General features: G+C 37.7%; 1 protein-coding gene across 1 annotated transcript; it reads left to right on the top strand.

The window, feature by feature from the left end:
- Positions 1-14,155: 14,155 nt before the first annotated feature.
- EREG (epiregulin) lies at positions 14,156-33,157 on the top strand. Its single transcript, XM_082637023.1, has 5 exons — positions 14,156-14,352; positions 25,955-26,041; positions 27,647-27,770; positions 28,752-28,901; positions 30,456-33,157. Exons 1-5 carry the CDS (start codon positions 14,304-14,306, stop codon positions 30,535-30,537), a joined length of 492 nt encoding a protein of 163 aa, XP_082493149.1. The 5' UTR covers positions 14,156-14,303; the 3' UTR covers positions 30,538-33,157.
- The last annotated feature ends 38,932 nt before the right edge of the window (positions 33,158-72,089 follow it).

The following is a 72,089-nucleotide window of genomic DNA, read 5'->3' as shown; positions in this document are numbered from 1 at the left end:
TGGGTTTACTGTATTGCATTAGCCTTTTATCCAATCTGGGTCATTTAAAAAACAATAAAAACCTGGTATGGTTTGTAATTTCCAAGTTGCTAAGTTACTGAACTCTTACTATGGACCAGGCACAGTTCTAAATACTTTGTGCTTATTTAAGACCCACAACATCCTTAAGGGATAGGAATGCTATCATTTCTGCTTTATCAATGGCAAAAAACTGAGGCACAGAAAGCTTAAGTGACTTGCCCCAAGTCACACAATTAGTAAATTGGGTTGTATGGATTTGAAACCAGGCAATCTAGCTCCAAGCACACTCTTTTTACCTTCCACCCTCTTCAGTACTTCTGCATATATCATCCTGTTTGATGCCAAACCCATTCATTCACCTAAAGAACATTAATGGAGCACTGTTTATATTCCAGGTACAGAGCCAGGAGCTGCAGGATATGAAAAAAGTGTAACACATGGTGCCTGGTTTACCATGGGGAAAGGAAAGAAACTTAAAAAGTGTTCCTCAAGCCTTTCTAGTGTTGTCTGGGGAAATTCAATCCTTCTCCCACATCCATCTCTGACCTACAAAAGAGGAGGGTCTTTTGTGAATTCTACACCAGAGTTCTCCAGATTGTCAGGAGGATCCCACGTGCAAGAAACCTCTATTCCTAAGGATCTGTAAGTCACCTGAGAAAAAGCTCTTGATTGTTTTCTACTACTCAGGCTTAACAGTAAGAAGAAATCCCCTTTTCCTCAACAGCATTACATTCTGTTGTTATGTCACACACACACAAAAACAAAAAAGAAACAAACAAAAAAGAACTACGTCTCTCTACTGTTCATTTTCTACAAAACCAGATGGCACAGCTTCATGCTTGACTTACTCATAATTCCAGCCTTTTTGTTCAGCCTTTGGCTAGAAAACGTTCCGAGTTTTATGCCCTCCATGCACCCAGTCACGTCTCGTCCCCAACCACTACTGCTTTTCAACTTCAAGCTTATGACCCTCAACTGTCTTCCCCTCTGAGTGACCCTCTTCCTTATCTGATGAGCTGTTTGTGCTGGGGAAAGGGTTGACTCTTGGCACTGCATGCCTCCAACAGCTTCATCTGGGAACCAGTTGCTGACCTCCAATAGTTTACTCATTTGGGCCTCTCAATTCTCCAGCTCCTCTAATTCTCATGTAAATAGACCCTCAGATCCTGAACTTAAAGGCTTTCTCTCCAAAGCCTGAGTTACTGTGAGGCAAAATGTCTGTATATGTGTTAATCTTATACTTTTGGAATACATACTACGCTGAGGAGATGTGCCTTTCTCGCAAGAAAGAAAAGTGGGGCTCTGGTATTGCTTTAAACCAAGGGGCTTATTAACCTAAGGTAGCCTAATGTTGCGTAGTTAAAAGTTAAAGCTAACCTGGGGTCAAGTGGAAGCCAAGGAACAAGTGGAGCAAAGAGTGCTGCCTCTGAAGGGTGAGATGGGCCCTCAAATGGGAGGAGGAGCCACAAAGGGATTGGCTTTTAGAGGACTCAGGAGATGGAGAATGGGATGGAATGTGGCTGGGGATTCAGACCTGATCAGTGAGAACCAGGTGCTTGGGCAGGAGTGTGAAGGGCATTTTACAGGAACCATACCAAAACAGACCAGTCTTGGGAGCCAAAGGAACACCGGGAAAGACCAGGGATTCAAAATCTAACAAACCAAGTTTCAAACCCCAGCTCCATCACTGCTTGACCTTGTAAATGTTATTTAACCTTCAGGTTCTTATCAGTAAATTGGGAATCATTACGTCTACTCAATGGATTGTTGTGAGGATTAAAAGGAGGAATATGTGTAATAGACTTAGCTTAATGTTTCACACATAGCAAATATTCAATAAACACAAGTTCTCTCCCTTCTTTTGCTTCCTATTCCTCTCCCCCTCTACCATCCACATCCCAATTTGAGTCATTTTTATAAGCTGGGTTTGTGTCCCCATCTTACACAAATGTGATTTTAGGAAGTTCTAACAACCATTTTTAATTCTTCTTAATTAGTTTAAAACTATGGAATGTCACCTTTGTGCTTGAAATGCCACTTATCTTTCTGAGAATAATCTGTTCCCATTCCTGACCGACTGATAAAATCTAAAGAAATATTCTATTTTTTCTTTTGACTGAAATGAAATGGTCTTTATCTAAACAGGCACGAAGAGTAAAGAAATAAATAAACTATCTTGACCCTTAAAGAAGAGAATGTCTTCACTTACCAGAAACAAAAACAGCAATCCCTCAAAACTTAGCACTGAATTCTGAGCAAAGGTGTTAAAATTCGTGTAAATTATCTAACCAAATTAACACAAGCCCATAATATAAATTCCAAACTTCTCATGTCAGGTTTAAAAGATGTAAGAAAAACTGCATTCTAAGAAAATATAAGGACCCAAACAAATACCTTAGTTTTACTGCAACTTTGTGCCTAAAGTATTGCTTGAAATACACAGAACAACATATAAGAAAGTTATTAGTTTATATAGTGATTTCAGAGGTAGTCATTTTTGTCATAACAGGATTTGACCTATAAGTTAAGGAAATTATTATGTGCAGAGACAGTTGTCAAACGTTTTACCCAATGACATGTTTCCTTAAATGAAATTTTCTATGGAAGACCTGTATATAGAGCAAAACATAGCAAAAGTGGGAGTGAGAACCTGGAATCCATCCACTCCAAGAATACACATTCTCTCTCCCATTTCTGACCATGACAGAAACTCTGAGCCCCCATCCACTCATATAGCCCCTATGGCTTTAGGTCTCACAGGACTCACCACTGCTCTAAAGCATCACTGATCTATGTTTCTTTTTTCGAAATTGCATATTGCAACCAATTAGTGTGTAATTAAATACATTTAAATGATTCTCACCTATTCCATCTTTCATATGAGATAAAATAGAAGAGATCACAGCACATTTCAACAAGATAAAATATTGCTTTTAAGACACTTATTTCAGAAAGATATAATTATATATTCTTGGGTATGCTGCATCAGAATGTAAAATGGTTTTAAGCCTCAGCCAAGAAAAGTCTGACAGACCCCACACTACTTCATGAGGTTGAGAAAACCTCATGAAAATTGTAACATTTTGCTAAAATAACTTTGAAAGAACAAACTGCTAACTCTAATATACATAATGGAACTGTGTACAGAAAAAAAGTTACAACTGAACACACATACAGGCCAATGAATGAAGAATCTAGAGGCATGAATTTTGTTAGTAATAAAAAGAAGTAATTTGGTCTTCTTAGCTGTTTATTTTTATTTATGTATTTATAATTTATTCATTATAAGTACCATGCTATTTTTTGCTGTCTATCAAAAACTGTTTAGTTAAACCTAAGATTGTTGAATAACTCGGGCTGTCTTATGCCTTCTATCATAGTTGCTAAGTTCTTCATACACCAGGGATATAGATGTAAAGGTATTTCAAATACTTCAAATGTAAAAAGTGGCAATAGCAGTAACTTGGCTAATCCATGAAATTGGGTGATGCCACTTCTCTTAATAACACTGCAGATGTGTTTATCTTTCAGGCCTCAGTATCATTCCAGTATTAATTTCACAATGATGGGCATCCAAATATGATAAGCATATTTGTCTTTTTCATGTGGAACACAAGAGTCTTGTGTTGGTTGGGCTCCTAATTTCTGGGTTACCAACAGAAGGAGTCCCTTGGCTCCTTAAGCTGTAGGATTTTCTCAAAATGATTCATCTCATCTCTGACCAGTTCTCAGCATGATTCAAGATGTTATAGTCTTTAACAAGCAGCATTTTCTGGAGATTGCTTCAAGTATTTCTTCTGCTCAACAGGCTTTTGGCTGTCCACACCAAACCCATCCTGTGACACTGTGACTTGTGAGTGGTACTGATCAGTGCAGAGAAGTATTGTTAAATTGACCGGGGGATTTTTGCAGAAACTAATGCCTACGGCCATAATATGTCTCTGGTCAAAAATGTAAGTGCCTGCTTAATGGGCAAGTTTTCCTTACCATTGGCCCTAAATCTGACTCATAGATATCTAACAAAACTGGTCCAGGAGCTTGTTGAGATAAAATGCACACCATTAATGTAATAGGATTATACTGGCAATAATTATTAACATTGTCATGTTGGATCACTGCCAGATATAGGACAACTGTGTCCCAATGTAATTTTCTTCTCTTCTTATAATTTATAATATGGAGTTCAGCTTTGGTAATCAACAAATTCATTCAACAACTATGTATTTAGTGCCTACTATGTGCAAGACACTAAACTAGGTACAGCAGTGTATCCGAACACAAGTAAGGCATCACTTTGGCTTCAAGAATATTAGAATCTGGTATTCAGAATAAAGCTTTTAAATCACCCCTAACAATAATAAAAGTCAATACTTACTGTGTAACTTACTTTGTGCCAGGCAATGTTCTAAAAATTTTAACTTCAAGTTACTCAAAAGCGTAGTTATGGATCCTTTCCTCATAGAGCTTATTTTTCCATGAGAGAAGCAAAGAAGCAAATACATGAAGAACTGATAAGTTTTATGATGAAGAAAGTTCAGGATGTAATAAAGGCCATCACTGGAAGTCCTTAATATGGTCTAGAAAGATGAGGGAAGTTTCCCAGAGGAAGTAATAATAAAGTTGACACTCATTTGAATGTGAGCCAGGACAAAAATTAAACAAAATTGCCAAGAACCTGCGGCTCAAGTGTCATAAAACTATTTTGAACTCAAAAGTCACAAAAGCAGAAATGTATAAACATCAATGCTTCTATCCTCAAATTTATCCTCTAACATCAAAAGCTATCCCTAGCCTATCCCAGCCTATCCCTATCCATCGTTGAGCTTGATTTTGAATATCTTTTACTGACTTGTGATTTTGGAGAGTCAAGGACTTCTCAGAGCCACCAGAGACCTTGGTACAACAGACACCAGAACAGAGAGCGGAAGGTTTCCTGTTAGGATGCCATGATGTCCATTACAAGACTGGAGCACAGGGTAACTGAAAAGGGAAGGGCAGTTTACAACCATTCCTTGTGGAGCCCCACAGCTACCTGGGTGATCTTCTTTCCAAATCCAGAGACACATTCTGTCATCTAGGTAGGGTACAGGAGGCCTCTAGGAAATTGGTTCAAGATTCATGTAAAACTCAGTTTTCCTTTTGGTGAGATTTTAGGTTTCCTTTAACTTTATTTTTCTTATATTCTTAGGAATGCAGTCACGCTAACCCAGGACCGATAGAGCTGAAGAACTATTTCCTCTGGTACAAAGCTAGAAAGATAACTAGATTTTACAAATAGGTATGTATTAAGAGGCATCTTTAGAGGAAGGAAAATTAATGCTGTTACAGGGAGTTCAGGGAGTTGATTGGTGAGATGATGGGAGTTTTGAGAATCTTGAGTCTGAATTTACAATCCAAGAGCCACAGTAACTTGAGAGGAGACTCTAGGAGTTGTAGGACTGGTATTCCTTTCACGTCATTTTTTTAAAAGATACATTTATTTTTTATTTATTTTTGGCTATGTTGGGTGTTCATTGCTGCGTGCGGGCTTTCTCTAGTTGTGGCGAGTGGGGGCTACTCTTCATTGTGGAGCTTCTCATTGTGGTGGTTTCTCTGTTGCGGAGCACGGGCTCTAGAGCCCAGGCTCAGTAGTTGTGGTTCATGGGCTTAGTTGCTCCGCAGCATGTGGGATCTTCTCGGACAAGGGCTCGAACCCGTGTCCCCTGCATTGGCAGGTGGATTCTTAACCATTGCACCACCAGGGAAGCCCCTTATTTTTTTAATATTATGCTATTCTGAAGTCCAAATCAGTTTAAGTTCTACAGCACTATATAAAGACTGAAGATGATGATCCATGTCTGTTTCTCTAGAGTCAGCTATTTGCCCTCACTGCAGATACAACAGATACTATATATGTGTGTGTGTGTATATGTATGTATGTATACTCTATATAGAGTACCTATTGTTATGTATTGGGTTGGCCAAAAAGTTCGTTTGGGTTTTCCCACAACATCTTACAGAAAAACCTGAAAAACATTTTGGCCAACCCAATGTCTCCCTGTACCCCCTCACCTTCACACACAAATAGTGGAATAGGGATAGGTAGGAAAGGAATAAGAGGAGAGACCAATACATTTAAGTAAGGAGTGAGTGAGATAGTATGTATAGAATCTCAATATATATGTATAGATCACTTTGTCCCTAATCCCTCTATTAAAAAATATAAGGATACCTTCTTAGATCTATGTAGAAGTGAAGAAAATTATTTTTGATATTGCCCTCCAAATTAAATAAGTAAAAAATAAGAAAAGTATGTTATAGTAAAGCCCACCATAAGCAGCTTCCTTATCTTGTTCATTTGAATACTATATGAGTTAAACAGAGGCCTGCCTGCAGGAATGACTCATCTCTACTACATGAGTTTTACACTTAGTTTTGATGACTTATTGGGAGACCTGTGCTATGAATGTTCCCATGCTGAGGCTCACTGACGACTCCTCTGATAGTAATATTTATTATTAGAAGAAATACAGGACATTATGTGCCTGTAATCTGACTTCTGTCCTCTCCATTCCACTGAACTTTCTCCTGAAAGGTTACCAGTGACCTCATTCTTGCCAAACCTCTTCCTCCATTCCTGTTGTCTTGACCTCATTGTTCCACCTGCTACTGATACCTATGCCTCCTCTTTGGAACGCCCACCTTTTGCTTTGGGAATTCAGCACTATCATGGTTGCCCTTTTAAATTTTTGACCCTCTTATATATCTTGGCATTAAATAAATATCTGAGATGAATGAAAGGAACAATTATTTCCAGGTTTTACAGATGAGGCTACTGCAGTATAAACAAGCTCATAAGGTCAAAAGACTCAGAATGATAGGAGCCAGGATTGCAACTTAGTGCTTCTAACTATTCTTGATTTAGTGTCTTTCTTTCTTTTTCTTTTTCTTTTTCTTTCTCTTCCTTCCTTCCTTTCCTTCCTTCTTTCCTTCCTTCCCTTTCTTTCTTTTTCTTTCATTTTTTCCTTCCTTCCTTCTCTCCTCCCTTCCTTCCTTCTTTCTTTCCATAAATTTTTTTTTCTGATTTTTTGGCACATTTATCATATACCTTTTCTCTCAGAAAAAGTGAAATTTTTGTCATAAATGTGATTTGGTTTATACTACAATACAGTCCTCTTTATCTGCAACAGTATCAAGATTTTCAAGTTTCTAAACCCCATATAGTTTTTGTGGAGTTTATGATTTATAAGTTGTAAGCAAGGGGAAGAAAATGACCAAAACACCTAAGCAAAACTACTACGGGAGATGAAGACAAGATTTAGAGAACTGGAGTAGCCCGTTTAGAAGATAAACTACTTTTTCAAATCCTGAGGACATTATCTGTGCTATCACTCTAGGATATTTTAGCCAATGCCTAAAATTGCTCAATGCTTAAAGCACATACAGTCAAGAGATAAAAAGCTGTGCTTCCATCTTCTCAGTACCAGACTCAGAAGTCATAGAAAGCTATACCACTGGAGATCATGTGGTTCAAACCTGCATTTTAAGAATGAAAAAAATCTAACCCAGAGCTGTTAAATGACCTATACAAGATCACACAAGAGTTTATGTTCAGTCAGGACTAGAACTTGGATCTAAACTATGTGGCTCAGTATTCTTTCTTTTTTCCATGTTTTAGTTAAAACATCAAGCTTTCTGCTTATAAGAATACATTCATTTGAAGCCCTTCCCAAACCAAATGAATCACAACCTTTGGGAAAGTAAGGTCCGGACTTCAGGAATTTTTTCTGAAACTGACTAAGTGAGTTTAAAGTGCAGCCATGGGTGAGAATTAGCGTCTAGCCAGCCATACAATAAATTATTAGCAATTACACAAATCATTCCTTACAGAGTAAGATGCATTGCAAGATAGAATACAATCTCATTTGTGTGTAATTTTATTGGGGATAATTTCTAAGTCAAACAGATATTACCAGCAATATCCAATGCAATAAAAATGAAGGCTTTAATAGCTATTGTTTTATTGCCCTCACTAGCAGGTTTTTAACCTGTTAGTGGTAGTGCTAAGCTGAGAAAAAAATATTAATCATAAAACAATTCCTAGGATTTTTGTGGCACTCTATCTTCTAGATATTTTTACCCCCAGGGTCTGCATAAATTAAGCAATCCTAGGTAATGTTTATTGAGACATAGATTTAGAAAGTAATTCAGATATCTTTGAAGAGACTGACAGACAAGAACGTTTCAAGCTTAAGTATCTATTGTGTATGTTTTGTCCTTTTTCCACACCTGATAATGACATTAACATTAAATATTTATGAAACTACATAAATCCATAAGCAATCATGCAATAATCATGCAGATGATTTAGAAATAAATTGCAAAGTTTCTCAAAGGCTGATGTGCGGTTGTATGAGACATAAAATGTTTATTGAATGATTGTTGAATCAATGACTGAAAGTTAACCTTTTAACTGTAAAGTGTTGCTTAAGGAGTAGAAGCACCAACGTAGGCAATGTATGATCACATCCTACTAGGAGTTAGCTAAACATGAAATAGCAGTGCTTTAAATAGGGATAGCTGCATTCCTAATTCATCATCACTACGTGTGTAATTAACGCTCTGTGGGTATAAGCGACGGAAGGGGAGGCTCTTCTATTACTAGGGCACAGTTCACGGCAAGTACAAGAAGCAGCAGCGTCAGATATCAGGTTCCTAATATCACGTAGTATCTGTCTTTTTCTTACATTTTGCGATTACTGAATGATTTTTTCAGAGGATTCTGTTGATGAAATTCACAGGTGACATTTCTGATGGGACATTTGTAGAATAAAGTGTTTTACATAAGTACAACGAACCATAAAAAAGTAAGATTAACAAATGCTTTGGCAATGGAAGCTGGGAGGCTGGCACACCTGATTTTCTTCTTAATAGGATAACAACAACATAGGACATTCGTCTTAAGGAAGGAGTATAAAAACTATCTGCAAAGGGATGTGAATGCTCTTTGCAAATAATTTGAGACTAGAAAACTCCAGAAACGTGGATTTTAATGAAAATATCTGAGAGCGTTGCACATATAACAAGCACTGCACTTTCAGTGAACCAGGTGTTGCTATGGGTCAAAGCAATACAGTGTGATGGTGAAAGAGTCTGCTACCACCTGGAGTCAGGTTGCCTGGTTTGAATCCCATCTCTGTTGTTTATGAGCTGAAGGGCCTTGAACAAATTCCTTACAACTTTGCCTTAGTCTCATCTGTAAAATGGAAATAAAAATGTACTGACCTCACGGGGTAATTTACAGGAATAAGTAAGCCATTATATTTTAAACTACCTAGTGAGTTAAAAATGTTAGGTATAAATAGTAGTTGTCATTATTATTATTATTATTAGGCACATCCATCCACATTTAGATTTAAGAACAAATATCCACTACTTTCATGTTCCTTTCCACCTATGGTTCTGAATCTAAACAGAACCACAAACAGAAGATAGTGTCTTTGAGTGAATTCACTGATCTAACCAGTTAATCAGCCATCCACACCATTCAGTCAACATTCAAATGGTACGTAAATTTATAAATGTTTTGGAATCATTTTTGGTTTCAGAAAACTCAAATTACCAGGTCAATCAATAAGAAATAATAATTTACTATTTATTAGACTTTAAAGCTTTCTAAATTTTTACTTTCCTCTACTTCTGTATATACTGAAAGAAAAACAAGGAAATTTTCTTTTTTGAATTCTTATACTAATTCTCGATTAAGAATGGATTAGTCCAGAGGAAAATGACTTTTTTAAAAAAGTCTATGATAAAGGCTATTTAAAAAAAGGGAGGATCACTACATTCAATATATGTTCCTCCCTTCTTTATTTTTGTCTCTAACTGTATATGATATGAATAAATAAATCACTGAGAGATGGCATGGCAGTCTGTTGATTTTTGGTCAAGGAGAAAAGCAAAGCAGTCACTTTCCCATAAAGGTGATATATGGGGATATAGAGAGCCCAGAATTTTGCTTGGAAATCTGTGTTTTATTTGTAGTTTATAAGACATTATTTAGCACACATTTTAAAAATGATCCTGAAGGACATAAATTCTTCATTCAAGTGGAACTTGCTAAAAAGTTCCCATATGGTTAATATTTGGCTAAATTTAGAATAAAATCAGTTTTTTTTTTTTCCCGAAGTTAGCATCTGATAGAACAGAATTCATGTTCTAGGACTCATGTTTTGTTTTTTGTTTTTTTTTTTTTCTTTTTTTTTTGCGGTATGCAGGCCTCTCACTGTTGTGGCCTCTCCCATTGCGGAGCACAGGCTCCGGATGCGCAGGCCCAGCGGCCATGGCTCACGGGCCCAGCCGCTCCGCGGCACATGGGATCCTCCCAGACCGGGGCACGAACCCGTATCCCCCGCATCGGCAGGCGGACTCTCAACCACTGCACCACCAGGGAGGCCCTAGGACTCATGTTTTGAATATCAAATTTAACAACTTGATCTTGAACACTTTCCTATATTTTTCAACACCTTCATTGTAAAAAAAAAAAAGTAATCCAGCACCACTCCATTGTAGCAGTTCTTGCTAAGGATTAGCTAATAAAAGACTTTAAACATTTTGTGTTATATAAAAGCTAATTCACCAAAGTAGGTATTATCTGTTGTGAGTTTGAAAAGCAGTAATTTCATAATAAACAAGTGCCCGTTGCAGTCCCAAGGAGCACTGACTTGAGGAAAAAAGCAAGAGATGGAAGAATAATTGTGAGGTTTTATCCATTCTTGTCTGAAGCTAGATGCTAGTTTTTTAGGTCTGGCCCAGGGCTGGATTTGGCTATGGTCTCTAATAGGTTTATTGCTGATACCCATTTAGGCCTGTATGTGGATGTTGCCAGCCCAGGGTTTCCTAATTCCCCTAAGAAGACCCCTTTTAATGTAAAAAGATTATTTTGCCACATCTCCCCACCTGACAGAGGTTACATGTTTGTTATGTATCAATTAAACTACAGGTGCCACCAAGCCACCTTGAATTCATTATCAATTTAAAATGAATACATTTTAATAATCACAATACTCAATGTATTAGATAGATGTTTAGACTATAAATATTATTTATATTTACTAACCATTTGACAAAGAAAATCCCCAAACCTCTCAGATTGGGAATTGCTGATCTAGTTGATGTCTTTAAGTCACTTCCTAGTTGGAAAATTCTCTATGACTTGATTATTTTCTTCCCAAACTGTCCTATCTTCAAATATATTTTGTGCCTTTAAGAGGAATTATGATTGTACTTCATACTATGATACGTTTAAATGAAAGATTAATGAAAATTGTTTCCAATTATTAAAAAAAAAAAAAAAGAAGAAGAAGAAGAAGATGGCTATTTCGCAGAGGCAGTGGCAAATCTTCCCTGATGTCTCATGATGGAGTCATTCTCGAAAACTAATGGCTAGAAAACTGAGTAAACATAGAACCCATAGAGAAAAGATTTCTTCACACCATGTGAACTTAACCCGTAGAGGAATTCCTTGCTGTGGAAAATTTTGGGATAAGCACAAGGATTTTTTTCACGATGATGATATCTCATGCTTACAGGCATTAGCTACAAAGCACCAAAAAATTCCTCTTCACATATCAGTACCAAAGAGTTGACTGTTGCTGCATGACCCCATTTTCCCCAATGTGTTCCCACCCCATCCTTCTTTTGAGCACAAACCACAACACTGTATTTGTTGAAATAAGACATTAATTAGGACTAAGACATTCTTCTTCCTGTCACTCTTCGTAGGTAAATGACAGGCCATTGTGTAAAATAAGGAAATGCTCCCAGTTGACCCCTCATTCTTTCCACTGAATTCTGCTTTTTCAGACACTTGAGTTATTTGTTTTCCAGATCCAATTTGTAAAACAAAAACCATTACGAGCCAGCAGTCCCTTTTCCTAATTCTAATTTACCAAATTTGTGATCCCTGTCAATGTTCCATAAAACTAACCCATAGCCAGGATCATCTTTCTTGGTTCCATTTGTTCTTTTACAAAAGAGCAATTAAGTGACAAGTTACTTACTGCTTGTTTTCCCTCTGGATTCAGAAGTTAGACTTAGGAACCCATAATCCTACCTCTACCTTACCATGCATTCATTCATTTAGCTCATGAATACTGCCAAACTATTAAGTACCATCATCCTAACATGTGTTTACCTATCATAACAGGTATTTTTAATGAGTGCCAACTCTGTACTAGGCATTACAGAAGGCACTTTCATTATCTTCCGATGAGTTAGATGCTATTATTACCCCTATTTTACATATGAGGAAACGGAGAGAGGTTAAATAACTTGTCCAAGGATTCACATGCAGACAATCTAAATCCAGAACCCATGATCTTAACCACTGAGGGAAAGATAAAGTGTTTGTTTCCAACATGAGAGTTCTGGTGAAGGAGAAAGAGGGAGAAAGGAAGGAAGGAAGGAAGGAAGGAAGAAAGAAGGAAAGAAAGGGAGGGAGGGAGAAAGAAAGAAAAAGAAAGAAAGAAAGAGGGAAAGAAAGGAAGAGAGAGAAAAAAAGAAAAGAAAAGAAAAAAAAAAAGAACAGCAGAGGGCTTCCCTGGTGGTGCAGTGGTTGGGAGTCTGCCTGCTGATGCAGGGGACATGGGTTCGTGCCCCGGCCCGGGAGGATACCGCATGCCGCGGAGCGGCTGGGCCCGTGAGCCATGGCCGCTGAGCGTGCGCGTCCGGAGCCTGTGCTCCGCAGCGGGAGAGGCCACAGCAGTGAGAGGCACACGTACTGCAAAAAAAAAAAAAAAGAGAGAGAAAAAGAAAGAGAAAGAAAGAAGAAAGGAAGGAAGAAGAGAGAGAGAGGGAGGGAGGAAAAGGAAAGGAATAATAAGAAGAAAACAAACAGTAGAAAGGTAAGGAGTTAACCAACATCCATTAGATTCCATTTTCTATTCAACTATGCTGTCAGTACTGCTATATAGACACACTGTTTTCAGGCCCTACAGGGGAAATACAATAACAAGTAAGGCAATTTATGTATTCATACAGATCTGAACATATGACTGACAAACAAGAAAAGTTAAACAAGTCAAAGTAGTTTCATCAGGTATGAAGTACCAGATCTAGAATTCTGAGTCTAGGGGAAAGATAAACAATACAAGCTGTAAGAGATCAGAATGGAGAGAGATCCCTGTAGAGTCAAGAAATCCAAGCCCTTGAGGAGAACCAGGAAAGTGAGTAGGATTTGACCAGCTCCAGTAAAAGGCAGCCATTTCCCTAAACTGTGACTCCACCAGCACAGGGAGGAAAGTGCGAATAAGCAAAGGCAGAGTGAGTTTCCCAGCCTGGCTGGGGTGCGAAAATTTGTCCGGTGAACTAGTGGGAGCTGAGGTCGAAAAGACTGTTGGCTTTACATCTGTGTCTGGCCTTGTCCGAAAGGCAACAGGAAGTTACTGAAAGATTCTGTACAGCGGAGTGACAGGATTAAGGCAAAGTTCAGGGAAGTTAAATCAAAAGCAGCAGGCTGATGGATGGGGGAAAACATCATTTAGGGGAAGAAATAATTATGATTATTTTTTCATAATCACTAGATTTTAAAGCCATAAATGCCTGTACCACGTAGGAAGCCGAGGGGCTTCGAAAGAAGGTGTAGACACAAAAAGCAACTCTGAGCAGTGGTGGGTGTGAACACAAAGTAAGTCCTTGAGCCACTGACAAGTTTCAAGAACGTCTGTAAGTCACTCACACACACACAGCTCTCCAAATGCACGTACTGGGAACTCCAGCCCTGGCTGGAAGACTGGCTGACTCAAGTTACGCCTGTCACCCAGAGCAACTAAAACCGCCCACTATCCAGCGGGTGGTCCCACAGCGCAAACCAACCCTTCTGGTCCACGCTCCCTACCTCCGCCCGCAGGAGCCCGAAAGGGAGCTGCAAAAGTGTGGGGAGTAGTCCCCGGCTCACCCGAAGAGCATTGTTTCATTCCTCAGCCACTCGCAGGTGCTCAGAGAGGGAGGATGACATCCGGACAGTCCTCCGGCCACTCCTCTCCCGGGGGCGATTATGAAACTCCGGACACGCAGTTAGTCCTCAGTCCCCAGGCCCCGCCCCGTACTTATAAAGGTCTCGGCGCGGGACTGTGGAGCTCACTTGCCCTACAGGCCCGGTGTCGGAGGGACAAGCTGCCGACGCGTGGCCCCCGCAGCTCCCGCAGCTCCCACCGCTCCCGCCGCCGCCGCCCCCGCCGCCCCCGCCGCCCCCGCCGCCCAGGCCACGCCCGCGCCCCGCACACGCTGACGCGGGGAGGAGGATGGAGCCGCGCCGTGCCCGCTGGGTCCCCGCGCCGCTGCTCTGCCTGGGTGAGTCCCCCGCCCCTTCCCGCCGCGGAAGACGAGACTGAGCGGCCCCGGGGCAGCTGTCCTTTGACAAGTACCGCGCTTTCCACCAGATTCAGGTGTACTCCGTTTCGAACGACGTCTCTCGTTAGGCGAGCCCGTCTTTCCCTCCAGCCGGCGATGGAAGAGGGTGGGGTAGGGGAAGGGGCTGGTGTTAAAATACCTTGCACGGATAGATGAACTTGGTCTGTGTGTTCTGCATGAAGTAATATAGCTCCATATTAGGCGAAATAAAAAGTTGAAAAGATTTCGGGTTTGTTGTTTCCTTTTGAAAATGTGACAGTTCTAGAAATCCAAAAGACAGGGGAAAACCGGGCTGGGGGCGGGGACAGGAGGCGGGAGTAGGGACAAGACCCGCGCCTAGGAAAGACCTTTTGGAAAGAAACGCTGTTCCGCCTGTCTTGCCTTCAGTTTTCTAAATCGAGCCGGGTTAAGCGTCTGGGGGCGCTGGCGTGCGGCGGTGCCAGCTTCGCTGAAGCTCCAGAGAATGAAAAGGCTGTTTGAGTACCCGGAGCGGGAGGGTCACGCGCAGGTTCGGGCGCCCCTGGAGGCCCTTGGACGCCAACACCTGCTGCTTCCGGTTTCCCCCCGCGGGCTGGTCGGGCTCTTTTCGCTCGCTGCTACTTGCACCCTTGTATTCTGTAATGGCTGAGCGTACTTTAATGCTTGTCTTCTTATTTGAGATAATTTAGTTCTTGTGGACAGGGGAAAAAAATCTTTAACTTTCCTGGTTTAAAAATATATATTGCGAATTCCTAAACTTCAAGAGGAATTTGGAGCTATATATGAAAATTTTAATAAGGAAATAAAGGTTGCCAATCTCGCTTTTTTTCTGGAGTTGCAATGAGGCGAATTCCCCTAACTCACTCTACCTGTGCAGGATGTGACAGTTCAATTATTATTTCGACACGCCTTATCTTACGGGTTGGGAAACCTAATGAAATGCATACTATGCATAGTTGTAACTTACTTGTCCAACTTCAAGGACATAGGAGGAAACTGGATCTGTGGTTTCTACCAAAACTGTACTAAGAACGACGTGCTAGAAAGTTCTCAGTAAATAATGTCTTTGTTTTGAAGTCTCCGTGAAAAGAATGAATTTACAAAGGTGACAGTCTTCCTAAAGTTAGAAATTAACCTAGAGATCAGAATAGCTTAACACTTTTTTTTTCCACCTGTAAGGTTGCTCTGAACAATGCAAGTATCTATTCTGGGCCACTCATTGAATATGCTAATTTGAGACAGCAAGAGCCTCTGAATAACCTGGTTACTACCTACCTAGCATATGTGTTGTGTGTGTTTCTGTCGCCATAAAAGTGCTTAACTCCTTTATTGCATTACTTAATTACAGTTCACCTATTTCATCAGCTGCCAAGCCCATTTCCAAATGAGCTAGGTCAGTTTCTGTTTTCCCAGTTTGTTTAGATATTTCCCTGCCACTAGGAAAGTTCCTGTTTGAAGTTCTATATCATTTCTCTGTACTCTATTCAGGTATGCAAGTTCAATAGTCTTATTCCAAAGCACATGGAAAAAAGGCATGTTACTGTTACTTCTGAAATGGACATTCCCCCCCCAAACAAAAGATTACCTAGAAATACTTTTCCCAAATGTCTAGCCTTCAAAAGAAGGAAAGTTATTTTAGATTTCAGCAAACATTTTATTATCACTTTTTTTGTGGAATTCACATGTATTTATATCTGTGGAAAAAATACAGACACTTTCATTTCCATCCTCTGTCTCCAACACATGCAGATTTAAATTGCTACACACACCCCACAATCATCTGGTTACCTTTACATTTTATAAATATTTGATATTGATGTTCTTGCTTTATATATGGGGAAACTATTACCCGGTGTCCCATAGAAAAGCAAAGCTACACTGAAAAAGTTCACACCCAGGTTTGCTGGCACTTTTAGCTTACTCAACGTTAAGTAAAAGGGTTGAGATACCTCAAACTAGATAATACATTCTAAATAATATATAATTTTAGAGTTAAATTATCATTTCTAATCTTTGATTGTTGCAGGATGAAGAGGAGAAATTTTTCTCTTGAGTTCTGCAATTAATGTTTAGGGGCTCTTGATCTAAAAGTCAGACATGTTCATTGATACCCAAACAGGCTTTTGAGAGTGTTCCTGAATGACAGATCCAAGACAATTGATGTCCACTTCATTGCACAATGACAGAGAATTGAGCAGAATAAACATTCTTTCTTGAAACCTGAGAAACGCGGATCTCAATGAGGCAATGGCTCACCTCAGATCTTTTCTTTTGACCCTGAAAGTTTATGAGCTGCCTGGTGCTGGCACAACCTGAGATGACACATCATAGGTAGAAACAGGATGACAGGCCTCTCCGGTCTGGGTTTTGGTCCAGGTATTCTAGCTGCCTTCCGCATCATCTTGCCACATGAACAACTTGGGCAATTAAGGTGTGTGGTTCAGCACTGAGGCCCAAATCCAGGAGCTGGGAAGGGAGCAAACAGTTACCAAATGCCTCCTGTGAGCCGACCATGTCGTGTGTTAGGTGTTCTCCACGTTATCATCTCCTTTGCTCCTTAAAACACTATAGGAGGTAGGTATGATTAGACCAGTTTGACAAATGAAGAAACTGAGGCTCAGTGAAGTCAGGTACCTTACAAGGATTTAGAGATGGCAAATGTCTAGGTCATTCTGGAGCAATGTGTAAAGAGCCAGAGGTTCTCAGAGTTATCAGAGCATAATAAAAGTAACAGGTTCTAATAGAGAAGTTCCAGAGTAGTCTGTGGACTGCCCCAGGGCTTAGAATCTGTTATGGGGATTGGTATTTGTGCAAAAATGTACTTTATGGTATCACTCAAAATCAAGCACAGAAAAGATACAATTATTTCCTTAAGCTCGGCTGAAATATGTTAAATTTTTACTTAACCTATATTCAGCATTTTTAATACCCAGGAAATGACTTTTATTATGAAGCCATCATTGACATCAGTTGACTGAGGCCTTTGTTTCTATTTTTATACTTTCCTAGATGTATAGTAAGTAAAGCAATCAAGGAGAAGGAAACCCACATCCTTTTTGTTCCCTGAATCATTCACAATATTGTGAATTGAATGTAATATTGATAAGGGATCAAGTTGGAATCCACAGCACACTTCTATTAACAGTGAGGAAATAGACATACTTCTTTGATTAAAAAAAAGTGCAATATTCACATAATCACTTTGGAAAAATTGAATTTGAATGTCTTCTGTTCATTTTTGCCCAAGAATCTCCCATTTCCTGGTTAATAATCACCCAGGAGATGCAAATGTCAAGTAAGGAATCCTTTTTAAAAAGACTGTAAATTAAGGTGTGGCTTCCTCATCTGTCAGTCTTCGCTCTGAATATAGGCCTATGCAAATTGTCTAATTCATATGGCTGTAACTACTGTTGAGAACATTCCTTCAGAAGACAATGGGAAGACTCCCTAGAGCTGTAATAGGAAAGGTCCTCAGGGAGGAGCACCCTGAAAACCATTGCCTTGGTATGGCAATTCTGGAACCTTTGGAAAAATGAAGTAATGCGACAGCCCCAGTGTCCTCTGGCAATGCAGTTTATGTAAGAGTGCATGTCTGGTTATAGGGCAAATAAAGGTTCAGTGACATTCTAGTTTAAAGTAATAATTTAATTAACTAGAATACTATTTATAACACACAAGACAACTTGATAATTGTCCAGAAAAATATGTTAACCCTTAATTACTTAGGTCAAAAATCCTGAATTTTAAATTTGAGGCATGAAAGTGAGTTAAATACAAATCCTCTTGAAAGTCCTCAGGATAAGGGGAAAAGCCTCTCTTCCTCATATATATGTATAAATATATATGTGTGTATATATATATATATATATATATATATATACACACACACATATATGTATATGTTTATTACACACACACACGTATGTGTGTCAAACTGTATATTTTTTAAACGTTTTTATTGGAGTATAATTGCTTTACAGTGGTGTGTTAGTCAAACTGTATAGTTTTGAAGCAAGAGACATAGTATATAGAATATAGGTTTCACACCCCAGTTCTTTTATTTCATACTTTTGGAAGGATTTATTCCTCTTTGAGCCTCAGTTTTGTCATCTGTAAAATGGAGATCATAATAACTATGTCGTGAGGTTATTATATACAGACATTATAAATATCATAATATTAAAATAATAAAAAACACTTTTGAAATTAGAGCTGTTATCAGTAGCAGCAAGTGCTTTTTTAGAAAAATGCCTCATTTGATCTTTATAATAACTCCCTTTTAGCCAGGAAAAGTGTTACTATTCCCAGTTTACAAATGAAAAAACAGACTTAAAAAGAAGTGAGTTACCCAGAGTATAAGCGTCTACTGTGGATGTTCCCAACTCACTCTTCACTTTTGGTGCAAGTTCCCCTCATCCTTTAAGACTGAAGAAAAGTATCAAGCCTTCTCTGATAGCCCCTTTCATCTTCCCCTCACCACTGGAAAATAAATGTGCAATCTTCCCCCAACCCCTTTGCATCCCTCTGAATCCTTCGGTCCTATCCTTTTCACGTCACCCTGTAAGTGTGTATCTGGCCCTGTCTCTCCTAACTGGTGCTGTACTTATCTTTTATCATTCACATTGTAACAGACTTACGTTAATCACTCAATAAATGTTGTTGGATGGGTGATTAGAATAGTACTTTATTTAGAGTTCTCAGCACTATGTTTTGACTCAACCAGCTGTTCTTTGAAAATGTGCTTGAGAAGCAAAATATTATGGCTGAGCAATAGTTTTTGAAAATTCAGTTCTATTTAATAATACAGTTGAATACCTTTTCTTCCCTATTTTTCCCATTTCTATCTCTTAATGTAGTCTGTATTCACTGATGGTATGCCTAACAAAATTTAAGTATATCACAGTGTGTGTGTACGTGTGTGTGTGTGTGTGTGTGTGTGTGTGTGAGAGAGAGAGAGAGAGAGAGAGAGAGGTCAGGCAGTGCTATGACTAAATGATGGATAGTCCGTAAGAAAAAGAAAAGTATTGTTTTAGAAATGAATGGAACCTTAGAATAACCTAATCTAAATTCCATCTCCACCTCCACTCCACCCCAAGCCTAGGTGATATTTTCAGAGATAAGGAAACCTAGCTTCAGAGGGATAAACTTCGTATCAGAGCTAGAACTGGACTCCATACCTCACGGGTCTACTGCAGGGTTTTTCAGCCTTGGGTCTATTTACATTACAGACTGGATAATTCTTTGTTGTGGACTGTCCTGTGCATTGCAGGGTGTTTAGCAGCAATCCTGGACTCTACCCACTAGATGACAGTAGCACCCCACCCACCCTGAGTTGTGACAACCAAAAATGTCTCCAGACATTGCTCAGTGTCCCTGGTTGACAATATTATTCCAGGGTGAGAAGCATTAGCTAATGTGTTTTCCATTGCTATAACACATTGCCACTCATAGTTCACAGTTTGAATAATCAGTGCTTGAGTTACCAAGACAAATAAAATTCATATTAATGGTAAGCTGGATGCAAATATAAAACCAATTCTAGTGTTAAAAAAATCAACTTAGCAATTTTTATTGCTGATTTTAACACTATTTTCTCTGAATAATGATGAATCTTATTTATGATGGAGTCACTCATACTTTCTTCAATCATTGCATTGCTGACCACCCCATGCCTCCTTTTGTAATTCTGCTCTCTTGGCTCCCGCAAGACTGAACTCCCTTTTTTCCTCAAATTCCTTGGCCATTTCTATCCACTCCTTATCACCTATTTCCCAAAGTTCTATTATTTTCCATTGCGTACTATTTCCCGTGGAACATTTGAATGACTCCTATGCCTTTAAAGGTGATATTTCCTCATATGATTTTCAAATAGACTCCATCAACTCCATTCTTATTGTTTTACTCAAGATGTGTTTTCCCAAGTGCCTCATAAATATAAATAGATGATATATGAACTAAAACCTCAGATGCCACCACAAACCTGCTGTCCTGCCTATGTTATCGACTCTTTTAATGGCACCACCTTCCTTGGTATTTTCTGGCCGGAAACTCGGTGTCTTCTATGAATTCTCTCTTTCTCTCGCCACCACCTGGAGTCTAGCCTCATTAACTCTAGTTAGAACAGGAGCTATGTCCTTTGCATCAGTTTTCCTTTCAGCAGCTCGTTCAGTATCTTGCATATAGAAAAATCTCAGTAGATATTTATTGAACAAATATTCTTAGAGACACGTAGTTACTAAAAGTAAGTATAAGAGAGCTAAGCTGCTCTCCTTCTTTCCCATTTATCAAGTGTAATTAAGCCATTCCCGCCCTACCATCATACTACAGATGAACTTGTGCTTCTCACGAAAGTTGAAGTCTCCACTGTTAACCAAAAAAATATATTTTCACAAAATAAAATTTCTTAGCACCTTCCATTATGCTAGGTGCATTACACAGATTCTTGGAATGAAGTGTAATTAACTTTAAGGCTTTTAAAATTATCTTTTATGTACTCATTTTCTCCTCTTTTTTTTTGATGCTTACTGATTAACTCTATCCTTTTGCAAATTCATTTTTGGCAATAGGCTTCTATAAAGAATGAATGATATGATAGACAATATGCTTCTAAAAATGTCATTAAGTTTTCAAAGCTGTAGTACACAATATGACCGTAATGAAAAAAAGGCAAATGACAAACACTTATAATCCAAACTGTTGCTCCTTTAGAAGATTTTTTGAGACAATAATATAATAGTAATTTAAATTTCTGAATTGGGTCAATAGGGATAGTGTGAGAAGCATGGTGGAAGGGAGTGAAGACAGAAAAGGTTCTAAAAAGACCCTCCTGTGTAACATTATCTTAAAGAAAAAAAATACAGTTTCAATAGATCATTTGAAATAATACTATAGAGATGAATCTTTGGTTTTAGGAGGGGCAAGTTCCATATTTAGAGCTTTTAGTCACAAAATTCCAAAACACCTAGATTAGTACAAATTGTATCCTTTATACAATAGTTGATACGATTTCTCCTGCATTATGAGAGCATTAAGTATAGTATTGTATGATCAGTAAAATATATGAGCACTTTGAAGTATAATTTAGAAATTACTACCAAAATTGAAGAGTTTAGTTTAATGTCTCTGAACTGAAAAACATGGCGTATTAAATCTTTTCTTGACACTTGACAAGGAAGATCTTATGGCTATATTTGAAACTCAAACTTAAAGACTTTTTTGTAACCCATTATTATATCAACCTCTGGTTTCACCCTGTTATCCTGTTTTTATCTCAAATAGTTGTTGGCTTTTACTTTAATGAAGCTTAGTGATAAGGTTAATGTTGAAAAACTGTAGGAAGAAAATGATTGCTGGTAGGAAGCAAGATTTGTGATATATAGATATATATATATTATGATATATATGTATATACACACATATATATATTCTATTCTCTGAAAACATAGGCTGTTACTAGAAAGTACTGACAATAGTTATTTTTAGTGTCTGATGTGTTAGTTTACAGTTATTTTAACGAAGTGGAGCAGGACTTTATCTAATAGTGGATTTGAGACAAAAAGGCATCTGGAAGTGGTAAAAGCATATTCACTCCTTGAAAGTATTCAAGACCTAACAAGCCTACTATGTTACAGACAAATCCTAAAATTATAGACTGCCCTGGAAGAAGGTAGAAAACTAACAGTCCATAAATAGGTAGGCATGTGACCACAGCAAAAGTGTGAACAAAGCAGATTTTGCTGCCTGTTTTGGGGTTGGGCAAATACTGTGATTCATTATGAATTTGCTGTTCCAGTCTAAATAGCCTAAAAGGTAAAATTGGGAAAATAAGGTGCATTCTTTTCATTCTGTAACCTATCTCATTTTATTTTGGGTCATTTTTATTTGCTTGATTGTTATTCAGGAAAGCCATTTTATCTCTGAGAATTGCAATTGATTATTGAGGAATAGGCTTGGTCAGCCAGTCACCAAATCTCAGCCTCCTTCGAGATGGCCCCTCAGTGTGGCCATAAGGAAGCAAGGACAAAAGAAACCATATACAATAAAAAGGATGCTTTCTACATCTGGCATTCCTCCTGACTATCAGGCAAGCACTTCTTACTTAGTGCTCGCCCCACTGGGGTGATGGTACTCAACCGCTCCCACGCCCTGTCCGCAGTATTGTGCAAGGTGTAGGCTCGGCCCTGACCCACGGAGTACAGGTGATATGTATGCTGTGAGTCACCGGTGTCACTTCCTGCTGGCACATTTGAGGTTTCACGGAAACAAATCTCTGAAACATGAAGGTAGAGAGATGAACAGGTGAGCTTTAGATTACTGAAACCCATCTGGAAATTTGACAGGAATAATGGCCTTCAAAGGGAGTTTTGTTTTCATAACATTATTGAAGCAGAAGTTCCAATGGCCAGTTTTGAGTTTACAGATTATCATTTAGCACAGAATTCCTCTATATCTTAGTTACCAATGTAGAGCTTGCTAGCAGATCTGTTTTCTGACACATTGACCCTATTTAAAATCTTTAATATCACAGGGAATTATTTTCTTAGCAGGGACCCATGGTCAAGATTGAAAACTCAAATATAAGATTTGCATTTGAATTACAGAGAGATCATTATGTTCAAATAACACTAAGTCATGAACAACTGAAAGATTAAGGAAATATATGGATAGGACTTTAGCATCTATTCCTTCCCTGTATGACTTTAATGAGTAGTGATTTATAAGGGTGACAGGGTGCTGGATATCAAAATTCTCCATGGGTGGACTTTTTCAATCTTTTGATCATTCCCACTTACTCCTCTACCCCATTTTGCAAAGCCCTGGGCCAGAGGTGAGGTTGAGAAAAACTTGAGGTCCACTGCTTTTAGGCAATAGAGCTTTGTAGCTGGACACACGATTTAGAACCAATTTTGATAGTTTATTGGCTACATGCATCTATGATGGAACTGTAGTGTAAACATTTTCATTTGAGAATAGCATTTAAAATTATTTACAATTCCATCTGTAAAATACCCAAATGTTGGATTAATGTACCAAGTCTCACAGAAACCATCCTGAGTGATGGACTATGTCCAAGAGAGTGTCACAGGTTAGGACAGCCCAGTTTTTGTGGAGGCACGCCCTTCCCTGAATATTCTTTAATTCACAAAGGCAAATATTTTACTGTGGCCTGACTAACTGGAACAAAGTTTCCAACAGTGGAAAAACTAACAATACGAAAAATCTTTGAGAAAAAAAAAAGACTAATAAACAACACCTCAAAGCAATTAGCTGGATTCTATAATAGTCGCAGGTTGCATTTGTAAGCAATTCTGAACAGGAAAGGCTAGTATCTGATTTCTGCAAAGGATGAAGAAACAATCCTTTGCAAAGAGAGAAATGTGCATTTGCACAATGGCCCTTTTGCAGTGGGAGAATCGGTAATATCTCCTCCCATTAGTTGAAGAAGCATAGAGGCATAGGAGTGTCAGGGATATACAAACACACATCTAGGACTCCACTTTGTGTTGAGCAGACTGTATAAATTAAAGGGAGGTAATTCTTCAATAGTGAAAGTGTATGGCAAAATTATATTGAGAAATAGAACAAAATTGGCTTGGATGAGAATCTAGCTAATTCACCCTAGAAAGCTATGTGGACAAAGTTATCCTTTTCCATCTCTGTTCAACTGATAATGGAATCCAAACTTTAGCCATTTTTTTGTCATTTAAAAAAGAAGCTTTTTTTCCCCAATAAGAGCAATTGAAGCATCATTTATATTGTAGAAGAACTATGGAGTGGGGAGGAGATATTTCTAAACTTTTCAAATCACTGAAGGGTTATGAGGCTTGATGTCCAAAGATGGACTCCTAACTCTTATCTTCTATGGTCACTAGATAATTGGTCTTGGACCAGACATGTAATTTAACGCTGAGGTTGTTTGGGGCTAATAACTACTTCACAGGATTGTTATGTGTCAAGTTTGAAACATTAAGAAATTGCAAATTCTGATGCTTATGTGTAGTTCAGCTTTTAATTTCAGTTTTACCCAAATCATATGCAATTTTCTTAACATACCTCCTCTGATTGTGAAAAAATAAAATAAAATTCTTTATTACATGGATTAATTATCCTTTAAAATACCAAAGTACAGAGAGATTTATAACATTGCTATAGACCAGTAGAGGGCACTACCCACATATACTACTGCTAAAACCAGAGGCTAGATGTTGAGTGGCATGGAACATTAATGAGTCTCTGGTATGTTAGATGTTTCAGAAAAATATAATTTCATTTAATTCTCTCCCAAACTCTATAAACTAGGGAAAATGGAGATCCAGAGAATTTAATTAATTTTTCCAAAATTACATAGCTCAAGTTTTCTCCCAGATTGCCTTTCCACATACTTTGTTGCCTCCCTATAGGGTTAAATACTCTGCTTCAGTTACATTTATCTGAGTTTGTTCCCTGTGATGTCCATTATACTCTAGTATTATTGCCTGTTGCCAGATTCTGTAATGCAGCCCATTAACAACATTGTTATGTACTCTTGGGAAAGTTACTTAACTCACTTTTCTCATATGTCTAATGGGGAGAACAGTAGTATCTTCTTCAAAGAGTCACTGAGTAGATTAAATTAGATAGTATAGGTAAGGAGGGTAGAACCATGCCCACATACAGTACGTGGGCAAGAAATGTTAACTGCTACCTACTACTATCACCATCACAAGTAATGTTTCTTATATAACAGTTACTCCTATAGCCTGGAAGAGTGAAGAGCAACTACATGACTCCTAAGAAGAGTAAAACTCTTTTCAGTCAACATCCGTGCAATTAAAAGGATTCTTTCATTCTTTCTACGCAATTCAGAACACTACTTGAATCCTTCTGGTGCCTGTTTCCCAACATTTATCTTTTCAGTGGAGAAACACCATGAAATGCCTTGTTTAAACTCTTACTGGGCTGACAGAAACTGGATTCTTTGGCACAGTGTGGTTCCTCTAGCATGTGTGTTCCTTTCCATATTAGATAAGATATATTCTGACTTTACTTAGATTACATTTTATTCATTAAAATGGATTTTAATGTGTAATGCAAAGAGTAACTTAGGTACTTAAATCAATAACTGATGTATCTTAGGTCGAGAGTCCTGTTTAGTTGTGACCATAAATAGAAGCTGAGTTTTATTTGAAACCTTCTTTGTGATGGTTTCTACCTTGGAGCATTGCTCTGAACACATCATGAAGTAAAACTGTGGAAATTTTCCAATTTTCCAATGGCTAAACTTCTTAAGAAATCAATCTTTAAAATCAGGTATTTGAAAAGGTTACTGTGAAATGTTTAGAGTAGGTCAAATCTGTAACTCTGAATGTAATGCCAGGACTTTTACCCTTGGACAGAAGAGCTGGGGGTTCATTTATTTTCAATGATATGCCTGTTTCCATGAATTATTTTGTTTATGGTTTCGATGGATCAAATTCTTGAAATAATTAAAAGAACTTTATAAATACTATAATTATGTGGAAATCTGGTTAAGGTTTCTTTCCTTGAAGCATTAGTTATATATTTGATTTTTCTCCATAAATAGGTTTCCATCTTCTACAAGCAGTTCTCAGTACAACTGTGATTCCTTCATGTATCCCAGGAGAGTCCGAAGATAACTGCACAGCTTTAGGTAAGCCCAGGTTTGTCAATGTTGCATCAAAGAATTACACATTCTTAACAGAAATGTAACTCAAAGACTATAAATATGTGATAGTGGAAAAAAGGGGGGGAAAATAGCTGCTGTATTAACAAAAGAACCCAGTGAACTAGGGATCTGGAAAAATTATATAAAGGAATAACTGGAGACAGAGGGACTGAGCACCTAGTTATATATATAAAGATTTGATCTTAAAGAGATAGAGAACAAAGAAAATCAGATTCCCTTTGGTCATTTCAGAGCGTCGCTGAGAAACCATTGTGAGGATTTGGATCCCAGGAAAATGTAAACTTTGTACACAGTAGACAGTCAATATATTTTGTTGTTATTTTTTTGTAAAAGGAGAAAATGATGTCTTTTATTTTGAGTTACAGCATTCATTCAGAAAAATCTATGGAGTACTTAATACATGCTAAACACTGTGCTTAGGCATAGGGTTACAAAAATAAGTGGTGCATGGTCTTATCTTTGGGGCCCAGAGTACTCTGAATGTGGTTCAAGAGAGATCTGCTTTATAGCTGATACACTTCGCTGTACAGCAGAAACTAACACAACACTGTAAAGCAACTATACTCTAGTAAAAATAATAATAATAATAATAAATTAAAAATAAAAGAAATAAAATTAAAAAAATAAAATAAAAGTAATAGCACCTAGGCACAAAAAGAGAGAGAGAGAGAGAGAGAGAAAGAGAGAGAGAGAGAGAGAGAGAGAGAGAAAGACATCTGCTTTATATTCACTCTGAGTTATTGAGTCCAGAGTTTTCCTGAGGAACCAGAGCATTACCTGCAACAACTTCACCTCCTTTCTTGTCCTTCCTCTTTGTGCTCTCTAGAAGTTTGGTGTGCTTCACTCCCTATTTTTGGCTATTTGAACAAGAGTATTACAATCAAGATGATTTGTTTGGTTATTTCATAAAGATCCTTCACATTTTAGTAATTAAAACGTTCTAAAGTGAATTTTATGTGTAGGTTGCAACACTATTCTAAAGAGGCTACTATTTTCATTGTTGTATTTGTGTAACCGAGGCATTTATAGCTCAAGGTTTGTCTAGTTCATGTCCAGGTCTCATCGTTAGAGACTGTGATTGATTTCCTGAACCCGAAAGTTTGGGAATGCACACCAAAACAAGCCTTGCTGGCTTAAAACCCACTATAGATTTAAGCTCTTTTAAATTAATTAATGGATTCAGTTTGCAATTGCTTTGGGAGTAATGAATGTCAGAATTATTTTGAGATTTGAAAAAATTATACACACTTTATTTGGATAAGTAAATAACTGTGAAGGATCATGATTTGTGTGTGTGTGTCTTCAGCTTACCTTTTCTATCCTTAAACATTGTCGTTTGAGAATTTTACCCCCAGGTTTTATTTTGTTTTGTTTAGCCTGTTGGCCATTTTCCTTTGGGGGCCCAGTGTTTGCTTATTGGTCTAGGGAGCGTGACAACTAGAGTGACTTTTTGTCCTGAAAATGCATGACCTGCTTTGTTCCAGTAGCTCAGTGGTTACTATTATGAAAGGGTGATTAATTCTTCAAAGAAAGCAACAGACTATATTCCACTTTCTATTTCTTTCACAGTTCGGACAGAAGATAATCCACGTGTGGCTCAAGTGTCAATATCAAAGTGTAGCTCTGACATGAACGGCTACTGTTTTCATGGACAGTGCATCTACCTGGTAGACATGAGTGAAAGTCACTGCAGGTAATATGCCAAATACAAGCAAACAAAAACAGTTTTTTAAAAACCCACATTCTCTCTTTTTTTATTTTTGTAATACTCTATTGTTTCCATGGGCTGCCGTTTATATGTACTATTAGCATGCAGTTTATGTGTACTATTAGAAACTTTATTGAGTGAGTTTTTTTAAAGTTAGGGAACAAATAGTAGAACAAACAGCAGTTATCAAATTGTACGGATGCTTCAGGGCTGCAGAATGGGCAGGGCTTCACATGCCTTTCTCTCATACTTACCACAGTAGTAGCTTAGCCTTTAATCTGGACTTATATGTCAGCCATTGTTATAAGAATCGATTCCACTGACTTAGACAAAAAGCACTTCAAACTTACAAAGCGGGCTTCCCTGGTGGCGCAGTGGTTGAGAATCTGCCTGCTAATGCAGGGGACACGGGTTCGAGCCCTAGGCTGGGAAGATCCCACATGCCACGGCGCAACTAGGCCATTGAGCCACAACTACTGAGCCTGCGCGTCTGGAGCCTGTGCTCCGCGACAAGAGAGGCCGCGATAGTGAGAGGCCCGCGCACCGCGATGAAGAGTGGTCCCCGCTTGCCACAACTAGAGAAAGCCCTCGCACAGAAACAAAGACCCAACACAGCCAAAAATAAATAAATAAATAAATAAAAGCCAAGCATTTGAAGCCCTTAAAAAAAAAAAAAAAGTATAACATTTAAAAAAAAAAAAAAAAACTTACAAACCACCATTGTCAGCCACCCTGCCAGTTGAACCAGACTATCATTCTAATACAGCAGTTGAGCTTGAGAGCAGTGTGGGCCTCTTTTATCCAAGTTGGGCTAGCTTTAAGGTCAGTCTTTGAATTCATCTTTACAACTTTTGGCAAACCTTGTCAGTATCTTGCATTACATTGTAAGATTAGCTCTTACAAAACTAATTCAGAACCATGATTTCTTTCTTAAATAACTGATCTTTCTCTTGCATTGTCCTTTAGGTGTGAAGTGGGTTACACTGGTGTCCGATGTGAGCACTTCTTTTTAACCGTCCAAAAGCCTCTGAGCAAAGAATATGTGGCTTTGACTGTGATTCTTGTTATCTTGTTCCTCATCACAGTTGCTGGCTCTGTATACTATTTCTGCAGATGGTAAGCCAGTGTTTTTGTTTTTGTTTTAACACTCTGCTTTTGTAAATTACTTTTATACAATCCACACTTACAAACTGGGTAAAAATATGGCAAAGTATTATTTAGTGGGATAAGATAGACTCTGCACTAACGATATTTATAAAGAAGTTTTAGCAGCGGAACATCTGGACTAGTAGAAACGAGTGTCCAGATAATTATAAGAGCTGACTTTTAAAAATTGGTTCATGTCAGTCCCCCAAAATTCCATCTTCAACACTCCATCTTCATGTACAGTGCCCTACTGATATGTGCTGATAACTGAGAAAATATAGAGTGGGCACCGAACTACTGACAGTATATCAGATTGGCCAGTTTTTAGGCTTAGGACCAGGGTATAGGAATAGAATGACTTAGTTAATAATAGCTGCCTGTAAAATGCCTCCATAACATCCTTCTTATTTTGGAAGTGGTGCAGATTTTTCAGTGTAGATTTGAGTGAATTTTATTTTATTTCTGCTGACAGGAATGCACTCCTACTTTTGAAGCTCCAAAAGTGTTACTTTTATAAGATTAAATTTATTTGGTCCATGCTTGAGTCTAAGTATTCACCAAATTATAATGCCTTTTTAATTGGTTATGATCACATAACTGAATATTATTAAAACTGAAATGCACCTGAAAGGTCTTTGACTGCAATCCTTTCTTTTATAAAGATGGGAAAGTAAGATACAGAGAAGTAAATTGACATGTCCTGGCTCATCTAGTTGACAAGTAGCTAAATCAAGGCTAAACAAACGTTTTCTAATCATATTCTTCCACTAAGCAAAAACATTATGCAGTTTCCTTAAGGCTACATGCTTCATCTTCAAAATGGGTAGAAAATGAACTCAAAATATTAGGAAGATAGCTTTAATGAATGAGTGAATGAAGATTCTGAATCGCGATAGATTTATGAATCCTAGCTGGGAGAACTTGACCAGGTTATGTAACCCATTTGTACTTCATTTTCTTCATCTGTAAAATGAGGATGATAATGGTAAGTGTGAGGATAAAATAAATAATGGATATATAGCATTTAGAACATTGTCTGTCACTTAATAAGTGCCCGATTTATTTTCATTATTATTGGTGATAGCATTATATCAATGTGATGAGTAGAATGAAAGAAAGAAGGAAAGAAAGAAAGAAAGAAAAGAAAGAAAAAGAAGGAAGGAAGGAAGGAAGGAAAGAAGGAAGAAAAGACAGAGAGAATTAAAAAAAGGATAAAACAGGCCAGGATTAAACGTGGTCACATGCTCTCCTGGAATTTTACAATTTTCATGATCATGTGAAAGCCTTTGAGAAGTCCTTTAACAGCATTTCACCGTTTCCTCCCAAAATTATTTGTTCAGAGAAACTACCCCTTCCTCCCCGCTTCTTCTCTAGCATCCAGCCTAAACCTATTCACCTCTGACATTTTGGAAACACTGTGCTAATGTACCTTTAGCGTCCATATATTTGTTTCTTTTGTTAACATACTTTGATCCTATTACTGCTAACTTCAGGGTTAACGGTTTAATTTCTGAATATTTCTAGGTACAGAAATCGAAAAGGTAAAGAACCAAAGAAGGAATATGAAAGAGTGACCTCAGGGGATCCAGCATTGCCACAAGTCTGAATGGTGCCATTAAACTTATGGGCAGGGATGCACTGCATACCTGGTTATGTTAATATTCCTATTTTATTAATAATATTTATGTGGGGTCATGTGTTAAGTCAACAATGATGTATTTTAATATACTAAGAAGAGTTTTTATTTTTGTTTTATTTTTGACAGACTATTTGCTAATATATAATGTACACAAAATATTTACTATAGAAAGAAAACGGATATTTTTCTAAGAAATTATTTCCTGGGCTAAGTGCCTTATTGAAAGCTTTTTTGCCTGCTGTACAATGCATAGGAGTGAGCAATGCCCAGTTCATTGTTCAGGAAGTGTCAGCAAGTGACAGGTTTCTGTAAGCCTAAATATATGGTCGAATCAATTTAATAAGTATATATTTCAACTCCTCGAATCAATGATAGTTGGTTTGACTATATCATAGTCTGATGTATGAGTTGGCACCACTGTGCCATGTGTCAAAACAGTAATGCTGTGGGAATTGGGGAGAAGCAAATATAGATCACGTGCTAAACACTACATATTTGAAACAGACTAAACCCTGGAGGGCTCTGCTCCCTCCACACACATCCTTGGCTATAACTCACTGTTTGCCTGGAGAGAAGGTGCACGATTCCCTATTCCCAACCACAACTGCTACGTATATTAGTCATCCATCTAACAGATTCTCCTTAAGAAAATGAATTGAGAACTTAATTTTATACCATCTTTTATGTAAATAGTAGATAATTTATAGCTTCACAATGTTCTTTTTTTTAGTATGACATTTATGCTAGGTAACTGCTCATGAGGCAATTACAGAAATCCACATGTGAAGCCAAGATCTGTGCTTCTTTTCAAGAGTATTTATTTCTGTAGGGACTTGGCTGAAGAATTCTAAGATTAAATCATAGTCCAAAATTTGATGGACTAATTATTATTTTAAAGTGTGATATAAGACAATAATTCTATATACAGTCTAAAGAGATCTAAAAGGATATTTCTATTTCCCACTAATAGAGCTGAAGTCAAATGTGCTGTGTAAAAATACATTTTAAATCCTACACATACTTATTGATATCTACTGTATGTAAAGGAGGTCTGCATATTTTGAGTGACCTTGATTGCTTCAAAGAAAATTTATTGACTAACCAAGAAATCAGCTGCAATCCATTTATTTTGTTACAAAATGGAGTCATATTGGCTTATCTTAAGCATCTCAATTCATATTACATAACTAATTGTAAATAATAGTTTGGGGTGTTTTTTAATCTTTATTTAAAAACTAACCCCTGTAAAAGTTAAATATTTATTTATAAATGCATATTAAATAATAAAAAAGGTATGACACAGATTGCTTTTATGGGAGAAAATTAGTAAAAAAATAATAGTTTTAATGAGGTTAATGCTGAACAAACATAAAAAATGATTGCTAAAAAAAAAAAGATTGCTAGCAACTCATGTTTCCTACAAACAATGGAAATATTTTGGCTTACATTTAGTCTATTTTCCTTATTTTATAGATTTCTCCCTGTATATATTTCTAGAAAGGACTATCTATACCCACCGTATTGAGAATAAATGCAAATCCAATTCATAAATCCATAGTTTGTGGCTTCCCACCAAGGCCACAAAGTAGCCCAGTAGACATACTGTATAACCAAAGAGGTAAAGTTCTAAGATTGGTACTAAAGATATAACCTCATAATTAAGATTTGTGTAATATATTAAATATTTAAAATACAATCAAATGCTACTATTCTTTTGGACATTCTTTTGCTCTTATCTCTCTGCCAAAGTCAATGCAAGGGGAGAAATGGTGCACTGGTAGGACAGATTTTTATTTTTGAGTCCTTGAGAAGAGAATTAGATTAATTCAACTGCCGTGAGGTATCAAATCAATTTTTATGTAGCAAATACATGATACTAGCTTCTAATTTCTGTTGAATTCAATAATGCAGTTTTTAAAAACTTACGTCTGATCCATTTTGCCATTTTTGCTGCAATAGTCTGTCAGTAGACTTCTGGAAAAAATGTGTTTAATTTGCTGCCCAATACTTTCTGATTTTTTTCTACTCTTATTCGTATGGGAAAAGGAGGAGTAACAACTGGTATATGCAGTGCTGCTGGAGTACATTTTAATGTTTTGACTGAAGAATAATTTTATCTAAACATACCTGTTATTCAAACTGGATGAGGTTAAATGTAAGATAGTGAATTTCTCTCTGCTTTTTTTGCACTCTGTAATTGCACTTTGAAGAGCCATTTTGATACACAGTTTATATTAAAGATGCCATGGAACATAAAGTTGTATCGCATGCAGTTTAAAGTAACTTATTTGACAATGAATTTTATCAGAGTACTGAATTGTATCAATTTGTTTGTATTCAATATCAGCTTTGATAATAGCGTACCTTAAGATATTGAAGGAGAATATAGATACTTTACAAGATATTATTAATTTTTATTTATTTTTGTTGGAAACTGGAAAAAAACAAAGTTGAAAAATAAAACACCTTGCATTAAAAATGTCACTGATAAGTTTAGTCTCTTTCTTTCTTTTTGTTTTGTTTTTCTTTTTTTCCATACCACATTAAAGGTCTTAAAAGCAGTGACAAGACTATAATGTGCTTAGACATAAAGACATATGGTTTTAGTTTGGGAAAGCATTATATAAATTTATCATATTTTATGGCCTACCATAGTGAAGAATCTCTTTGAAATATAAGGAATCACATTAATTATAAAATTCTGGGGGTTAGTATTTTTTTTTAAGAATATTTTTAAAGAATATTTTTAAAAATATTTCTAAAAAGAATAAATATCCTATTGAGAAGTAACTTTTGGAAGGACACATCAGCCAAAAGCATGTCCCATGGTTCCCGCAGCATCTGCCAACCAAGAGGCTTGGCTTTCCCAAGCCTTCAGAGCAGGAAACATCATCCCTCTGAACCTCCAACACAGTAATGGCTTCCGAAGTACATGCTTCAAAACCTATAGGATACTTTGCCCATTTATTAGCTCCTTGGACCACTTCATTAGCCTGTGGATAGGGCAGGGAGGCATAGCTATGACCATTTTCCAAGGAGGTAAACCAATTTGTCCAGGGTCACAGTGGTAGTAAAAGATGAAGTTGGCATGAGAAACAAGGTCTTCTGATCCCCGATTCTACCACAGCCCTGGCCATGTCAGGGCAGCAGAACAAACCATCATGTGGAGTTAGTCTAAGATTCAGTTTGGAATTTTGTGGGGGAGAAACAGAAATTCCTGTAAAATGAAGTTCTTGGGATCTCACAGAACCATCAGACTGACTCTATTTGAAGTCTGAGAACTCAGAGGGTTAATTAAGGAAAAGAACTCCTTGAAACACTTCTCACTCGGCTTACAGGATGTCACACTCTTCTGGTTTTCCACCTGTTTTCAGTCTCATGCTGGATCTTCCTTAATATCTTCCATCCCCCGCCACTGATTTGTAAATGCTGGAGTGCTCCCAGATCTCAATTACAGAACTTTTTCTCTGTGTATCCACTCCCTTCTTTATTTCATATAGTCTTCTGCCTTTAATAGCCATCTATATACTGATTATTCCTAGGCTAGATACTTTCCCTGATTTCCAAACTTCATTATCCAATGACCTATCAAACTACCCATCCACTTGGATATACACTGGACATTAAAACATAACATGTTCAATAACTGACAGTCCCCTAAAAAGTCTTTCCTTCCACAATGTTTCCATTCAATTAAATTCAACTCCATCCTTCTTGTATCTCAGACCAAAAATCTGGTATCATCCTCTGGAAGGTGCAGAATGGCTCACTTTCAAGTGATTTCAGAGAGGATTACCCTAAACTTTTTACAACAGTGACAGAATTGGCCATTTTGAAGGCATTATGCAGAAGGAAAAAAATTCTGGAAAACCAGACTTCGATTATCACAATTTTTTAAAAAGAAGAAACTGTAGGCACTGAATTTGGTCAATTCTAGAACATATTTCTCCCCAAATGGTCACAAGACATTATAAAACATAAGTGCTGTTCATTAGGATCCAAACATGGATTCATTAAGGAGGAGACATAAAATATGGATCTTTTAAAAAAATCCTGTCTGATAACCAGCTAATGGTAACTACCCATCATATAAAACCAAACACAGTTATGACATTCAGTTTATTTGAATTCAGAGAAATACTTGGGAAAAGTCTTCCAAAAATTTTGTATGAGCCTTTAGTGCCATGTGCCTATTAAGAAATAAGCACAGAAGATGGCGGAAGAGTAAGACGCGGAGATCACCTTCCTCCCCACGGATACACCAGAAATACACGTGGAACAACTCCTACAGAACACCTACTGAACGCTGGCAGAAGACCCCAGACCTCCCAAAAGGCAAGAAACTCCCCATATACCTGGGTAGGGCAAAGCGGAGAGATCCCCACACAGAGGATCGGTGCCGAGCGGCACTCACCAGCCCGAGAGGCTTGTCTGCTCGCCCGCCGGGGCAGTCGGCACTGGGAGCTGAGGCGCGGGCTTCGGTCAGAGCGCAGGGAGAGGACTGGGGCTGGCGGCGAGAACTCAGCCTGAAGGGGTCTAATGGGCCACAGCTAGCCGGGAGGGAGTCCGGGAAAACTCTGGAGCTGCCGAAGAGGCAAGAGACTTTTTCTTCCCTCTTGGTTTCCTGGTGCGCGAGGAGAGGGGATTAAGAGCGCTGCTTAAAGGGGCTCCACAGACGGGCGCGAGTCGCGACTGAAAGCGCGGAGTCCAGTGACAGGTGTGGGACGCTGGGGCTGCTGCTGCCGCCGCCAAGAAGCCTGTGTGCGAGCGCAGGTCACTGCCCACACCGCCCTTCCGGGAGCCTGTGCAGCCCGCCACTGCCGGGGTCCCGGGATCCAGGGGCGGCTTCCCTGGGAGAACGCACGGTGCGCCTCGGGCTGGTGCAACGTCACGCCGACCTCTGCCGCTGCAGGCTCGCCCCGCACTCCGTGCCCCTCCCTCCCTCCCGGCCTGAGTGAGCCAGAGTCCCCGAAGAGGCTGCTCCTTTAACCCTGTCCTGTCTGAGCGAAGAACAGACGCCCTCCGGCGACCTACACGCAGAGGCGGGGCCAAATCCAAAGCTGAGACCCAGGAGCTGTGAGAACAAAGAAGAGAAAGGGAAACCTCTCCCAGCAGCCTCAGAAGCAGCGGATTAAAGCTCCACAATCAACTTGATGTACCCTGCATCTGTGGAATACATGAATAGACAACACATCATCCCAAATTGAGGAGCCCGGAGTCAGTGCTGTGCCTCTGAGGTGGGAGAGCCAACTTCAGGACACTGGTCCACAAGAGACCTCCCAGCTCCACATAATATCAAACGGCGAAAATCTTCCAGAGATCTCCATCTCAACACCAGCACCCAGCTTCACTCAACGACCAGCAAGCTACAGTGCTGGACACCCTAAGCCAAACAACTAGCAAGACAGGAACACAACGCCACCCATTAGCAGAGAGGTGGCCTAAAATCATAAAAAGTCCACAGACACCCCAAAACACACCACCAGACGTGGACCTGCCCACCAGAAAGACAAGATCCAGCCTCATCCACCAGAACACAGGCACTAGTCCCCTCCACCAGGAAGCCTACACAACCCACTAAACCAACCTTAGCCACTGGGGACAGACACCAAAAACAACAGGAACTACGAACCTGCAGCCTGCAAAAAGGAGACCCCAAACACAGTAACATAAGCAAAATGAGAAGACAGAAAAACACACAGCAAGAGAAGGAGCAAGATAAAAACCCACCAGACCTAATAAATGAAGAGGTAATAGGCACTCTACCTGAAAAAGAATTCAGAATAATGATGGTAAAGATGATCCAAGATTCTATTTCCCAGATCCAAAATCTTGGAAATAGAATAGACAAAATGCAAGAAACAGTTAACAAGGACCTAGAAGAACTAAAGATGAATCAAGCATCGATTAAAAACACAATACATGAAATAAAAAATACTCTAGACGGGATCAATAGCAGAATAACTGAGGCAGAAGAACGGATAAGTGAGGTGGAAGATAAAATAGTGGAAATAACTGCTGCAGAGCAAAATAAAGAAAAAAGAATGAAAAGAACAGAGGACAGTCTCAGAGACCTCTGGGACAACATTAAACGCACCAACATTCGAATTATAGGGGTTCCAGAAGAAGAAGAGAAAAAGAAAGGGACTGAGAAAATATTTGAAGAGATTATAGTTGAAAACTTCCCTAATATGGGAAAGGAAATAGTTAATCAAGTCCAGGAGGCACAGAGAGTCCCATACAGAATAAATCCAAGGAGAAATACGCCAAGACACATATTAATCAAACTGTCAAAAATTAAACACAAAGAAATCATATTAAAAGCAGCAAGGGAAAAACAACAAATAACACACAAGGGAATCCCCATCAGGATAACAGCTGATCTCTCAGCAGAAACTCTACAAGCCAGAAGGGAGTGGCAGGACATACTTAAAGTGATGAAGGAGAAAAACCTGCAACCAAGATTACTCTACCCAGCAAGGATCTCATTCAGATTTGATGGAGAAATTAAAACGTTTACAGACAAGCAAAAGCTGAGAGAGTTCAGCACCACCAAACCAGCTTTACAACAAATGCTAAAGGAACTTCTCTAGGCAAGAAACACAACAGAAGTAAAAGACCTACAATAACGAACCCAAAACAATTAAGAAAATGGGAATAGGAACATACATATCGATAATTACCTTAAATGTAAATGGACTAAATGCTCCCACCAAAAGACACAGAGTGGCTGAATGGATACAAAAACAAGACCCATCTATATGCTGTCTACAAGAGACCCACTTCAGACCTAGAGACACATACAGACTGAAAGTAAGGGGATGGAAAAAGATATTCCATGCAAATGGAAACCAAAAGAAAGCTGGAGTAACAATTCTCATATCAGACAAAATAGACTTTAAAATAAAGACTACTAGAAGAGATAAAGAAGGACACTACATAATGATCAAGGGATCGATCCAAGAAGAAGATATAACAATTGTAAATATTTATGCACCCAACATAGGAGCACCTCAATACATAAGGCAAATACTAACAGCCATAAAAGGAGAAATCGACAGTAACACAATCATAGTAGGGGACTTTAACACCCCACTTTCACCAATGGACAGATCATCCAAAATGAAAATAAATAAGGAAACACAAGCTTTAAATGATACATTAAACAAGATGGACTTAATTGATATTTATAGGACATTCCATCCAAAAACAACAGAATACACATTTTTCTCAAGTGCTCATGGAACATTCTCCAGGATAGATCATATCTTGGGTCACAAATCAAGCCTTGGTAAATTTAAGAAAATTGAAATTGTATCAAGTATATTTTCCGACCACAATGCTATGAGACTAGATATCAATTACAGGAAAAGAGCTGTAAAAAATACAAACACATGGAGGCTAAACAATACACTACTTAATAACGAAGTGATCACTGAAGAAATCAAAGAGGAAATTAAAAAATACCTAGAAACAAATGACAATGGAGACACGACGACCCAAAACCTATGGGATGCAGCAAAAGCAGTTCTAAGAGGGAAGTTTATAGCAATACAATGCCACCTTAAGAAACAGGAAACATCTCGAATAAACAACCTAACCTTGCACCTAAAGCAATTAGAGAAAGAAGAACAAAAACATCCCAAAGTTAGCAGAAGGAAAGAAATCATAAAAATCAGATCAGAAATAAATGAAAAAGAAATGAAGGAAACGATAGCAAAGATCAATAAAACTAAAAGCTGGTTCTTTGAGAAGATAAACAAAATTGATAAACCATTAGCCAGACTCATCAAGAAAAAAAGGGAGAAGACTCAAATCAATAGAATTAGAAATGAAAAAGGAGAAGTAACAACTGACACTGCAGAAATACAAAAGATCATAAGAGATTACTATAAGCAACTCTATGCCAATAAAATGGACAACCTGGAAGAAATGGACAAATTCTTAGAAATGCACAACCTGCCGAGACTGAACCAGGAAGAAATAGAAAATATGAACAGACCAATCACAAGCACTGAAATTGAAACTGTGATAAAAAATCTTCCAACAAACAAAAGCCCAGGACCAGATGGCTTCACAGGCGAATTCTATCAAGCATTTAGAGAAGAGCTAACACCCATCCTTCTCAAACTCTTCCAAAATACAGCAGAGGGAGGAACACTCCCAAATTCATTCTACGAGGCCACCATCACCTTGATACCAAAACCAGACAAGGATGTCACAAAGAAAGAAAACTACAGGCCAATATCACTGATGAACATAGATGCAAAAATCCTCAACAAAATACTAGCAAACAGAATCCAACAGCACATTAAAAGAATCATACACCATGATCAAGTGGGGTTTATTCCAGGAATGCAAGGATTCTTCAATATACACAAATCAATCAACGTGATACACCATATTAACAAATTGAAGGAGAAAAACCATATGATCATCTCAATAGATGCAGAGAAAGCTTTCGACAAAATTCAACACCCATTTATGATAAAAACCCTCCAGAAAGTAGGCATAGAGGGAACTTTCCTCAACATAATAAAGGCCATATATGACAAACCCACAGCCAGCATCGTCCTCAATGGTGAAAAACTGAAACCATTTCCACTAAGATCAGGAACAAGACAAGGCTGCCCACTCTCACCACTCTTATTCAACCTAGTTTTGGAAGTTTTAGCCACAGCAATCAGAGAAGAAAAGGAAATAAAAGGAATCCAAATTGGAAAAGAAGAAGTAAAGCTGTCACTATTTGCAGATGATATGATACTATACATAGAGAATCCTAAAGATGCTACCAGAAAACTACTAGAGTTAATCAATGAATTTGGTAAAGTTGCAGGATACAAAATTAATGCACAGAAATCTCTGGCATTCCTATATACTGATGATGAAAAATCTGAAAGTGAAATCAAGGAAACACTCCCATTTACCATTGCAACAAAAAGAATAAAATATCTAGGAATAAACCTACCTAAGGAGACAAAAGACCTGTATGCAGAAAATTATAAGACACTGATGAAAGAAATTAAAGATGATACAAACAGATGGAGAGATGTACCATGTTCTTGGATTGGAAGAATCAACATTGTGAAAATGACTCTACTACCCAAAGCGATCTACAGGTTCAATGCAATCCCTATCAAACTACCACTGGCATTTTTCACAGAACTAGAACAAAAAATTTCACAATTTGTATGGAAACACAAAAGACCCCGAATAGCCAAAGCAATCTTGAGAACGAAAAATGGAGCTGGAGGAATCAGGCTCCCTGACTTCAGACTATACTACAAAGCTACAGTAATCAAGACAGTATGGTACTGGCACAAAAACAGAAAGATAGATCAATGGAACAGGATAGAAAGCCCAGAGTTAAACGCACGGACATATGGTCACCTTATCTTTGATAAAGGAGGCAGGAATGTACAGTGGAGAAAGGACAGTCTCTTCAATAAGTGGTGCTGGGAAAACTGGATAGGGACATGTAAAAGTATGAGATTAGATCACTCCCTAACACCATACACAAAAATAAGCTCAAAATGGATTAAAGACCTAAATGTAAGGCCAGACACTATCAAACTCTTAGAGGAAAACATAGGCAGAACACTCTATGACATAAATCACAGCAAGATCCTTTTTGACCCACCTCCTAGAGAAATGGAAATAAAGACAAAAATAAACACATGGGACCTAATGAAACTTCAAAGCTTTTGCACAGCAAAGGAAACCATAAACAAGACCAAAAGACAACCCTCAGAATGGGAGAAAATATTTGCAAATGAAGCAACTGACAAAGGATTAATCTCCAAAATTTATAAGCAGCTCATGCAGCTCAATAACAAAAAAACAAACAACCCAATCCAAAAATGGGCAGAAGACCTAAATAGACATTTCTCCACAGAAGATATACAGACTGCCAACAAACACATGAAAGGATGCTCAACATCTTTACTCATTAGAGAAATGCAAATCAAAACTACCATGAGATATCATCTCACACCAGTCAGAATGGCCATCATCAAAAAATCTAGAAACAATAAATGCTGGAGAGGGTGTGGAAAAAAGGGAACACTCTTGCACTGCTGGTGGGAATGTGAATTGGTACAGCCGCTATGGAGAACGGTATGGAGGTTCCTTAAAAAACTACAAATAGAACTACCATATGACCCAGCAATCCCACTACTGGGCATATACCCTGAGGAAACCATAATTCAAAAAGAGACATGTACCAAAATGTTCATAGCAGCCCTATTTACAATAGCCCGGAGATGGAAACAACCTAAGTGTCCATCATCGGATGAATGGATAAAGAAGATGTGGCACATATATACAATGGAATATTACTCAGCCATAAAAAGAAATGAAATTGAGCTATTTGTAATGAGGTGGATAGACCTAGAGTCTGTCATACAGAGTGAAGTAAGTCAGAAAGAGAAAGACAAATACTGTATGCTAACACATATATATGGAATTTAAGAAAAAAAAATGTCATGAAGAACATAGGGGTAAGACAGGAATAAAGACACAGACCTACTAGAGAATGGACTTGAGGATATGGGGAGGGGGAAGGGTAAGCTGTGACAAAGTGAAAGAGCGGCATGGACATATATACACTACCAAACGTGAGGTAGATAGCTAGTGGGAAGCAGCCGCATAGCACAGGGAGATCAGCTCGATACTTTGTGACTGCCTGGAGGGGTGGGATAGGGAGGGTGGGAGGGAGACGCAAAAGGGAGGGGATATGGAAACATATGTATATGTATAACTGATTAAATTTGTTATAAAGCAAAAAAATAAAATTAAATTAAATTAAAAAAAAAAAAAAAAAAAAAAAAGAAAGAAGCACAGCCGAAGCTAATATAATGCAGGTATTGTTAATGGATCCAACACATGCGAAAAGGAGGCCATGTGACAGGATGATACAAAGCTTTGGGTAAGGGCGTGGTTATAGTCATTGGAAATATAGAAAATATACATTAAGATATCAGTGGAATGGTGACTTTTGCAGTCAATCTATCAGAAGGGAGCAATGATTTTCTATTTACTCTCTTTTTCTCTGGATGGCAGGATAGATAGCAAGGAAATACATGTCATATTCCTTGCCCTCAACTTGCCATGAGGATTAATTCACATTCTGGTAAAAAAATGATAAAAATTAATAGTTTATGAATCAGTCAATCAATATTTATTGAAAATCTTTTTTTGTATCTTTTTTTGTGTATCTAGTAATTGTATAAGGGGTATAGAGTATTCAAAAGAAGTATAAAATGTACTGTGGTTTTCAAGAAACTTAGAAGAGGAATTTGAAGTTATGGGGACATATAAAGAATAATGCAAGGCTTTAGTAGTTAGAGTTCTTTGGTTTTTAGGGAACAAAAACAACTCTCACTTAACCAAGAAGAAATTTGTGAGAAAGATATAGGGGTTTCGATAGAATTAAAATAAAAGCCAAAGAATCAGAGAAGTTCTAATGATGTAGTTAGCAGTGCACTGCTTCCTGAAGGTGTGAACTCCAACTATTTTTAGTTCTTGGCTGCATGTGGTCAAGGGAGACAGTGTCTGATTACTTAGCTGGGATCACAGGCTCACCTCTTGGCCAGGTGACCAGTACATTGTAGTTGAAAAGCCACCAAGTTTGTATCTAATGGGAGAAATTTTTCCCACAGAGGAAAATCAGAGAGCTATTATTAGAGGAAGAATAAATGAATTCTGAACAGGCAAACAACAGAAGTCCACCATAGATACTAAATAGTATCAGATCAAACAATTTAGAGAAAGGTGATGTCAATGGGGAAGCTTTTATTGAGGAAGGGAGACTTTAACTTGACTTGGAAGATTGACCTGACTTTGATAAGCAAAGGAAGGACTGTAGGATATTTCAAATGAATAATCAGGACAATCATAGCATGTTAAAGGTATGTAAGGGAGACCACCCTGACAGTAGTATAGGATCTCTATTTGGGAATAGTTTAGAATTTAGTTTGAAGGCTCTTCAAAGCCATACTAAGATAAACTTCACATTAATCAGTAATAGGCAATCATTTAAAGTTCTTGATCAGGGGATCCATACCATAAATTGGTATGATAAACAGAATAATGCCCCCCGTGCCCCAAAGATGTCCATGTCCTAATCCCTGGAACCTGTGAATATGGTGCCTTACATGGCAAAAGGGACATTGCAGGTGTGATTAAAATTACAGACTTTGATCTGGTGACATGATTCTGATTAGCCCGGTGAACTCAGTCTAATCACATGAGCCCTTAAAAGCAGGGAGCTTTCCCAGCTTTGGTCAAAGCTGTAGTCTGAGAAGGACGTGACCCATAGTTACTGATTTGAGCCAAGGAAAGGGGCCATAAACCATGAAATGAAGGTGGCCTATAGCAGCTTGAGAAGACAAGGAAATGGATTCTCCCAGAGAGCCTCCAGAAAAGAATGTCACCTTGCCAACACCTTATTATTTACTCAGTGCTGACACCTTGATCTTAGCCCAGGGAAGCCTAAGTTGGACTTCTGATCTACAGGATTGAAAAATAACCAGTTCTATTGGTTTAAGGCACTAAATTTGTGGTAATGTGTTACAGCAGGAATATAAATTGAAGATAAATGGTGTTTTGGGAAAATTGAAATGAACTTATCTGAGAAGACTGACTGAGAAAAAAGATACTGGAGACAGAGATCCCAGCTAGTAGAGTGTAGTAACAACCTAGATATAAACTGAAGAAAGCTTATGTCTGGGAGAACAGAGAGCAGAAAGAAAATTTTAGACACATCACAGAGAGAAAACTGGAAGTATTTAGTGATTGGATATGCAAAATAAGAGAAACTGGAGTCAATAAGAATTCAGTTTGGGAAAAAGGAGGTTAATTTAATTTAAATATGTTGAATGTAAGATAACAGCAGGGTATATTTGTAGAAATAGCCTGTTCAAGGTATTTGGTAATACCTCAAAATTATATATACTATTTTACAATTTACAGAATACTTTCACATCTGTTAACTCTTTGTTTAAATGCACTCTCTGTAATGGAAGGAAGAGATTAATAATTATTACCTATAAGAGAATATAGTCTCCTGAAAGGTTGTGATTTGCTCTGAGTCACAAAACAAGTAAAGTCACAGAACTTACATGTTATTCCAGGTCTCCTGCGCCCCAAATTTCCATCTACTTAAAGCTGCCTCCTTGATATGGAACTTAGGGGTGTGGTGTGAGCTAAAGATGTAATAGGAACTCCCATCACAGAGACTACAGTTGATTCCAGAGAAATATTTCAAGTTAAACACTTCAAAGGAGTGAGGGTAGAGGAAAAATGCCAAGAAAACCAATGATTGACGCCAAGGAAACGTCTTCACCCGAGGAATTGGTAAAAGGAAAAAGAGCCAGTGAAGGCAAAAGGAATGGTTAAATATTTCATTCATTCATTCAGCAATTACTTACTGAAGGCTTTGTATGTGTTTTACTGTTCTACATCCCAACAGCAAGTGATGAACAAGACAGATAATGCCTGGAATTTGTATTTCAAGTGGGAAAAGAAAGAAAATAAATAAATACTAATAACAATAATAGTATCAAACACTTATATAGGACTTGCCATTTACTGTAAAGCTTTGAAAATGTAATAACTTATTAAACACTTATAACAACACTATGAGGTATGTAACTACTTTTATAAGACTCAGATGAGGAAACTGAGGCAGAGAGTAACTGCCCGAGGTCTTGTGGGTAGTGATAAAATAAGGTAGTAATACATAATATAATCTGGTTTGGGGGCTGCTTTAGCTAGGGTGGCCAGAGAGGCATCTATATGGAAGTAATATATGACCATAGATGTAGAGAGATGCGGCAAACTCGGCTATACAAATTTGTGAAGCCAAAGTATTTTGGACCTGGAGCAGGAAATACAAGGACTCTAACGTTCAAAAGACAGTAAGATCAAGGAAGACTTCAAGATGGTGGAGGAGTAAGATGCGGAGATCACCTTCCTCCCCACAAATACATCAAAAATACATCTACATGTGGAACAACTCCTACAGAACACCTACTGAACGCTGGCAGAAGACCTCAGACCTCCCAAAAGTCAAGAAACTCCCCACGTACCTGGGTAGGGCAAAAGAAAAAAGAATAAACAGAGACAAAAGGATAGGGACGGGACCTGCACCAGTGGGAGGGAGCCGTGAGGAGGAAAGGTTTCCACACACTAGGAAGCCCTTTCACGGGCAGAGACTGCGGGTGGCGGAGGGGGGAAGCTTCGGAGCTGTGGAGGAGAGCACAGCAACAGGGGTGTGGAGGAGAAAGCGGAGAGATTCCCGCACAGAGGATTGGTGCCGACCAGCACTCACCAGCCCGAGAGGCTTGTCTGCTCGGCCGCTGGGGCGGGCGGGCCTGGGAGCTGAGGGTCGGGCTTCGGAGGTCGGATCGCAGGGAGAGGACTAGGGCTGGCGGCGTGAACACAGACTGCAGGGGGTAGGTGCACCACGGCTGGCCGGGAGGGAGTCCGGGATAAAGTCTGGACCTGCCAAAGAGGCAAGAGACCATTGTTTTGGGGTGCGCGAGGAGAGGGGATTCAGAGCATCGCCTAAACGAGCTCCAGAGACGGGCGTGAGCCGTGTCTATCAGTGCGGACCCCAGAGACGGGCATGAAACACTAAGGCTGCTGCTGCCACCACCAAGAAGCCTGTGTGCGAGCGCAGGTCACTATCCCCACCGCGCCTCCCGGGATCCTGTGTAGCCCGCCACTGCCAGGGTCCCGGGATCCAGGGACAACTTCCCCAGGAGAGCTCACGGCGCGCCTCAGGCCAGTGGAACGTCACACTGGACTCTGCCGCCGCAGGCTCCCTCGGCATCCGTGCCCCTCCCTCCCCCCGGCCTGAGTGAGCCAGAGTCCCCAAAGCAGCTGCTCCTTTAACCCCGTCCTGTCTGAGCGAAGAACAGACGCCCTCAGGCAACCTACACGCAGAGGCGGGTCCAAATCCAAAGCTGAACCCCGGGAGCTGTGCGAACAAAGAAGAGAAAGGGAAATCTCTCCCAGCAGCCTCAGGAGCAGCGGATTAAATCTCCACAATCAACTTGATGTACCCTGCATCTGTGGAATACATGAATAGACAACGAATCATCCCAAAATTGAGGCGGTGGACTTTCAGAGCAACTATAGACTTGGGATTTGCTATATGCAACTGACTAGTTTTCTGATTTTTATGTTTATCTTAGTACAGATTTTAGCATGTGTTATCACTGGTGGATTTGTTTATTGGCTTGGTTACTGTCTTCTTTTTTCTATTACTTGTTAATTTTTTTTATTTAAATTAATTTAATTTAATTCTATTTATTGATTTATTTATTTTTCTTTTATTTTCTCCTTTTTCTTCTGAGCCGTGTGGCTGACAGGGTGTTGGTGCTCTGGCTGGCTGTCAGGCCTGAGCCTCTGAGGTGGGAGAGCCAAGTTCAGGACCACCAGAGACCTCCAGGCCCCACACAATGTCAGTGGGTGAGAGCTCTCCCAGAGATCTCTGTCTCAACACTAAGACCCAGCTCCACTCAATGACCAATGAGCTCCACTGCCGGGCACCCCATGCCAAAAAACTAGCAAGACAGGAACACAACCCCACCCATTAGCAGAGAGGCTGCCTAAAATCATAATAAGTTCAAAGACACGCCAAAACACACCACCGGATACGGTCCTGCCCACCATAAAGGCAAGATCCAACCTCATCCACCAGAACACAGGCACTAGTCCCCTCCACCAGGAAGCCTACACAATGCACTGAACCAACCTTACCCACTGGGAGCAGACACCAAAAACAACGGGAACTATGAACCTGCAGCCTGTGAAAAGGAGACCCCAAACACAGTAAGTTAAGCAAAATGAGAAGACAGAGAAATATGCAGCAGATGAAGGAGCAAAGTAAAGACTCACCAGACCAAACAAATGAAGAGGAAATAGGCAGTCTACCTAAAAAAAGAATTCAGAGTAATGATAGTAAAGATGATCCAAAATCTTGGAAATAGAATGGATTAAATACAAGAAACGTTTAACAAGGACCTTCAAGAAATAAAGTGTAAACAAACAATGATGAACAACACAATAAATGAAATTTAAAATTCTCTAGAAGGGATCAATAGCAGAATAACTGAGGCAGAAGGATGGAAAAGTGACCTGGAAGATAATATACTGGAAATAACTACCACAGAGCAGAATAAAGAAAAAAGAATGAAGAGAATAGAGGACAGTCTCAGAGACCTCTGGGACACAATAAACACACCAACGTTCGAATTGTAGGGGTCGCAGAAGATGAGGAGAAAAAGAAAGGGACTGAGAAAATACTTGAAGAGATTATAGTTGAAAACTTCCCTAATATGGGAGGGGAAATAGTCAATCAAGTCCAGGAAGCACAAAGAGTCCCATACAGGATAAATCTGAGGAGAATCACGCCAAGACACATATTAATCAAACTATCAAAAATTAAGTACAAAGAAAAACTACTAAAAACAGCAAGGGAAAAACAACAAATAACTTAAAAGGGAATCCTCATAAGGTTAACAGCTGATCTTTCAGCAGAAACTCTGCAATCCAGAAGGGAGTGGCAGGACATATTTAGAGTGATGAAAAGGAAAAACCTACAACCAAGTTTTCTCTACCAGCAAGGATCTCATTCAGATTCTAGGGAGAAATTAAAACCTTTACAGAAAAGCAAAAGCTAAGAGAATTCAGCACCACCAAACCAGCTTTATGACAAATGCTAAAGAAACTTCTTCTCTAGGCAGGAACCATAAGACAAGGGAAAGACCTACAATAATAACCCAAAACAATTAAGAAAATGGTAATAGGAGCATACATACCAACAACTACCTTAAATATAAATGGATTAAATGCTCCAACCAAAAAACATAGGCTGGCTGAATGGATACAAAAACAAGACCCATATATATGCTGTCTACAAGAGATCCACTTCAGACCTAGGGACACATATAGACTGAAAGTGAGAGGATGGAAATAGATATTCCATGCAAATGGAAATCAAAAGAAAGCTGGAGTAGCAATTCTCATATCAGACAAACTAGACTTTAAATAAAGACCATTACAAGAGACAAGGAAGGATACTACATAATGATCAAGGGATCAATCCAAGAAGAAGATATAACAACTGTAAATATTTATGCACCCAACATAGGAGCACCTCAATACATAAGGCAAATGCTAACAGCCATGAAAGGGGAAATCAACAGTAACACAATCATAGTAGGGGACTTTAACACTCCACTTTTACCAATGGACAGCTCATCCAAAATGAAAATAAATAAGGAAACACAAGCTTTAAATGACACATTACACAAGATGGACTTAATTGATATTTCTAGGACATTCCATTAAAAACAACAGAATACACTTTCTTCTCCAGTGCTCATGGAACATTCTCCAGGATAGATCATATCTTGGATCACAAATCAAGCCTTGGTAAATTTAAGAAAATTCAGAATTGTATCAAGTATCATTTCCAACCAGAGTACTCTGAGACTAGATATCAATTACAGGAAAAAAGAACTGTAAAAAATACAACACATGGAGGCTAAACAATACAGTACTAAATAACCAAGACATCACTGAAGAAATCAGAGGAAATCAAAAAATACCTAGAAGAAATGACAATGAAAACACAATGACCCCAAAGGTATGCTATGCAGCAAAAGCAGCTCGAAGAGGTAAGTTTACAGCAAAATAATCCTACCTCAAGAAACAAGAAACAATTCAAATAAAAAACCTAACCTTACTCCTAAAGCAATTCGAGAAAGCAGAACAAAAAAATCCCAAAGATAGCAGAAGGAAAGATATCATGAAGATCAGATCAGAAATAAATGGAAAAGAAATGAAGGAAAGGATAGCAAAGATCAATAAAATTAAAAGCTGGTTCTTTGAGAAGATAAACAAAATTGATAAATCATTAGCCAGACTCATCAAGCAAAATAGGGAAGAGACTCAAATCAACAGAATTAGAAATGAAAAAGGAGATGTAACAACTGACACTGCAGAAATACAAAGGATCATGAGACATTACAACAGCAACTATATGCCAATAAAATGGACAACCTGAAAGAAACAGACAAATTCTTAGAAAAACACAACTTTCCGAGACTGAGCCAGGAAGAAATAGAAAATACCAGACCAATCACAAGCCCTGAAATTGAAACTGTGATTAAAAGTCTTCCAACAAGAAAAAGCTCAGGACCAGAAGGCTTCACAGGCTATTTCTATCAATCATTTAGAGAAGAACTAACACCTATACTTCTCAAACTCTTCCAAAATATAGCAGAGGGAGGAACAATCATAAACTCATTCTATGAGGCCACCATCAGCCTGATACCAAAACCAGACAAAGGTGTCACAAAAAAAGAAAACTACAGGCCAATATCACCGATGAACATAAATGCAAAAATCCTCAACAAAATATTAGCAAACAGAAGCCAGCAGCACATTAAAAGGATCATACACCATGATCAAGTGGGGTTTATCCCAGGAATGCAAGGATTCTTCAGTATATGCAAATCAATCAATGTGATACACCATATTAACAAATTGAAGGAGAAAAACCATATGATCATCTCAATAGATGCAGAAAAACTTTTGACAAAATTCAACACCCATTTATGATAAAACACTCCAGAATGTAGGCATAGAGGGAACTTACCTCAACATAATAAAGGTCATATATGACAAACCCACAACCAACATCATTCTCAATGGCGAAAAATTGAGACCATTTCCACTAAGATCAGGAACAAGCCAAGGTTGCCCACTCTCACCACTCTTATTCAACATAGTTTTGGAAGTTTTAGGTACAGCAGTCATAGAATTAAAATAAATAAAAGGAATCCAAATTGGAAAAGAAGTAAAACTATCACTGTTTGCATATGAGATGACACTATACATAGAGAATCTTAAAGATGCTACCAGAAAACTGTTAGAGCTAATCAATGAATTTGGTAAAGTGGCAGGATACAAAATTAATGCACAGAAATCGCTTGCATTCCTGTACACTAATGATGAAAAATCTGAAAGAGAAATTAAGGAAACACTCCCATTTACCATTACAAGAAAAAGAATAAAATACCTAAGAGTAAACCTACCTAAGGAGACAGAAGACCAGTACGCAGGGGCTTCCATGGTGGCGCAGTGGTTGAGAGTCTGCCTGCCGACGCAGGGGACATGGGTTCGTGCCCCAGTCCGGGAGGATCCCACATGCCTCGGAGTGGCTGAGCCCGTGAGCCATGGCCACTGAGCCTGCACGTCTGGAGCCTCTGCTCCACAACGGGAGAGGCCACAACAGTGAGAGACCCACGCACCACAAAATAAATAAATAAATAAATAAAACCATTAAAAAAAAAAAAAAGACCTGTATGCAGAAAACTATAAGACACTGATGAAAGAATTAAAGACAATACAAACAGATGGAGAGATATACCATGTTCTTGGATTGGAAGAATAAACATTGTGAAAATTACTATACTACCTAAAGCAATGTACAGATTCAATGTAATCCCTATCAAACTACCACTGACATTTTTCACAGAACTAGAAAAAAAATTTCACAATTTGTATGGAAACACAAAAAATCCCGAATAGCCAAAGTAATCTTGAGAAAGAAAAACAGAGCTGGAGGAATCAGGCTCCCTGACTTCAGACTATACTACAAAACTACAGCAATGAAGACAGTATTGTACTGGCACAAAAACAGAAATATAGATCAATGGAACAGGATAGAAAGCCCAGAGATAAACCCATGCACATATGGTCAACTTTACTTTGATAAAGGAGGCAAGAATATACAATGGAGGAAAGACAGCCTCTTCAATAAGTGATGTTGGGAAAATTGGACAGCTACATGTAAAAGAATGAAATTAGAACACTCTCTAACACCATACACAAAAATAAACTCAATATGGATTATAGACGTAAATGTAAGGCCAGACACTATAAAACTCTTAGAGGAAAACATAGGCAGAACACTTCATGACATAAATCACAGCAAGATCCTTTTTGACCCATCTCATAGAGAAATGGAAATTAAAACAAAAATAAACAAATAGGACGAAATGAAACTTAAAATCCTTTGCTCCGCAAAGGAAACCATAAACAAGACATAAAGATAATCCTCAGACTGTGAGAAAATATTTGCAAATGAAGCCACTGACAAAGGATTAATCTCCAAAATGTACAAACAGCTCATGCAGCTCAGTATTCAAAAAACAAACAACCCAATCCAAAGGGCAGAAAACCTACATAGATATTTCTCCAAAGATACACAGATTGCCAAGAAACACATGAAAAGATGCTCAACATCATTAATCATTAGAGAAATGCAAGTCAAAAGTACAATGAGGTATCTCCTCACACCAGTCAGAATGGCCATCATCAAAAAATCTACAAATTATAAATACTGGAGAGTGTGCAGAGAAAAGGGAACTGTTGGTGGGAATGTAAATTGATATAGCCACTATGGAGAACAGTATGCAGGTTCCTTAAAAAACTAAAAATAGAACTACCATACAACCCAGCAATCCTACTATTGGGCATATATCCTGAGAAAACCATCATTCAAAGAGTCATGTACCACTATGTTCTTTGCAGCACTACTTACAAGAGACAGAACATGGAAACAACCTAAGTGTCCATCGACAGATGAATGCATAAAAAGATGTGGCACATATATACAATGGAATATTACTCAGCCATAAAAAGAAAGGAAATTGAGGTATTTGTAGTGAGGTGGACGGACCTAGAGTCTGTCATACATAGTGAAGTAAGTCAGAAAGAGAAAAACAAATACCGTATGCTAACACATATATATGGAATCTAAAAAAAAAAGAAATGGTTCTGATGAACCTAGGGGCAGGACAAGAATAAAGACGCAGATGTAGATATGGACTTGAGTACACGGGTAAGGGGGTTTGTAAGCTCTGACAAAGTAAGGGAATGGCGCTGACATAATATACACCACCAAATGTAAAATAGAAAGCTAGTGGGAAGCAGCTGCATAGCACAGGGAGATCAGCTTTGTGCTTTGTGACCACCTAGAGGGGTGGGATAGGGAGGGTGGGAGGGAGACATAAGAGGGAGGGGATATGGGGATATATGTATACATATAGCTGATTCACTTTGTTATACAGCAGAAACTAACACAACATTTTAAAGCAATTATACTCCAATAAAAATGTTTTTAAAAAAAGAGAAAAGAGACCCCAGAGAGCTCCCTAGTCCCTTCCAACATGAGAGGACACAGTGAGAAATTGACAATCTACAACCCAGAAAATGCCCTTCATCAGAACCTGACCATGCTGGCACCTTGGTCTTGGACTTCCAGCTTCCAGAACTGTAAGAAATAAATTTCTGTTGTTTGTAAGCTAAAAAAAAAAAAAAAAAAAAAAAAAAGAATAAGTCTGTAAGATCAGTATGTCTGGAGCATGCTCAGTGCGATATCAAGAGAAGTCAGAGAAGTAGGTGAGGGCATAAAATTTAGGAGGTTTCGGCTTTGGTAAGGTATTTGCCTTTTGTTAAAAATGTAACAACTCATCAAAGGTTTGGGAATAGGATGATGATACAATTTGTATTTCAGAATGTCATTTGCAGCTAAATAAATGGACCTAGATATTATCATACTAAGCGAAGTAAGTCAGAAAGAGAAAGACAAATACCTTATGATATCACTTACATGTGGAATCTAAAATATGACACAAATGAACTTATCTATGAAACAGAAACAGACCCGAAAACATAGAGAACAGACTTGTGGTTGCCAAGCAGTGTTTGGGGCAGGGGAGGGTTGGATTGGGAGTTCGGGATGAGCAGATGGAAACTATTATACATGGAATGGATAAAAAAGGTCCTATTGTATAGCACAGGGAACTATGTTCAATATCCTGTAATAATCCATAATGGAAAAGAATATGAATATATATATTCATATTCTGAATCACTTTGGTGTACACCAGCAACTAAACTAACATGACATTGTAAATCAAGTATACTTCAATTAAAAAAAATATGTACTCCAAAAAGACCAGTCTATCTACTCTGGGGAAAATAGACTAAAGAGGGGCAAAACAAGCCTGGAAGACAAGGTAGGGCGTTATTTTATTCACCCACTTAAATTATAACATGGCTAGGACAAAGATAATAGTAGTGAGGGTCATGAGACGTGGTTGAAGTTGGGCTGTGTTTAGAATGAACCTCATAACAACAGGACTTGATGATGGCTATAACCAGGAGAGCAGGTGTGGGAGCACAGTGGCATGAAAATCAGGAGAAAAAACATCTAAGGGCTTCCCTGGTGGCGCAGTGGTTGAGAGTCCACCTGCCGATGCAGGGGACACGAGTTAGTGCCCCGGTCCGGGAGGATCCCACATGCCGTGGAGTGGCTGGGCCCGTGATCCATGGCCGCTGAGCCTGCGTGTCCGGAGCCTATGCTCCGCAACGGGAGCGGCCACAACAGTGAGAGGCCCGCGTACTGCAAAAAAAAAAAATCTAAGATTTGCGGCAATAGCCAACACTGTCCAGTACACAAGAAACCCAGAAGAAAAAAAAAACTGAAGAGTAAAAATATCACTGGTTTTGACTTCTGAATGTCATGCATTTCAAAGAATGTTTTTAGTAGTTGTTGAAGTGGATGATGAAGTTAGATTGCTCTAGATTAAAGGAGTTGGTGTTGGCTGCTGGTAGAAAATGCTTATCCAGAATCTTGACTGTGAAAGAGAATGGAAATGGCAAGCTCTCAACTGTTCAATAATTGTATAGTTTTTTGATTTACCAGACCCTATGCTTTTCTCTTTGGCCTTTTCTGTGTTCATTAGAATCAGTAGTTAAAGAAAGTTGACATCAGAGAGGAGGTTAACATTATTGGTTAAAATGCAAGTTAGGGCTAACCAATGGATTTTAGTACTTCCAGTCAACTCTGGCATTTATACCACAGGTAACTAAGAGTTGGCTCTCATCCCAGGTTTCAGGAAAGGGACAAATGCATATGAGTCATGTGCTTACATAAGATGAAGTCTAGATTACAGTTGGAGAATTTGGCTGGGGATATATAAATAAGCCCCTATAACTGGGTAGGGCCTCTTTATAAAACGTGGGCTGGACTACAGAACAGAAAGTTGAACTGAAGAACATACACAGCAGCTATATTGAGAATTTATTCCCCTCCAATGTATGTGATGGCTCCTGATCTGTTGGTCATGTCATATAATTTAGAAATCATGAGGAGAAGATTTCAGGTTAGTGGATACAATCATAGTTGACTTCTCAGAGGTAACAATCTGCTCTCCTTTACATGACTAGACTGGGAATCCTAGTGAGGTCTGGTAGTTGAAATAAAGTGCCACATTATAGCATTGTTTCTGCTTTTTTTAATTTGTGCTTCAGAATCTCCTACAGTCCATAGCCTCCACTGTATTATTCCATAGCTTGGGACCCAATCTTCAGTAGTTTTTATGCTTAATATATATTTGCTTTCCAGCCATTTTTCATTCTGTGATACTTAGTAGAAGAGTTCAATATTTATTACTAAAATGATAATGTAAGTAATGATTTGTCATTAGGATCAATCTAGACTGTAAAAAAGTCCCAAACCAAGACTGTACAGACAGTGTCTGCCTCTTTAGGCATACACACACACACACACACACACACACACACATAAAATACAGTTTGTTTTTAGCAATCTGCATATAAAACTACAAATAAATGCATCCAGAGTTGAATGACAAAGAAAAGAGTTTTAAAAATCACAGAAATAGGTTCTGAATCTAGGCCTATACTATTGGAATTTTAGGTCTTAAAAAACATGTAAGAAACCAACCTTGGAAATCAAATCACAAGAGAATGGAATTCCTTTGAAAGTCCTTGACATTGAGAAAATGCAAATTTAGCATATAATAAAAAAGTGCATTTTTCACAGATTTTAATAAATTTGTATTTTCTTATCAGAATGGGCAGCATTAGTTTCAGGCTTGTTACTTCATCAGGAAACAAATCCAAAAGGCCATGGCCCTTAGAGCAGCCACAGATCTGTTTACTACAATGATAAAATGATTTTCTGGTATTGGGTCACAAACTGGTCCCCATACAGGGAGGGCAAGGAGATACCAAAGAAAGGGGCAGAACACTCCAGATTGTTAGGTGGCAGATTGAATAAGAAAGGAACTTATATATGAGGGCTTGGGCAGTGGCAAGATGGGTAAATCTCCAACACCACCTGCCAGATTCTTAAAACTTTATATAGAGGGCTTAATGGGGTTCAGTCACATATACTTTCCAAATGGTCTCAATGACACGTTATTTTCTCAAGGCTGCATCCTTGAAAATGGCTCCCACTGTGGGAACAGTGGACAGAATATATGTTCCAAGGACAGGGGATGGGATTAGGAAACTCTAATTGCCCTGGTCCAGCTCTAGGGTCAACCGGTGATCATGTCCTTTAGCTGACCTCTTCCAACACCTGCATGTTTCAATATATTCCACTAAAGGAAGAGTTTAGGGGTCATGCTCTAAATGTCACTCACCGACTTCAGCTGCAAGATCTTGTGTCATTGGAAAAAGTTATAGTATATAACAGGTGTGTGTATAACAAGAACAGAAATTTCATGAGGGAAGGGATGTGGGAACAGATGTATATGTATGACTGATTCACTTTGTTATAAAGCAGAAACTAATAAAAAAAATATGGAATTTTGGAAGAAAATATACTCAAAGCAGGCACTGAATAAATAAATAAATAAATAAATAATAAAAATAAAATTTATGGTTACTTATGCCTCTTTTAAAAATATGTGCTCTATATTTGCAATAAATTATTTGTTTATATAACTAGTTTTTAATTACAAAATAATGTTTGTTTTTAGCAAAATTTTAAAATACTATTAAGTAGAAATAGGTTTAAAGTTACCCCTTTTCCCTATTTCTTAAATTACCACATCTTGATTTATAGTTTTGCAGTCTTTTATGTGAATGAGATTGGGAGTATATTTATATGTGCAGGAATGGAGTAATTCTGTGTGTACCATTTTGCTTCTTGTTTTTAACACTTAACAATGGTACTTTCACATGCCATTAAATATTATTCGATAGCATTTTAATGACTGTGTAATCTCGAAGCAAAGCTATATTACTGGATGTGTAAATTGTTTCTAATTTTCCAAATTTGTACAAATTTTGATGAATATACCTGTAACACAACCATTGTTTCCTAGAATAAACACAGGAAAGTAAAATTACTCGAACAAAGTTAAGGATATATAAAATTTTACTTTTGATACAACTTGCAGCAATCATTCTCTAAGTTCCAGATGATAAAATAAAAGATACATTTTAATACCAATAAAATACTCTGGCAAATTAGTTGATCATGAGTTACCTATGAGTTTGTCATCCCATTCCTCCATCATTCCTTCCTTCTCTCTCTGCACAATTTGGGAAAAGTTCTGGATATCTGGAACTCTGCTTCTAAATACATCAGTATTTATTTCCTAAGAATATGGACACTCTCTTACAGAACCACAACAGGTTATTAAAATCAAGAAATTTAACATTGATATACTACTGTCTGATATTCATTCATATCTAAATTTCATCAACTGTCCTAATATGTCCCCATGTTATCTCTCTTTTTTTTTTTTTTTTTTGGTTGAGAATTCAATCCAGGATCACACTTTGCACTTAGTTGTCAACTTTATTTAATTTGCTTTAATCTGGAACAGTTCCTCAGCATCTTGATCTCCTAAACCATAAATGTTCTTCCCAGAATTAACATCAACTCTTTAAATTAAGACAAATGACTCCCTTTAAAAGACCAGTGTCATAGAGGAGGGATAACTCATTAATTCATTAGCACTTTAAACTACATTAGCATATTTTCATGTGTCATCTTAGCAGTAAAGTGTGCCCCACCAGGAGAGGGATTTTAATAAGAGGAGAGTGAAGGAAAATTACAGAATATGGAAAGTTATTAAAGATGATGATCCTGGCTAAAAAGTTAGAGTGGTTTTGTGAGAATTGAGACAACAGAAGGAAGGTTTTGAAGGCTGGAATCGTGATAATATATAGAGAAAGGGATGTTACACAGAGATATGGAGGACATCAACACATAGTTTCAGTCTTTTTACCAATTTTCCCAAAGATAAGAAAATTCTGTAACTAATGCAATGGAGTTTATAAAGTAAGCTAACTATATCATTCTCTTCTATCTGTAATTCACCTTTCTCCTCCTGGTAACTAATAATACTTTCTCAAAGAGCAACAATATGATCTAGGACTGATTATTTGTTTGTTTACTTTTTTTTTTTTTTTTTTGCGGTATGCAGGCCTCTCACTGTTGCAGCCTCTCCCTCTGCGGAGCACAGGCTCAGCGGCCATGGCTCACGGGCCCAGCCGCTCCGCGGCACGTGGGATCCTCCCGGACTGGGGCACGAACCCGTGTCCCCTACATCAGCAGGCGGACTCTCAACCACTGTGCCACCAGGGAAACCCTATTTGTTTGCTTTTTAAGTCAGTTCTCATGTACATTGGTTAAATGGGGGGAATTCCCACTTGGTCAATTAAATCCATAAATATCTCATTGAACTAGTTAGGACTAACATTATTCAGTATAGTAAAATTCACAGCATAAGCAACTAATAAGAATTGTAGCAGTTTTATGGGTACAAGTCCTTTCTGAGGTTAAATTCATTTCACCATAACTTTGCTAAATAACTCTCATTTGCTCTGTCCATGCTCACTTGTGAATGTCCCCTGGGAACATGCATGCAGTCAGAAAAAGCCATGTTTTTCTTAGTCTGCTGGGAGAATGCACTTCTTCTAAGGAGGAACTTTTTATAGGGTTTGGATCTGTGCTGGATGCTTTTGGGGAAAATATGAGGAAGCCAAGGTTTTTTCTCGATTGAGCGCCGTCAGAAAGCTTGGGTAATTCAATTTAGGTACCTTAAATGTTTTTATTTAAGAGGCAGGAGGAAGTATGCGAGGCTAGATTTGCCAGTGTTTAGAAAATAATAGCCACTCAGGTTAGTGGGGATAGAAGGGCATTTGAATATTTTTGTGATTGCTTTGCACCCTGTCTCTGTTCACACACAGTTGGGATGTGGTCTTACTTTTGCTATGTCTCACCATAGTCACGGTGTGGCCCTATCTGACTCTTGATATTTGGTAGATGTAGTTTATATTTAGTGGAGGAAACCATGGCCTAGCTGTGAGATATAAGCTGCCAGGGCCTTTTCTTTTCTTTTCTTTTATATTATATTTTATTTTATTTTATTCTTACTCTTTTCTCAGCTCATTTATTCCTACATTCAACAAATATGTATGAGTTGCGAGATGTGCCTGGCACTGTGCAAGGTACAAGGTATGTATGGATGGGAAAAGAAGACAATCAGGTGGAACTCAGGTAACAATAAAGTGCTCAAGGGTATGGCTTTGAGTTAAAGTTCCAGGTTTAAATCCTGGCTTTATCGCTTACTGTCTCCTTGGGTAAGTTATTCAATATCACTAATTCTCAGTTACCTCATCTGTAAATAGGAGTAATAATAGCTCTGTAAGGAAGTTGTTATTGATATTAAATAAATGTTATCAACATCATCATCATTAAGGAAGACAGATATTAAGTAAAAAATCATAAAGTCATTAAGCGCTACAGAAGAGGAACCAGAGATGCTATGACGGTATATACCAGAAGGACCTCAACTCTGGGAAATCGGGGAAGTGCCCCTGAGGAGGAAATGCTTAAATGGAGCTCTGAGCACATTTTAGTTAAGTGGAAGGAGCGAGGAGAAGGGTTTCCTATCCAAATAGAAGCAGGACTTTGAGCAATGACTGAGATGGAAGAGAAGTGTCACATTTGAAGCCCTGGAAGAATGTCTATGTGGTCAGTTTAGCACAGAGGAGGTGGGTAGTGGGAGATGAGACTGTGAAGAGGGCAGTTAGGTAGGGTCTTAAGGCCATGTAAAGATTTGGGATTGTTCTAGGAGCAATGACACACTGCCACCAACTGTGTCCTGCCTCACCTTTTACAGGAACTGCTGTTAACAGCTACAATAAGGAACTTGAGTTTTCATTTCTTTATTCCCCTCTCTGGCCCCCAGACATGCTCCAAATGAAGGGCTTTGGATTATCAGCTCAGACAACTAGCAAAGCCCTACTTATGCCCACCTCTGTGAAGAAAAAAAAAAAAAAAAGATCTATTTAAAAAGAGAAATATCAATGGGCAAGTTAGCTTCTATAAGTTTCAGATAGTAGAATATATGACACATGCTTTTTTTAAATCCCTTTATACAAGTATGTTTGACATTACATGTTGCATTTGAGAGTCCAGTATTTCACAGATTTTCTTTTTTCCTATGTCTGTAATTTTTTTTTCAATTCCTATAATTCACTTAGCTGCCAAGTCATTTAATTGTTATGGAATCACTTGAGTACAAACAAATAGTCTAAAATATAGATGTAGATTTTTTCAAATTATATATTTATATCTATAAAAATTAACATGATGAAAAATTTAAAGACATAAATATTAGTTATTTCTAATAATTTTTGTTTTCTTCACTTTAAAATTAGTATAATTATCTCCCCTAACATCTAGGACTGTGATGTGAATTACATGGGATAACATATCCAATGGATATAGAGTATGTGATTGTTACCTTCCCTTGTACTGAAAGAAGGACTCCCTTCAGCAGAAGCAGAGGATAACCAGGAGAGCTGACCCACTAAGTCTGTCTTTCATTTTCCCCAGTCTGATTTGGAAAGTGTCACTGCCAGGGTAACAGTGGAGTTGAGTTGAGGCCATGATCAGTTAGAGGATGTGTAATAGAGTTGAACAAAATCATCAGTGATTTCAGTGCTGTCTTGCATTCCCTTTATCATCAAAATTGCTTTCGCTGAAGAAGATCTTTGCAGTCACGAATCCACAATAACTTGTCAGACTTTGTCCAGGTGGAGCTGAACTTAAAAAAGAAAAAAAAAATCGAGCAAAATAAACTACCCTAGGCTACAATCCATATGATTCATTTGAACGGAAATGTGAAATTATTTGAAGACATAAGGAAAACTTTATATTAAGTGATCTAAATAAAATGAATTAAATGTTGAGAGATGAGTCAGTTCTTTTATCCAGAAGTGCTAGAATTACTGCTGACATCATTTAGAATCATTAGTTTTCCTGTAATTATTCCACCTTTTCCTTCACCTTGTATTCACCCCTCTGTTCTTCTATAATTTAAATCACATAGACTCTCTCAAGATTGTAAAAGCAGCATGCTATTACTTAAATTTTGAAATTAAGGTTGATAATTTTGCCTTTGATGGAAGGCATCTGAGTTTTTCAATAAACTTTCAATTCTGTAATACTTTCTTTTTATAAACAGTTGATATAATGCATCAGAAGGAGACACATATCAATGGTTCTGAGAAACTGGTTAATTCAAGAAATTTCCAAACTGTGTCGTGGATTATACAATAGAAGTATTTACAAACTAAGGATAGTTGAAATAACACAATGTTTTGTTTTATCCATGTAAGATGTTCAAGGGGTAAACACATTTCCTTCCCACATGGTAGTTTGTATAGGTGGTGACATCTGTGTTGAAATGATCACACAGGCTTGCACGCTATTCATGCCCAGGCTTTTTCCGTCAAAGAGAAATGACTAAGAGTGACCACACCAGCTCACAGGCCAAGAATTCCAGGGCAGTCTTCTTGCCTGCCCAGACCCAACCTGGCATAGGTTCAGGGATAGAAACCCTTTCTGATCATCCTCATAATCACTTATGAGTGGGAAAAATTAGTTAAACAGGGTAGTCCTTTAAACTGGATATTACTTCATTATTACAGATGATCAGTGACAAAAACATATTTTTCCCCACAATTAGATATAATTTTTTGTTATTCCCTAACTCTGTTTATCAACCCTGGTTGCACAGTACTAAAGAATTTAAGAGATTAAAAAAAAAGTCTATGCCTAGGTTCTACTCCAGACAAATTAATCAGAATATCGTGTTTTTAAGGCTTGGTTCTTAGAAGCTGCTTGTGATGCTTGCTTACATGCAGAAATGATTAAAAATAATGGTTTCAACCAATGGGATCAGTTGACATCCTACCTGTAGAGATTCAGACTTAATTGGTCTGGGCTGTGCCTGAACATTGGAAGTTTTGAGAATTCCTAAGGTGATTCTTTTTTTTTTTTTTTTTTTGCGGTACGTGGGCCTCTCACTGTTGCAGCCTCTTCCGTTGCGGAGCACAGGCTCCAGACACGCAGGCTCAGCGGCCATGGCTCACGGGCCCAGCTGTTCCGCAGCATGTGGGATCTTCCCGGACCAGGGCATGAACCCGCGTCCCCTGTGTCGGCAGGCGGACTCTCAACCACTGCACCACCAGGGAAGCCCCCTAAGGTGATTCTAATGGGCAACCGGGACAAGATGATGATCTTATAAAATGCCTGCATCTTTTGTTTAGAGATATGTAGAAATCCGCAAAGAAGAAGACTTCTAAAGCAGTGGCACCAACATTGGATCTCTTCAGAGACAAAAGACATTTATAATTATAATAATTTTCCACATTTATTTAGCATACAGTACATTTCAGAGTGTTTCCCAAAGCATTAGATCATATTAAATTGGTATGGAAATATTTTGCAAATAACTTAAAAATATAAAACTAATACCTGTCTAATATTGCCTATCTACTTGGTATTATCAGTTATTTTAACTCATACTTAGCTCCTCTGATAAACTAAAAATTCCTTGAGGTTCACTTTGTATCTTATTTATCTTTGTATTCCACACAAGTGTTCAATAAATATTTATACTTGGTAAGTATTCAGTAAATTTATCTTGAACAAATGATTGGATAATTCCATTTGCTTAGATGAATACTAATAGGTACTCCGTGCTCGCCTCTACCTAGGCCTTCCAGATACAGTGAAATTTATGCTCACAGCTCCTGTTTTCATGGTGCTTACATTCCAGGGAATGAATGAAATCTTAAGACTTCAACCTCCAGAACTACTCCATAAGCCTGGCATCAGTACTGACATGCCACAGCAGAGTTCCAGACTGGCACAAGCCAAAAACTCAGGAGACACATGCCTTTTCCTTTGCTAAGTTAAGAATCAGCCTGTCTGGAATCGTTGCAATTGTTCCATCATTTTAATTGAACAACTTCCTATTACTTTGAGCTTCCTCACACAGGGATCTTGAAAAGCACAACCAAAGGAGGATATTGGCAATGTTTAGAACAGAAACCTGAAAGCTTAACACATGATGCAGATGCCTCAGGTTACCGAGTAATCTACGTTTAATTTCCCCATTGGAAGGACTGTACCTGAGGTTTCTCTTTGAACTGGTGATTTACACCTGCAATGTATAAAATGGATATATGTGCTAAGGAGAAGTCTTGGCATGGAGAGAACATTTAATATCCAATTAAAAATTATAAATATACATGTGTAATGATCCCATTGACAATACTGAAGAGAATAAGTGTGGCTTTTCCTTGGGAAATTGAAGAAGTGACTAAGAGCCTCCAAAAGCCTGCTGATAATATAAACATTCCCTCTCCCAAATGACTCCAGAGTCAGATGCTAGTTTATCATCCTTTTAAGCAAAGACTAAGTTCTATACTCCCCTTTCAAGGGAAATGGGGCATCATCATCATCACGGGATGGGGACTATAACATGATCTGAAAACAGGAGACAGTCTCATTGGCCCTTCTGATTCCAAAACTGCCCCTGAGAAGGAAGAGGAGTAGAACTTTACTCCTGATTCACCGGCACCTTGACTCTGGGGTGGGCTAGATGAGGTTTGGCCTCAAATAAATTTGCCTTTAGCTATTAAAATTCTGCTTTGGATTTTAGAATTCAGGCTTGTTGGACTCATAATCAAATATATTTTAAGAGTACTGGCAGGCCTAATGGAGCAATGGCAGTAATTCTGTTAAAAAAAAACCCCAAAAAACCAAAAACCCTGGGCTTAACTTGGAGACAAGATAATATTTCAGGCAAACAACTGACTAAAGAATTACCGTTTTACTGGGAACTGAATTGTGGAGCTAGAGGTGGGGAGAAAAGTTATTTTGAGTTTTGAGGCCAAATATACAAGTGATAAACACAGAAGGAAAAATATTAGTTTACTTTCAAGTTCAACTTCCAACTGAAACTATTTATCATAGTAACCATAATTATTTTAAAAAGCATTTTGAAAAAATTCGGAGAGTGGAAAATCATCTGAAGATCAGAATCATAGAGTCTCATCTAAAATTACTGTTTTCTTTGTTAATAGTCCTTTCTGTTTCTACAAATATTAATCTCAGATATATGTTTTCAAAAACAGTAGCTGTTACACAGTCCCTTATTGCCCTTTTGAAATGAGGTAATAAAAAGAGCTAATTACTAGGGAAGGAAAAAAAAAACCCTACTTATCTAAGGAGATGACTCATATTAGGTATCACTTTCCTTTTCTAAGGCAGGACAGGATGATGATCCAGTGACTACTTTTAAAGACTGGAAACTAACAGGATATAATCATCTTGTCATGAGGCTTGTGTAGAAGAGAATTTGGTTAACACCATGTAATTAAGCAAGATGAAAATATCAATTGATTCTTGGTATAAAGGCAAGGGAAATTTTATTAAAAGCACATTTCTATGTTGCAAATATTAATATTTAAAGGAAGAAATATAGTTACATTGGTTTTCTACTTTCCAGCATTTTATTAACCAGAATTCTCTACTAATTGACACTTCTGAAAATTTCCAGTACACATAGAGTTATTATTACAACACTGGGATATTAAAATATCGTGAAGAATTATTTAAATTCTAAGCATATTTGTATTCTCTAATACTGGAAAATAAACATGTAAATCATGTTTGGTATTTCATATAAACCACACCATTATTCCCTAGAAATCCCAGATATTTTGAAAATCACTTCTATTTTAAGAATTCCCTCCTAAGTTACATTAGTAGAAAAAGATTTGTCATTGAGGCCAATTAGAAAAGTGAGTTACATTGGAGAAAAATATTAATAAGTGTCATCAGTCTCATACTTTAAGTGACAATGAATTTGAACTCATCGGTTTCCCTTCTCCATCAATTTTCCAATAGTAGATTGTTTCTCATTAAGGTTGGTTCTTCTTGACTTGCTTGTCACTTTTATAATGGTTTAGGCCCCCATTATTGCATTCAAGCACAGATGATCAGTGGTGACAGTGATTACAAATTGTAAGAGTTGTGAGATCTCAATCACTAAAAGGGATTAAAATGGCATTTTTCAAGGCACAGTCCTTGGACCACTTGCAACAAGAAACCATCTGGGATGTTTGTTGCCCATGTGGTAAGTAACTCAATTTATTCTTATTCACACGAAGACTGAAAATATCTGCCTTAAAAAGACTTATTTTCCTAATTTTTAAGACCAAAGTGTTATAAAATCTGGGATTACTTAAACATTTAAACTTTTGCTGAGCTTTAAGCTCTGACTAATGTAAGACTGTTTCTGATGGAGCTCATCAACAGCAAGTCTTATGAAGCCTTTAGGAAGCTCTTCCAAAGTTACATGATTATGATGGTGACGGTGATGGTGATGATGATGGAATCACATTAATTTTTGACCAAAATTCCAGGCTGTTCTTTGAAAATTTTAAGCAGAACACTCATCTCAGGACCTTTGCATTTAATCATGCTGTCTTTGCCTGAAATATCATCCTCTAGATTTTAAGTGGCCTACTTTTCATTTGTGCTCAAAAATCACCATACCTGAGAGATCTTCCCTGACGACCCTAATCTGTACCACCTTCCCTTACTCTCTGTCCTCTCACTTGGATTTATTTCTCTTTATAAAAGTATTATCATGCTATATATATTTAGTTGTTTACTTGCTTAATTTCTTCTGCACTAGAATATAAGACTGATGAGAGCAATGTCTTCATGTGTTTTGTTCACTGCTCTGTTCCTAGTGCCTAGGACAGTAACTGGTACATGAGAAATCTTAATAAATATTTGTTGGAAGTGCATGAGCCCACATACACAGTTGTTAGTTAATCCCTCAGGAAACACATGGTTTTTTTTTTGTTTGTTTGTTTTTGTTTGTTTTTTATTAGTTTCTGCTTTATAACAAAGTGAATCAGTCATACATATACATCTGTTCCCACATCCCTTCCCTCTTGTGTCTCCCTCCCTCCCACCCTCCCTATCCCACCCCTCCAGGCGGTCACAAAGCACCGAGCTGATCTCCCTGTGCTATGCAGCTGCTTCCCACTATCTACCTACCTTACGTTTGGTACTATATATATGTCCATGCAGGAAACACATGTTTTAAAGTGGTTTAAAGGGGAGCTGGAATGTGAGCTTGTGAAACCCTAACTTGCCCCATGATTTTCATGCTCCAGCAGTTGCTTACACAAAGAGTGTGCTAAACGTAAATTTGTGTTCCAGTGTTTTAAGACACTCCCCTAATAAACTAGTCTCCTTGTTTCCAATATAGTCACATTCTATTTTATCCTCCACGTGGAAGCCAGGGCAATCAGACCACATCATTCATCAGCTTAAACCCACCCTGCCCCCCACTCCTTGACTTGGCCAGCGCCTACTCATTCTTCATGTTTCAGGAGAACTGTCATTTTGTCTCAGAAACATTTCCTGACCTTGCCATTTAACTTAGTTCTTCTTGATGTATTTTCTGCTAGCATCCTATAATTTTCTTCCATAATATGGATCACAATTCATATAGTTTTTCATGGTATAATTATTATTAAAAAATACTTATCTCTACTAAAATCTAAGTGTCATTTCACAAGATCTTTGAGTTCTTTTTATATCCCAACTACAGGCACAAATGCAGTGTGGACTCTCAATCAATATACGCTGAATGAATGAATGAATGAATTTTCCCAAGCTAACCTCTGGGAAGAATGGAGTTAAAATATAGCTATTTTACACCATTGTGAGTGCTTTGAAGTTCCCGGAAGGCTGAATTTTTGTTAATAGTTTTATCTTAATGCTAGGGTCCTCTTTCATTGTTAGTAGTAACTCTTGAATTACCTGATGATTTGATTTAATCCTTTAAAATCTTTCCGAGGTGATTATTATTGTTTACTCAGAGATGAAGCTCAGAACAAATGATGGACACCAGTATTTGAGCCCGGTCCTATTGATTCCAAAGCCTGTGCCTTAACCTCTCCACTGTACTGCCTTGTCAATATTAGAGACTTCCACAGGTTTCTGGTTCCTTCCTGAAGCCTTAGACACTTCTATACTTGGGGAGTGCCCTGAATTCACATTAGTGAAACTTAGTTCTTCTCTGTTTATTTGGGTATTTACAGAATCTAATAGAAGTAAGCTAAAACACCCTACTTCATCAATAGATACTGTAACCAAATACTCAATTGAGTAATCCATTTATGGCCTTGTATTTTTAGGTTCTGGGTTTGGAGCCTTGGAAGGCAAATTTGTACCTTACCTTATTTTTCAATACTATAGTCAAAAAATTATAATGAATACAATGACAATTATATGTATTCAGGTTTGCTTAATGTGCAAGATTTGTATCTGGCAGCTACCTGGCATGCTAAGCACTGAGCTTAAACATGCCTTGCCATGTAAGAATGAGTTTGCTTTCTCTGCCCTCTTTATGGCATTCTGGCTGATAAAGAAGGTCCTGGGGTCAATGAGAATGCCAGATCAACTATGGAATTTGTAACATTATTTGCTTTGAATCAAAGTTCATTTGATCACCTCTGGCATTCCGGATACTGACTTGGGTCCTCCTAAATTGTCTTTGTTTATTCTCAGTTGATGTTTTAAAATCTTGATTAACAGGAAGTCAATGGACTCTGGTGAAGTAAGCAAAAGGCAAAAATTTTTTGTGTGTGAAAGTTCACTGGGCCTTTGAACACATGCATAAATGACATGTGAGTCACCAATATGAATGAGTTTATTATGCATTACTATGATTTTACCTTTAATCACTAATATTTTTTATGTGAGACAACTGTACTTATTTTAAAACCATTGCAGATTTTCAGTACTCTATATACCTTTATGTTTATTTTAGATTAGACCCCCAAATCTGACTATTCTTGCTTAGATTAGGGTAACATGCCAAGAAAGGAAATCAGAAACCTAACGGAACTATCTATTTTGTTATATGATTTACAAGAAAGACCGAGGATAGCATTTAAGAAGTTTAGAATAACTGGCAAAAATTTCACCCACTTTTAAAATAAGAATTAGCCCATTTGATAGGCCATGAAGGTTGCTTAAAAATGAAATGAGTATGAGTAGTCATTTAGCTTCTTGTTCTTCCAGGCTTATTACATAAATGTGCACCAAGTTAGTGCATTTGGACTTTAATGTACAATTGGGCTCACCTTGGTACCTTGTTAAATAGCAGATTGTGATTCAGCAGGTTTGGACCTGAGATTCAGCCTTTCTATCAAGCACCAGCTGTTGCTGATGCTGAAGGTTCTTGAACCACTCTGTTCATATCTTACATAGAGTTAGAGTTCAATAGAGACTGATTTTAATTGAATTCTTGAAAATTGATTTCATGAGGTCATGCTATGACTTTGTCATTCTTTTATTTATTGAACAAATGCGTTGAGAGCCTACTATGTTCTAGGCACTGTGGTGGGCATGGGGTATCCATGGTGAAAAGACTAGATTCATAGCAACCCTTTAAGGGCCATTGTAGAGAAACAACTGAGAACCAATCTTGTCCCTGCCTCAGAGTCCTGTGGAGAAGACAAATACTAAAGAAATAAATACATATGCAAATATAACATTATAAATCTTAACATTGCAATAAAGAGTGTAATAAAAAGACTAACAGATTTACACTGGGGTGTGTAGATGTGAATTTCAGCAGACTTGAACGATGCCTAAATGTTAACCATAAAAAGGAGAAAAGTGTTCCAGACAGAAGCGTGTCTTGGGTGGGGACCCTAAGACATGAAAGAAACTTTATCTTTAGACATTTTTGCTTCCTTATGAAACTTTATCTTTAGACATTTTTAGATGACCAGTGTAGCTCAAATGTAGTTAAGAAGTAGAAGGGGCAAAAAAAATGAGATTGGAGTTGAGTGACCACCTACCTAATTTATTATCAAACAGTATTTTGGAGAGTGACAGAATGCATTCTTAATAATGACTTTATGACAATTAGTTGTACACCAAGATGTATGGTGACCAACCGAGTGTGGACAGGCAGGCAGAGGTCAGATCACACAGGTGCTTTTGGCTATGAAATTGTTAGGGTTTTCTGTTTGTTTGTTTTTTCCTCTTATGAGAAGAACTTCTAGTTATAAGAGTAACATAATCTCATTTATGGTTTAATAGATCATTCTGGAAGTTGTAGGAGTATGATGGTAAAGTCAAAGTCTTTATATTTTATTTCCAAATATTTTTTTAGTTTACTTCAGAAAAAACAGTGTCAAAAAGTTAGAATATTAATTTGGGAAAGACTAAGGTCATGTTTTTATTTTGTCCATTTATTAGTTTCATGTGGGTACATAATATTTAGTTACTATATATAGCATATGAATTTACATAGCATTTCCATTTGTTTAGTTAAAAGTGAATAAGGATTAAGTAAGAAAGTCCTATAAAGAATTTTAAGAAATATCTAGTGTTAACACAAATGTAAAGAATTTTTAGATGCTTGGAATGTAAATATGGCGAACAGTGGTTTACCATATCTTTAAGTAAGGTTAGGAAGAAGTTGGAGTATGGAATGTGGAGAGGATACATTAGGAGGAAAGAATTAGCGGTAAAACTTAGTTTTAAATGGAAAATTTTGTATATTAGATTCCCACAACTTATTCATCTTATAACTGGCAGTTTGTATGCTTTGATCAACATCTTCCCATTTCTCCCATCCCTCAACCCCTGGCAACCACCATTCTGCCCTCTGCTTCTGTGAATTTGTCTTTTTAGAATACATATAGAAATGAGATCATACAGTATTTGTCTTTCTCTATCTGACTTATTCTACATAACATAATGCTCTCAAGGTCCGTCCATGTTGTTACAAATGTCAGGATTTCCTTCTCTTTTGTTGCTGAGTAATATTCCATTGTGCTTGTGTGGGTCTGTGTGCGTGTGTGTATGTGATATATATATATATATATATATATATATATATATATATATATATATATATATATATATATGTTTGTATATATATTTGTATATATATATATATTTGTATATATATATATTATATTTTATTATCCATTCACCCATCAATAAACACTTGTTGTTTCCATATCTTGGCTATTGTGAGTAATGCTGCAATGAACATGAAGAAGGGATTTTTTTTTTCAAAATAGTGATTCTATTTTCTTCAGATATATACCCAGAAGTGGGATTGCTGAGTCATATGGTAGTTTTGTTTTTAATTTTTGGAGGAGCCTCCATGCTATTTTCCATAGTGGTTCTTCCAATTTACATTCCCACCAACAGTGCAAAAGTGTTCCCTTTTCTCCACATCTTTGAGAACACTTATCACTTGCCTTTTTGATACTGGCCATTCTAACAGGTGTGAGGTGATACATTGTTATAGTTTTAACTTGCATTTTCCTGATGATTAGTGATATTATGTATTATTTAGATAAATGTATACTTTAAAGAAAATAAAGAGTATAATCCTCTCTAATTGCTCAATCTTCTTCATCAAGAATCAGGGTATTTTTCTTTTATTTACTAATTATCATCTCCATCAACACTTTACCCCAAAACTAAAGCTTCCACTCTAATAATGTCAAAGAATTTTAAGAGTCAAAAAGTACCAAAGGTCACAGAATTCTATGTCCACCAAAGACTGATCAAATTTTTTAACCTGCGTTAAGCATCATACTTGTCCTCTGAGTTTTGTCTTTCCTCATTTCCCTTGTTCACACTTTGACATTTTGATAAAAGTTCTGGTTTTAAAGGGTCTAATGCTCTAGTACAAGGCCATTTCCAGGCCATAACAAGGGGAATAAAAAACAGTTCACCGAGTACATAATGAGTCCCCAAGTTATTAAGAGCTGATCATAATAAACTAAGAATTGCATGTAACTAACTTCCAAGTCGTTGGTGTTAGCTCTATCATGCTGACAACAGGGAAAGTAAACAGTCAACAAAATTATTATGACTCAGACGTAGTACACAATATGTTTATAGAAAGCCATGTCTGGCTCTTTCTTTGTATCCCACATAGTTCCTCCTTATCCTGAGTTCCTTTTGAAGTCAATTAAAGCTCTGTGATGGAAATGCACTAAGAAACATGTAGAAGAAAACAATAATGTGATGGTCAGTGATTTAGATAACATTCATTTGGGAAAAATATTTACGTCTGATTAGAAATGTATCTCAAATGATTTCTAACATCATACAGATGACAAGCAATTATACCAAAACTAGAAAATAGATACACACGTGTTCTCTCTTTTTATCACTTCTTTTGTATAATTACATATATTTTATAAGTATGCTTTTGTTTATATAGCATATTTGATGATAAAAATGGAAAAAAAGCATTATAACACATTTCCCATTTAAAGATACATCAAGAAACTTTAATGCTGTCCTGCATTTCATTGTCTGCGTTATTAAGTTTTTTCATTTGTTGCACTAACATTTCAGTTAAAATTATTTACAGCTGGAAAACTTAAGTTTACCTACACATGAAAGCATTAACGATTCTTATTAAAAGAGAATGATAATCTTCTTTTTGATTTAAAACCAATATCTAAAATCCATAACCATATGTTGTCCTAAGAGAAAAATCCTAAAATCTTTCACAGAGACAAATGAAAGGTGTCCTGAAAAGAGTGAGAGTCAGACTGATGATGGTGAACCTCTCGGCAGCAACATGGAGCACTAGAAGGCAAAGAGCAGTGACTATAATGTTCAGAATAGAATTATTTTGAAACTAGAATTTGATACACAGCTAACTATCAATCAAATGTAAAAGAAAAATACATTTTAAGATGTATAAGAACGTGGACAACTAACAGTTCACAACTCCTATGTCAAAAAGTTTATTGGAGGAGACATTCCAGGGAAAGAAGGAACTAAATAGAGAGAACATGAAAGAGGATGACACGTGGTTCAAGAACGAGTAACAGCTGATTGTAACTTTTAAGAAGAGAAGGAAACTAAACAAAAAACACTTTGAGACAGATGGACAGATGGAGATGCTAGGAAGGTCCTCCTTTGAGCAACAAAATTTAAGTGACATCTCTTTCTCTACAGATGCAATATATGCTCAGTTCTGTAATGTCCCAAATGCTATTCATTTATTTTCAGTTTTTAAATCATCTATATAAATATGCAAAGTGACACTAATTATAGTAATAGAATAGGACCTCAAAGTTATAAAATAGGGTAAGCTTAAGAAGAAGCTAAGAAGTGAAAAAGAAGAAGACTAAGAAGTGAAAAAGAGTAAAGTGAACTCATTTCAATTTTTTATTGGAAGGCAGTCAATATTCTCTATGTAAATTCAATAAATCCAAAGGAGTATTTTAAGTTTGTTGTTTAAAATCATAAAGGCAACTGATAAAAATACAACTGCAATATAATTAAAAAATTGAGGGCCAAATGTGATTGGGTGACAGTGTTAAGTATTATATTTCTTTTCCTTCAATGGGGGAATTAAATAATACCTAAAACTGATAAGTCAAGAATAGAGCTATCACTGTATTATATAAAGATATAAAAAATATTAGAAGAGCCAAAAACAAATGGACACCAGTGATAACATCTGAGAAATGGCACTGGGGAAGTGGTAGTGGAGGTGAATTATTTTATTCACACTTCGTCTCTTGATCTGATCTATTCACATCTAGTAATTACTTTGAAAATTTAACAATGAGGTGAATAAAACAACTTGTTTTAAATTGTCATAAAGTCATAAAGTGTCATAAAGTCAGTTATTCTTAATTCGTTGACATTCCAGAAAGAAATTTATTAAAAGTTTTTTTGTGTCATAAACAAAGCATTTTAAATTTTCTTTTTTTTCCAAGATACACTTTGGACATCTTGAGTATACAAGAAGTTGAAGGAAATGTTCTTAAAACAAATCCATGGTTGCTGCAAGGAGACATGTTAATGATTTAGGAGGCATCAGAGAATCTCATCCTCATTATCCAACACTGACGTTTCTTGTGTCCGTGTGTTGAGAAGAACTCAGATCAATATTAGATGACACACAAATAAGCTTTCTTTTTCTTTTCTTTTCTTTTTTTTTGCTGCGCCACATGGCTTGTGGGACCTTAGTTCTGACCAGGGATCGAACCCATGCCCCCTGCAATGGAAGCACGGAATCCTAACCACTGGACCTCCAGGGAATTACCCCAGTAAGCTTTCATATGTAGGATATGGCAATATTCCCTATTATTCTATACTATTCCCAATATTATTCTATACTAAAATTCACCTTTATCATGTTGAAATCTTGAAGAACATCCTCTTCAGCTTGCACTGTGAAAGCCATTCTTTGATTCCTCCTACATTTTAC

This window comes from Mesoplodon mirus, assembly GCF_964341445.2.
Source record: "Mesoplodon mirus genome assembly, chromosome: 2".
Taxonomy (NCBI): Eukaryota; Metazoa; Chordata; class Mammalia; order Artiodactyla; family Ziphiidae; genus Mesoplodon; species Mesoplodon mirus.
Note: the sequence above shows the minus strand (reverse complement) of the source record. Positions and strands in the feature narration are given on the sequence as shown.

Coding starts and splice junctions, on each gene's coding strand:
- EREG (XM_082637023.1), top strand. CDS start 14,304: ATGGAGCCGCGCCGTGCCCGCTGGGTCCCCGCGCCGCTGCTCTGCCTG. Junction 14,353..25,954: donor CGCGCCGCTGCTCTGCCTGG/GTGAGTCCCCCG, acceptor CTCCATAAATAG/GTTTCCATCTTCTACAAGCA. Junction 27,771..28,751: donor ATGAGTGAAAGTCACTGCAG/GTAATATGCCAA, acceptor ATTGTCCTTTAG/GTGTGAAGTGGGTTACACTG.